Source organism: Sorghum bicolor, chromosome 4 (genome assembly GCF_000003195.3).
Source record: "Sorghum bicolor cultivar BTx623 chromosome 4, Sorghum_bicolor_NCBIv3, whole genome shotgun sequence".
NCBI lineage: Eukaryota > Viridiplantae > Streptophyta > Magnoliopsida > Poales > Poaceae > Sorghum > Sorghum bicolor.
The window spans coordinates 36675305-36747393 of NC_012873.2; the positions used below are offsets into that span (position 1 = coordinate 36675305).

General features: G+C 45.5%; 1 long non-coding RNA gene across 4 annotated transcripts; it reads left to right on the forward strand.

The window, feature by feature from the left end:
* Positions 35528-39387, forward strand: LOC110434592. Of its 4 annotated transcripts, XR_002452127.1 has the most exons (7): positions 35528-35914; positions 36104-36162; positions 36643-36694; positions 36768-36825; positions 37750-37832; positions 38222-39162; positions 39264-39387. It is a non-coding gene; the product is annotated as an uncharacterized LOC110434592 (long non-coding RNA). The 4 variants fall into 4 exon arrangements; XR_002452126.1 differs by having other exon boundaries at positions 36643-36825; XR_002452129.1 differs by having other exon boundaries at positions 36643-36825; positions 38325-39162.

The following is a 72089-nucleotide window of genomic DNA, read 5'->3' on the forward strand; positions in this document are numbered from 1 at the left end:
TCAAGTGCTTGGTGAATTTGGTTTGTTCAACATATCATCCGTTTTAGAGAATATTAATGGAGATGTATGTCATTGCTGATACTCATGGATTGAGAGTTGTGTTTATGAGTTTCAGGTGACACCAAAGTCTATAAAGCTATATGTACAATGTGTGAGTGAAGCAACTTAACCGTGATAAAGGTACCGATAATTACAGGATTAAAAATACGTTTTCTATAATTACAAGTTTGCCACTGATTTTATTTAGCTCATAAAATATTCGTTTTAACTCCGATTTGACCCATTCAAATTGTGTTGGATTCGTAATCACAAGATATACATGTTAGTAATATTATTTACTCAGTTTGAAACCTTTTATTGTCGTGACCCTAATTAATTAATTTCTTTTCTCAAGCCAATCTTAGAAAATTCATAGCTTCTATGTTTTAACTCTGTTTTTCGTGATCTTTACGTCTGTGTGATCGTAGCGCTGCGAAGAATCATTTTATAAACTTTTCATACTGTTTTTATATGATTGGTGTACTGTTCTAATTGTAGCCTTGTTTGCTTCATGAATGTTGTCTCCGATTGTTTATGTGTTGATGATCGATGATCGAGTTTAGTCGAATAGCAGTTTTTGGTGATCAAGATCAGAGCCTTGGCAACAAGTAAGACCAGCTGAACCAAAAGGATAAGCAAGAGAAATTGGATTAAGGCAAGTATAGCATTTAGATTTTAATTCTGTGACCATGATCCTATGACTAGATTAATGTTAAGTAATAAACGATAAATATGACTTTTTAGCAACTTGAGGATTTATCTGTAAGTGATAACCGGGACAACAGTGCAACCATGAGGGCTATAATGGCTCTGGCTTTAGCTCAGTATGAAGACCTTTTCTAGATTGTTAGAGGTTACCCGAAAGGGCGCTAGAGGGGCCTAACCGTTTTGGGTATAGTGTGGCCTCTGTCTTTATGTGTATAGGCTGCAAGTCATTGTGCCATTGGAAGGGGGGCTCTATATCTGCGCGCCTGGGAAACCTTGCGGCCCTAACATGTTAGATGAACTTTTGAAAGGCTTCATAGTGATCCCTGCCGGCCTCCCTAGGAAGGGGGTTAAGAGACTCACGACCTCGGGCGAAAGGGTAAATCATGACTCATGGGTAAAGATGTACAACCTCTGCAAAGTGTTAAAACTGGTATACTAGCCGTGCTCACGGTCAAGAGCGGCCTTGGGGATTCTTGCATTAAGGGTGATGATTCTTGTTGTGTTAAGATACTCATTACTTATTGTTTAATGCTTTACATTATTTATGTCACATTGATCATGAGATTGTGGGATATATACAATCTAGTTGCTATATTTGTGGAGTTCGATATGGACTCTCTTGCTATTTCCCCCCAACCTCAGGAGAAGTTTAGGCTTGTGATCAACCAGTCAGTTGGATACTATAGAGAGAAGTTAATATCCAAAGTTTGGAGTTATTTATCCGCTGTTGCTATCAAAGGTTATCTCTTTTATACTAAGTACGTTATATATTTATGCATTGTCTTTTGATATTACCCCTTATTTATAGCTATATGTGAGAATTCACTTCTAAGACTCACATATGGTGCATATCTAGTTTTGTCCTTAAAATCGGGTATTACAGATGTTATGTGTAATTGCACTAATCATTGTTACCCCTTAGTTGACATATACCATACAATGATTAGTGCAATTACACATAACATCTGTAATACAATAATATATTTCATGTATTACATCTGTAATACACATAACATTTGTAATACAATAATATATTTCTGTAATACAATAATACATCTCTAAACCCTAAACCCTAAACCCTAAACCCTAAACCCTAAATGTATATGTCATGTATATGCTTAATATGCGTGTAATATAAATATATTATTGTATCAGAAAAACATGTATTGAAAAACCTATTATTATATATTATATACAAACAATAAACAGAACCGAAGAAGTGAACCAAAAAAAAGAAAAAGAAACCCTTTAACACCGGTTGGTAATACCAACCGGTGTTAAAGGGTCCTGCAACGTGGCAGCCCTGGCAGGACCCTTTAACACCCCGGTTACCCGAACCGGGACTAAAGGGTGGGCCTTTAGTCCCGGAAGGGCAGCACCGGCTCGGGAACCGGGGCAACAGGCCCTTCACGACCGGTGCTAATGCCCGAACGTGTGGCAGTGTATGTATATATACTTTTTGATTGGAGTATTTGTACATACTTATCTTGGAATGGAATTATCTGTACATACTTTTTGGAATGGAGTGACTGCACATACTAATATAGTATTCATACATACTTTTTGGAATATAACATTTATACATGCGCCGAGATTTAAATAGCAAGTGTATACTAAACTACACGATTGGAGATATAGTACAAGTGCATACATTCACGTATGAAGATATAAAAAAATGAGAGTATGTATTCATACTTGTTTTGACAATATGAAATATATGTGCATATTTTTGTTCCATACTTTGGTTGGTTATGGATGTTCTTCAGGTGTGGTGTATTTTTCTTTTGCTTTCTCCCCTTCAACTTTTATTCTTAAGGCATGTTGTTGGCTTCTCTTCTTGGTCCTTGTGAAAGCTAGTAATCTAGAAGAGTTATAATCTATAAAATAACTGTGTACCTTTTCTCCTGGAAAGTGGAAGTGGACTTGGTCTGTTCCATTGTAGATGATAGCTTTGGTAGTGCTGAGGAATAGCCTTCCAAGTATGATAGGTGTCTTATCTTCTTTTCCCATGTCCAAGTTCATAAAGTCGGTATGGACAGAATGGGTGTGGATCTTAACCGTGATGTTTCTTGCTAGTCCCCCTGGGATTCGTGTGGTGTTGTCCGCCAACTACGAAATATATGTAGGGTCAATAGGTTCATTAAATAGTGTATTGTATACCACTTGACATTATATTGACTGCTGATCTAGTGTCGCAAACGGCTAAGTAGAAAGAGCTCTGTCCAATGGTGCACTTTATCGATGGTAGACCAGGATCTCTAGCTAAGACTAGCAAAGCTAAATGACGACCTGGCCTGTCTGTATTCTGTAACTTTGACTATTTGAGTCTTCTTTCCTTCTTGCCTCTTGTTCTTCTTTCCCTTTGGATAGGTCTTCCATACTTGTTCTTCTTTGTATATAGGCTTCTCTAGATAGTAGGTATTGATAGGATCTTCAAGGGTCCTGTCTTTGAAACTGAATTTCTCTTCATTGCCCTTGTTAGTGAAACATATTGTTGCACTTTCTTCATAAATGGCTGCTTTAGTAGTACTCAAGAATGGTCAGCCTAGGATGATAGGACTCTTTAGATCTTTGCTGGTGTCCAAAACCACAAAGTCTGCTAGAACATATGATTGGCCCACACATATCCATACGTCATCTAGGATTCCTTTGGGGTGTTTAAATGTCTGATATGCAAGCTGCAAGCACATATTCATGTACAACAAGGTTGCCCATGGAAAAATACGATCAAGGATTACCTTTGGCATGATGTTGACACTATCACCAAGGTCATAGACGACTTTAGAGAAATCGTGTTGCCCATTAGAGATGGGAATCACTGATCTTCCTAGATCTCCTCTCTTGAGTGGCATGGATTTATCCTTCCATCCTTCTGATATTCCTTCTTTGTAGTAACCTGCACGGACATCACCAAGATTTGTGGTTTTGGGCTCTAGGGGTTGCTAAGGAATATTACATTCACGGATCGGTGGAACAACGGCTGCCAGCTGAGCTAATTGTAATTCTAGCATTTTATTAAAGCTAAGCTAGTTCTTAATAGCAGAGGTTAGACTATCCATCCTAGTATTTATATTTTCTAGTACTTTATCATTGGATGCTACCCTCTTAGATAAATTTTCTATAGCTTTATTCTGATTGGAAATTAGTTCTCTTAAAGGTGATTGATTGAAATTGCTATTGAAATTATTGTTTCCTTGGTTGTTACCTTGGTAGTTGGGCCTTTGCTGGTTCCATCCTTGATTGGGTTGATTCCATCATTGATTTGATTGATTCCATACTTGATTTTGATGAGGACGATAATTGGTATTGTTGTTGATGAAGTTCACATCCTCTTGGAGTGTAGGGAAGTTGTTTCCTAGGTGATCTGTATCTCCACATTCTTCACAAGTCATGCAAGAGTCATCAATTTGCAAGACTTCTCTATTCTCATTGCTTTTGCTGTCAAGTTTCTTCATTATAAGGTCTAGCTTTGCAGGGACCATGTCAATCTCCTTAATATGATGCATGCCTCCTCCTCTCTTGCGGGGTTGCACACGTTCTTCATTGTAACTCTAATTTGAGGCCATCTTCTCCACAAGTGTTGTTGCATTGGCGAGCTTAAGTGACAAGAAAGCTCCTCCTGCTGCAGCATCTATGGATTCACGGGTACTAGAGACTAGCCCATGGTAGAAGGTCTGCATAAGTAGCCAATTCTTCATTCCATGATGAGGACATTCTGTAATATAATCTTGAAAATGTTCTCATGCCTCGATGAATGATTCAACATGTTGTTGATGAAAGCTTGAGATTTTCCCATGAGGTGCATTGGTCTTGCCCGTAGGAAAGAACTTCCCTAGGAAAGCAGTAGAGCATTCATCCCATGTAGTGCTGATTTCTTTGTTATTGTAGAACCACTGTTTTGCTTTTCCTAGAAGTGAAAATGGGAAAAGGCAGAGTAGAATAGCATCTCTTGATACTCCTCTGATGTGAAGGTGATACAAATCTCTAGAAAGTGTTGTAAATGTGCACTTGCATCTTCCTGAGCCTTTCCACAAAATTGACTAGCTTGAACCATAGTGATAAGAGCAGGTGTTGACAATACTTTCACTATGATTTTTAACCACTAAAACCGTCAACAAAGGTTAAGTTTTGCGGATAACACCAAGCAACTAAGTAGTGACATAGGTACAATTCACTTGGTTCCACATGTACATGTCATTATTTGGATGCTGGTGCAAACAACCACTAATCAAGCCTGATCAAGCTCAAATCTAGCAAAGATGATCAAGAACCAAAACCACCACATATCAACAAAACATTGGAGATGACAAGTGGGGACAACATGTGGAGCAAGGTGGTGGGTCAACCCCCAAAGTGTAGGTCGGCCGACCTACACTTGGTGGGATCCCACCTAGCCCACACTCCCACCGACATTAGCATCTTCTAGTAGATTGGTGGGACCCACATGGAGGCAATAGGTCGGTCGACCGACCTGTCATGTGGGCCCACCTTGAGTCGGTTCACTCCCACCGACATCCCCATGATGAACATGTGATGGAAATTCCCAACCATTGATCATATGGCGGTTCCAAGGTCGGTTTGATCCAACGGTGGATAAGAAGGTGCACACGGACCGCTGACGTGGCGCTGGAGTTGCCCCTACTCCATCTCCCCCTATAAATACCCCCTTAGAGAGCCTAGTTAACCATGATGTATCTTAGGAAGAGCTACTCTTAGCTAAGTGTGAGAATAGAGGGAAGAGAGTGTGGAGTTCCCTGAGGAGGAGTCCCGGCTTGTCGAGGGTCTTCTTCTAAGAGCGCCTCAGCGGATGTTTGTCTTCTAGTAAATCTTCTTTCTAGTTGCCTTTCATCTGAGTACTTCCAGTATTTACTTTTTGTCTTAGTTTATTTTAAATATACAACCGGCCTATTTGGCACATTACTTTGTCTTGTGTGAAGTGCTCGAAACCTTAGCCGGGTCTAGAGTAGTAGAATTAGTGTAGACGTGGTGTCTAGACTAAGTCCGCCCTTGTGGACTTCTTGTCGCACCTGAAGAACGCCAGTAGCGAAACATGACAGGCCACTGCTGGACATTAGGAGTTCTCTTCAGTGTGTTATTAGGCAAGTTGCATATAACAGTTGGCCTGCATGGTAGCTACCTAGGGATGTGTTTCCCACACCCTTTTTACCTATCGGCCACAGTAGGAAGGGAGTTAACTCTCAAGTATACTTAGGATAGCTTAGCCAGAAGTCAAATACTATAAATACCTCTCTACCCAATCCTAAGCCCTTCTTATCATCATACGACGACTCAATTGGTCTAGTTAGTCCACTTCTCATTCCTTGTGGAAAAATACGATACCTAGAATACTCCTAGTGAAGTGCTGCATTGACCACCGTCCTCTTGCGGTAAAACCGTTTGCCACTTCTGGTGTCACACAAGCATTTCTAGTGTTGTGCCAAGGGCTGACAATCCTAAGTAGTGATGCTAAGAAGAGTCAACAGCAGGCTTGAGTGCAAATCCATTGTCACCAATATTAACGTTAGGTCCAGTGCGGATGTTGGCGGTTGTTGGAGCAGAGAACTCATGCGGCGTCTTCTCAGCCATAGCTTCAAAAGCTGGTGCTAAATTTCATGATTCTACTCCTTCAGGTGTTAGAGCTTGTTTCCTCGAAGATTGAGTTTTGGTGGAGGGTGTTCTTGATGGTGATTCAAAGATATCCCTTGTATTAGCAAACTTCCTTCGCCGTAAGAGTCTCTGTGGATCTTCAATGTAATTATTTGGGAGAGCAAATCCGTTCATTCAATCATTACCCTACATAATATATACAAATAGATAGAACAAAGGTAAGCATGTTTGAGTTAGAGGTCAATTGGGTGATCAGTCTTATTCATAATGCATATATGTTATCAATACTTTTCCTAAGTTTATTAGCCTTCCCCGGCAATGGCGCAAAAAATGCTTGTTGTTATTTCTAACATCACTGCAATAAAACCCAAATCTCTATCCCATGCAATGACACTAGAAATGTTGGTACTCGTTAACTTATCTTTAGCAACTAGTCATTAGCCTGTTGACCCTTACTCCTAACTTTCAAACTAGGTTGACATCCCTAATTATAAAGGTAGGAGTAAACTTTGGTACTAAATCTTATCATTTTATGTGACTAGGCAAAAATAAATAAAGATGAATATAAACTAAGAACAATTCTACAAGCGGACAGATAATTATACCATTGTAGCATTTTACCTAGAGTATTACCACGTTGTCATTTATATTCTATCGCTGGGAAGGCATTGCTAAGAAGCTACTCATAGTATTGATAACATGTATATGTATATGTATATGCATTGAATAGACAATGTAATCAATGTCATTCACCCTACAATAATATATTTATATTACACGCATATTAAGCATATATAAATGAAAATTATAGGGTTAGCTTAATAATTAAGCTTTGCCTATAATAAAATGAATAGGCCACATCAAAAATTAAATAGATATGTAAAAAGCTTTTTATATATATAGTTCTATATGTACAAAATTCGAAACACATATATACATAGAGTTTTTTCTCCCAATGTCTACAAACGATACAAATGATCATCGTTGTTTGGAATAAGAGTTTCGTTGCCGTTGAAGTCAAACTCGCCGTTTAGATTGATCACTTGGTCCCGGAGAAATCCTGCTATCGTCTCTTGGATAGCTTTGATTCGGTCTTGTTGTAGGACCTTTTCCCTCAACCATTCCGTCTTTAATTTGAAATAAATAAAAAAGGTATTAGTTATCTAAGTTATTCAATATAATTCAGGAGATAATGAAAAGAGACATGTAACGTACTCTGAGCGTCTCTGTGGGTGTTTGATTGACTTGTGCCATCATGAATTTACACACGTAATATGCACATAGATTGTTCCCCCTTCTTGTCTTAAACACCACTGTACGATATATATATAAAAAATATTCACGACCACGACATAAGAAGGCTAAAAGTTAGCGAAAATTTGCTAGCTAGTAGAACTTACTTGTGGATGTATTATGTTAAGCGGCGCTTTACATCCACTGAGATGTTCACGGTCAATGAATCTTTCCCAAACCCTACACACAGCCATTGTGGATCGTGAACTAATAATTACAGAGTCATATTATGATATTCTTCTAGCTGAGATCGACATTACGTATCTTTGAAAAATGTTTACCATTTGTTGATAATTTTCTTGTGGTTTTCTCATGGAGTCAAAGATTATCAACCGGTTCTTGGGAATTTCAATGACCATGAGTATCCAGTGAAAGTTGTTTACACACATATATATATAGTCAGTCCTATAATGTAAAATAAAATATGCATGCACTTAATAACTATATAACTCACTCAAAGTTGAAGGGGAAGAGTATTTTTTGTTTTTATTTTTGGTTTACAAAGAACCTCATAAGATTGGTGCAGATTTCTGTCTCATGAGCTGCTGTCCACACTGCCTGCGGAGCCTTGAAAACAATATAAGGGTCAACGAACCCAATACTATTGTCATTTCTCATTTTGAGCTCTCTCATTTGGTGCCTGCATATATACATACAAATCCTAAGTGTGTAAGGATTATATACATGTAATTAAAGAAGTTAGAAGTATAATAAAAAGAAAAAAAATACTTACAGACAAAAGCAGCTGACAAGAGATTTGTCGAGAGCGTCGAGGTGACATAATTGGTACAATTCTTCGAACTGCACATATATGAGGTCATCTCCACGGAAGTAGTGATGTTGTCTAATACGAACAGAAATCCAATTCTCTACCCTTTTAGATGCCTCAATGCACCATTTGTTTATTGCAAATATTTGTGTGCCGAGCTCGTGTAAACGCTTAGGGTCGAATAGACTCCTGCCCGGTTCATATCTTGCCCTCCATTGATCAACTACCTCGTCTTTTTCAAATGTTTGGCATCCAAGAATGGCGACAATTTCTTCCATATTTAAACCGCTCTGTCCAAAGTAATGCTCAAGCGAGTCTAGCTCAGACAACGCTAAGGATTTCTTTGGCACCAAGTCTTCATTTGAGCCGTATTGATTTGGCACAATCAAAGGGGGCACCAGTTTTGATACTTCTCCGAGCTATGGGACCCCCTTTCCTACTCTCTTCTTAGGCTGTGAAGACTTGACCAGAGACCGCTCATAGTCTGAAAGTGCTGGCTTTTTCTGAGCTTCGCGTTGCTTCTTTTGATGGTCTGCCACCTTCTGCCTCAGTCAGATGGCTTTACATAAAAGTATGGCTTTTCTGGGTTTTGCCGCTTTTTACTATCGTCCTTCAATTTATCAAAAAATTGTTTGACCTCAACTTTGGATGCAGCAATTAACTCCTGTTCACTCTTTTCATAAGATAATTTTTCTGGCGTCTTAGCTCTCTTTGCTGAGGCAGCCTTCTTTGGAGGTGGGACCGATGACTTCGGTCCTTCTTGGGCGGACCGCTTCTGACTACCTCGCTTTGGAGGTGAGGGACCGACCGTGCACTCTTTGGAGAGGGCGGTGCAGGCGGTGGAGGTGGTGGGGCTGATCTTTTCGGCGTTAGAGAACGTGGTGGAGTAGTTGGAGACCTCGGTGGAGGAGGTGCAGACTGTGGTGGAGGCGGTGGCGGGGTCGGTGTGGCCGCCGCAGGTGTTGGAGGAGATCCAGCATTGGCACCGCCCGCAGGACTATGATGCGCTGGGGAGAGAACTGGACTTATAGGTTGGAGGAGTCCCTGCAAAGAAAACAATTACAAGTTTTGTGAGCAAACTTTTTTTAATTTCAATACATAATAAATAATATAAGATGTAAAATCACACACAAACCTATGTTGAGGAATAATTATGAAGCGCTTGCGCCAACAAATAAATGTCTTCTCAGCTTCACCTAAGGTCTTCTCTCCGTCTCCCCCTTCTATGTCTAGAGGCACATTGCCACAACCTTTCTCAACCCTATCAACCGAGATGCTAGCATATCCACGAGGTACTGGTCGATTATGGATTCTCGGAGATCTCGTTCGGTCGATAGGGTTGACAACTGCGATAGCCACCTTTTTTGTTGCATTTCCATCTGGTACATGCAGCTCACAAGTAGTAAAAGCCTTTGTGACATTATCCACGGGGAAGTGTAGCTTCGTGTCATCCTGAATGGTTGGTACTTCCGTGGATGCGCAGCTGCTTTTCAACTAGCCTGGGGGGCTAACGTTGACCTCAGGCTGTGATGTACCTTGCCCTTTTGTCATTTGACTAAGTGCTGCTTGCACTTGCCTTTGAATCTCTGCCTGCATCCATTCTTCACGAGCTTTCTCGCGCTCTTCTGACTGCAGAACAAAAGCTTCAAGGCGGCGGATCCGCTCTGCCTCCTCATCCTTCTTTCTCTGGTGGCTTCTGTACGTATCTTGATCGGCTTGGAATGATTGCAGCCACGGAACTGCCCCATAGCCTCTCGTACGCCCACCGTGCTCAGGATTTTCAAGCGCATAGGTGAGTTCATCCTTCTCCCTGTTAGGCCTGAACTCACCAGACTGAACCGCCTCTCGTGCACGGACTAGTCTCTCTGCTGCTCTAGATATTTCTTGGCCCCAAACTAGCGCCTCGGTGTCTGGGTCCACGCTTCCCCCACGACCGTAGAACCAATGCTTGGAGCGCTCGCTCCAATTCTTTGCTATTGTCTCGGGTGTGACCCCCCTAGCAAGCATCTCCTGTTCCATTCGGTCCCACTTTGGAACAACACTCTTATAACCAACTGATCCCATATGATGGTGGTATGTCTTTTCACTTGCATTCTCTTTGTTTCTATTGGCTCGTTCCTCGCCCTCTTCTGATGTTTTGTATTGCACAAAGTCATCCCAGAAGGCCCTCAGCTTTACATATTGCTTGAGGTTGAAATTTGGAGTCTCGTTTTTCTTGACATATTTATTGTACAAAGTCTTCTTCCAATTCTGGAAGAGTACTGCCATCTTCTTCATAGTCCAATCATAAATTTGCACCTTCAACTCTTCATCGTTGGTGTCGAAGGTGAAAACGTCTGTGACGGCTTTCCAAAGTAACTCCTTGTCACGATCAGAGACAAAACTGATCTCAGGAGCACCTCGCTTCTCTCTCCATTCACGAGCACTGATCGGTATTTGATCTCTCACAAGATATCCACAGTGACTAACATATTTATTTGTATGTTCACCAAGTGGTCTGCCTGTAGCTATCTCAAACTCAGAGATTACATAGCGGCCCTCCAACGGCTTCTTTGGCCCTCGTGGAGGTACGCTTCTCCCCATAGAGGTCGATCCAGAAGGCTACACGTAGATATAGAAACAAAAATACTAAATTAATAACCAAGTAAGTCTAAAACCTAAAACCTAATGTAAGAGATGCATTAATTATATATGTTTACATTTACATACCTCGCCAGTATTTTCTTCTTGTTGCACGACAAGTTGTTGCTCAGGCGCATTGCCCTCTTGTTGCTCAGGGGCATTGCCCTCTTGTTGCTCAGGGGCATTGCCCTCTTGTTGCTCAGTCGGATTGCCTTGTATGATCTCGTTGTAGTCAATAAAGTACTGACTACCGTCATCGATCATATTTTGAATGGCATCTTCCATATAATCAGGATCATCATGAGGACGGTCAGCCATTTCTATGTCTGCAACCATACATATATATATTCTATATAAGATAAGAAATAGTATACTAGAATTCATAATATACTAGAATAATATTTTAAAAAAATAATATACTAGAATAATATACTAAAAAACAATACTAGAATAATATAGTACAAACAATAACATATACAAAACCCTACTAGAATAAATTTGGTGGGTAAACACTACTAGAATATATTAAGCCAAGTAATAGACTAGAATTCATAAAGTATATGCTAAAATATAATACTACAAAATAATACAAGAATAATATTAATATACTACAAATATACTATAATGTATAACAATTCAAAACACTACACATGTATACTAGCTAGAATGGAGTGCTCTAAAAATTAATACTAGAATCTTTTAAGCCAAGTAATACACTAGAATAATATACTAAAAAACAATACTTGAATAATATAGTACAAACAATAATATATACAAAACACTACTAGAATAAATTTGGTAGGTAAACACTACTAGAATATATTAAGCCAAGTAATAGACTAGAATAATATACTAAAATTCATAAAGTATATACTAAAATATAATACTACAAAATAATACAAGAATAATATTAATATACTACAAATATACTATAATTTATAACAATTCAAAACACTACACATGTATACTAGCTAGATTGGAGTGCTCTAAAAATTAATACTAGAATCTTTTAAGCCAAGTAATACACTAGAATAATATACTAAAAAACAATACTAGAATAATATAGTACAAACAATAATATATACAAAACACTACTAGAATAAATTTGGTAGGTAAACACTACTAGAATATATTAAGCCAAGTAATAGACTAGAATAATATACTAAAATTCATAAAGTATATATTAAAATATAATACTATAAAATAATACAAGAATAATATTAATATACTACAAATATACTATAATTTATAACAATTCAAAACACTACACATGTATACTAGCAGCTAGAATAATATACTAAAACTATTACGTACATATACTAGCTAGCATTCATTACTATTACATGTATACTATAATTTTTATGTATATATATACTTAATATACTAGCATTTCATTATTATTTTTAGTGTATATATATATATACAAATCACTAAAATTATAGAGTCCCATATATATATATAAAAACTGCGCAGATCTCGGTTTTGATCGGAGAGAGAGAGTGTCGCGTGTATACGTGGGGCCGGACGGCGGCGCGCGGCGGCAGCGCTGACGGTGGTCGACGGCGGCGCTGGAGACGGTGGTGGACGGCGGCGGCGACGAGAAGGGCTCTCTGCTCGACGAACGAACGGCGGTGGCGAAGATGAAGGGCTCGGCTCGACGAAGACGAAGGAACTGTTCAGATCCAGGGCGCCTGTGCGTTTATATAGGGGCGGACCCTTTAGCACCGGTCCATGGCTGGAACCGGTGCTAAAGGGTCACCCTTTAACACCGGCTCGTGTTACCAGCCGGTGCTAAAGGGACCATTTAGCACCGGTTCCAGGCACGGACCGGTGCTAAAGGGTTCTGCGCGCGCTAGGGCGGGCTCCTGAAATTTTCAGAACCCTATAGCACAGGTTCCCACTATGGCTGTTTTTTACTTTAGGGTTTTTCAATTGTTTATATATATAGTTTATATTATAAATTGTATATTAAATTAAATATTTTGCATAATATTTTTTGAACAGTGACATATATTGTAATTTTTTTTAATGTACACATGAAAAATTTTAACCTTAAATATCTTACTGTTTTTTTATAATTTGCAATGATTTTGTAAGAAATGTTTACTATTTTGTTAATGCAAAAATATATTATTCCAATAAATTTACAAAAACTATATCCAATCAACTGGAAATCTATTTTCACATCATATTGACGTTAAACTTTTTATTTTTGTTATTTATTACTCGGAATGCTAGTAGGGTATTGTTTTCATCAAATAAAAAATCTATTTATCATATAAAAATATATATCTTGATCAACACACCCTTTGACCGAACCCTAAATTATCCCAAATGGAAAAGTCATGAATACAAAGTTTATTACACTCATCAAGTTCATAGCCACGCAGCGGTTTTGGAAGCCTAGATGGTCTCGAATGGAAAAGTCATGAATACCAATATTGTTCCACTCATCAAAATCTACATTTAATATATAGACCACTTTTGCATTTGACAAAGTTTTAGGAAGAAAATCCACAATTGACACATATAGTATCATATAGTTTGTGTGAGATTCAAGAATTGGTGGGTATTGTTAACTTAAACTTTCTCGAATGGAAAAGTTGTGTATATAAAAAGTTTAGATCTTGATGATATCTAACAACTTGGTATTCAAATTTTTTTTATTTTAAGTAATTTAGTTTGTCATTTGACCAAGTTTGACCAAAACCCGTCTTGGATTTTATAGAAATGTGATTAGGATTGGCTAAAAATTATCCAAATGGAAAAATGGACAATATATAAAATGTAGATCTTGATGATCTCTAACAACTTTGTATTCAAATTTTTTTTCATTTGAAGTCATCAAATGGGCCATTTGATCAAGTATGACCAAAGTCAAAGCATTGGTTTTTACAAACACACTCTTTGACCCAATCCTAAATTGTCCCAAATGGAAAAGTCATGAATACAAAGTTTGTTACATTCATCAAGTTCTACATTTTGTCTAATGGTCAACTTTTCTTTTGGAAAAGTTTGAACCACTAAATTTTGAATTTTCAGAGAATTGATGGCCACGCAGCGGTTTTGGAACCCTAGATGGTCTCGAATGGAAAAGTCATGAATACCAATATTATTCCACTCATCAAAATCTACATTTAATATATAGACCACTTTTGCATTTGACAAAGTTTTAGGAAGGTGTAGTTGAAAATCCACAATTGACATATAGTTTCATATAGTTTGTGTGAGATTCAAGAATTGGTGGGTATTGTTAACTTAAACTTTCTCAAATGGAAAAGTTGTGTATATAAAAAGTTTAGATCTTGATGATATCTAACATCTTGGTATTTAAATTTTTTTCATTTTAAGTAATTTAGTTTGTCATTTGACCAAGTTTGACCAAAACTCATCTTGGATTTTATAGAAATGTGATTAGGATTGGCTAAAAATTATCCAAATGGAAAAATGGACAATATATAAAATGTAGATATTGATGATCTCTAACAACTTTGTATTCAAAATTTTTTCATTTGAAGTCATCAAATGGGCCATTTGATCAAGTTTGACCAAAGTCAAAGCATTGGTTTTTACAGAAACACTCTTTGACCGAACTCTAGATTGTCCCAAATGGAAAAGTTATGAATACAAAGTTTGTTACACTCATCAAAATTCACAATTCTCAAATATAGTTTCATACAAAGTTTGTTACAACACATACTATTAAACATGACTTAAAAGTACAGAAAAAGGGCAGCACGCTAACCTCGGGAACGACGAAGTTGATGGCCATCTCCTCGCAGGGGAGAAGATCGAAAACTTGGGAGTTGTTGGAGGAAGTTCTTGTTGGAGTTCTTGGAGCTCTCGAACAGTGCCGCCGCCAGGAAAATAGAGTTGGGGCTGTAGAATGATGCGATGGAGAAGGAGTACCCGAGAAGGATGTATTTATAGGACAAAACAGGCAAGTGCAAATTTGACTTATCTCTTCGCCGTATCCGTGAAATTCGAGGATACTCAGGTGCATATGGTAACTGTTCGCACGATAATCAAGGGATTGCGCAGGTGATTTGACAGGAAGCGGTCGTGATCCGGAGATATTTCACTGTACGTGATTTCTTGGTCGATCCATCGGCAGTTCCCTCTAACGGTAATATTGCCGATGGGCGCATAAAGTGGAGAGATCCGTTTCGGAAGGTTGAGGAATTTGAGGAACCTACAGGAGAATTGGGCCAAGGTTGTTCAGATTTAAACGGTCGGTTACCAAATTGGGAGAATTAATTGCGGAAAGGCATCATTACTGCAGAGAATTTTGGAGCATTAATGATTTCATACTCCGAAATTGGGGGCATGTGTTGACACCGTTTTCGGACACGTACCCAGAGACCAGTAGAGTATAGATCGGCAGATGGAGCGGCGGTAACTAGCCTGCAGAAGAGTTACCGCTGAGGGTAGTTGCCGATGAAGAGACGATTGAATATGACTAAGTCTAGAGGTGGTGACGTGTTCTTGCCGATGCTCAATATTGGTGTTTGCCGATGGCTATAACAGGAAGACCGCCGATGACTCTGAAGGGAAGCATGGAGGTTGCCAATTGATCTGTGGTGGTGTCCCGATCGGTTACGAGGTGGTGGTTCTATGTTTTCCTTAGTTATTTAAAATCGTTTTGTACACGGATTCTGTTTAATTTGAAATTCGAGTCCTAGCCGTGTCTGAATGTAGCTCTTTGAGCAGGGTATAAATCTAGACCCTAGGGCCTTGTAATGAGATATCTATCTGTCGGTGTTTTCCCCCCGGGGGGTCACACCAACGAGTAAATTTGTATGCGTGCTCCCTTTCCCAGATGGTGATGCAAGAAGACACAGAGATTTATCCTGGTTCGGGCAAGAGAAGGCCCTACGTCCAGCGGGGGGGGGAGAGAGTTTGTATTATCTTGCACCTAAGTGCTTGTACAGGGGTGAATACAAGCGCGGTATGAAGTGTGGAGCTCTACTACGTATGAGCGTGGTGTTGTCTCGTCGTTCTATTCCTGAGTCCCTCCTTTTATAGTCCCAAGGAGAGACCCAGGGTACATGTATAGGCGTCAGAATAGGAGTCGATAGCAGCATGGAGCGCTGACCTACTCGAGGCTTCCGTACCGGCGTGGCCTCGAGCCGTCCCGTCTTGGTAGCCTGGCGATGATTACGCGTGCTCTGTTATCCTACTCTGCGCCCCGTCTTGGATTGGTTTACCGGATGTGCGCTCGTACGACCCGACGGCAAATCCGGCGGAGTGGTTGGGATGTAGTCAGTCGACGCCCGACTCGTCCCCTGGAAGGATCCCTATCTGGTCGAGGTTCGGATGCCGTACATTGTGCTGATATCTGGAGCGCTGACGTCAGATGTCTCGAGGGGGTCCCAACTAGACGTTCCATCCTCGTTTCCCGCGTTCTGACATATCCAGGGTCGTCTGGTGGGAAGGCTGCAAAAAGAACGATGGGACAGATGCTTGTTCCCTTATCACGTCTTCCGTGACCCATGTGTTAGGTGGGGAAGCGTCAGGTGCATTAAATGCCCTGGCTCTCGTGCGCGCGTCAGGCGGCGGACAGTGTCCTTGCTCTCGACGCCTCTTGATTCACTCGAGACCGCTTCCGTATTTGACGGCAGTTGGCGCTCGAGCCCTGATCGATTCGCTCGACGCTACTTCCGTCTTCGAGGCCGCGGCCGTCGACGGTTGCGCGTATGTATGGACGGAGCGTCGAATCGAAGATCTAGTCTTATGTACGGATAGTCTCGTTATATGTATTGGTGAGGGTACCCCTTGTTGATACCCTCGACAGTAGCCCCCGAGTCTCCATTTGAGCGCTGGCGCTCGAGTGGAGACTTTTGTTTTTACAGTCGAGGTTCCGTGGGGGCGCGCGAGCGACCCCGCGGGGGTAGCCCCCGAGCCCTCGAGGGAGTATTTAACTCCTTCGAGGGTTATTTTGCCTAATTTGCAGAGACACTGTTGACACCAGTGGTGGAAGGTTCTGATCGGCTTTGCCTTGCGAGGAGGTTTCAACGTACTCTCGATAGAGCGAGCGTCTTCCACTCCAGATCGAGTTCCTAGCCGGTAGTCCAAGTGAGAACCTGTGCCCCTTTCGAGGGGGTCAGCTGTAGCCCAGAGGCGTTCTCATAAAGCTGGGTCGACGTGGTCGGGGATACCGGTCTCATTCGATAGAGTCCAGCGGCTCGATGCCTCCCGTCGGGGGGATTCCTCTCGACTGTCTCGACCCTACCTCGGACATCGCCAGCGAGTTTTCGAGGCAGGCCTCGATCTTCGACCGCTCGCTGGAGATCCCTGACTCTGGTGCTCGAGATCGGCTGTCGAACCCTTTCGGCGGGCCAGCCATCGACCTCTCGAGACTCTCGTGGGTACGCCCCTTGGCTTACAAGGGAAGGAAGTGGCCATGACGGTTCGCCTTTCTGCCCGTTGGGCACGTCTTTTTAGGCGGGTGACGTTACTACACTATATCGGCGTGGAATTCGGAACGCCCGGCCTGTGAAGGGGGAAAGACTGTTAGGTAGCGCATTAATGGGGGGACGTTACCTCATTTCCCGGATCTGTCCGTTGGCGGATTGCGGCCTATAAATACGTCGTGGCGCCGTCGCCGTTCCTCTTCCTTCCGCCTTGTCACTTCCATTCTCTCGCCGTCTTATGCGCACACGCCTCCTCGTGCAGTAGCGGATCCACCGCCTCTCCGGCCAAGATGCCTGTAAGACTCATCGCCGCCGACGACTGGCGCCCGTCGTCGATGGCGGAGCGCCGGTTGTTAGAGCTTGAGAAAGATGGATTGCTGCGCCACCGTACCTCACTATCGTCGCCGGAGTGGATCGCGCCGCCGGCGAGTCACAAGGAGCCCCGGCCGCCCGAGGGCTACGTGGTGTCGTTTGCCAAGTTCCACCACCACGGCCTGGGTGCTCCCCCGAGCCGCTTCATGCGGGCCCTCTGCTTCCACTACGAGGTGGAGCTCCAGCACTTCTCCCCGAACGCCATCACCGTCGCGGCGGTCTTCGCCGCCGTGTGTGAGGGCTACTTGGGGATGATGCCGCACTGGGAGCTGTGGCTCCATCTCTACAGGGGCGAGCTCTTCAACGCCCCCACTGGGACCACCGGCGTGAGGAAACCTGTGCGGGCGGGTTGCCTCAATGTCGTGCTGAAGACGGGGAAGTCGGAGAGGCCGCGCGAGTTCATCCCGGTGGGACTGTCGACTAACCACGCCGGCTGGGACTCCCAATGGTTCTACCTGAGGAACGACGACGACCTGCTGCTCGCCTATACCGGGCGTTTGATCACGGAGCTACCGGAGAATTGGACGTACGGCGTCGTCCAAGTTCACCAATCTCGGCTCGACCCCCTCCTCGACGTCATGAAGAAGCTGCGTTCGGAGGGCTTGACCGCCGCCCTCGTTCTCTCGGCCGTTCATCACCGGAGAGTTCTCCCTTTGATGTCTCGGCCGTTGAGGATGGATGAGATGGGCCCCGGCGTTCCATCTTGGGACCTCGAGGCGTGCCGGATGTCCAACGAGGCTCCGGCGGATGACGAAGTCGCGGCCCGAGTCAGGGCTGCAATTGCCGGCGATTTTCAGCCGGAGCGTGTTAACGGCTTCCCCATGAGGCCAGATGCCGGCTCGATAGATCTGGTATGTTTTCTTCTTGCGCGCAACCTCGATTCTGGGTTCCTTTTATTCCCCTCTCCTTTTCTTTTCTATGCCTGCCTTCATTTTGACAGGGACAGATCGACGTCCGGTCCTCGAGGCCTCCGGTAAAGGAGGACGAGGCCGATCGTGACAAACGGCGCCAATCCGCCGAAAAGCTAAAGTCCGCCAAGGACTCTGCCAAGAAGGGGGAGAAGAAGAAGAACCTCGACCATCAAGCGTTAGAGGCGCGTCGGGCCAAATCCAGGCAGAGGGGGGAGCCTGAGGAAGAATCCCCCAACGATGATGATGACGACGACGACAACAGTGATGATTCCGAGGGGATGGCGTCACGTCTCGACTGGATCCTCGAGGGCCCGTCTCGAGGCGACGTCGACGCCCCCCGGACGGAGACGTCAAGGGAGGGTCCGAGTGGATCTCATCGCCCCCGGGCCGACACACCTCCTGCGCCCAAGACGGGTTGAGACGCACCGCGCCCTCCCCCGGCGCCCAGAGAGCGGTCAGGCTAGGCCCCAAGCAAAGGGGCCACTGACTCGCGGTCGCGCCGCGGCCTCCGAGAAAGGAGAGGCCGGCCGCAGGAGCGCCAGTCCTGGTGCCCGTGAGGCGGGAACCGACGCGCCTAGGCCGGCGCCTGCCCTCGAGGGACCTGGAGACCTAACGCGGGGTGGCTCGAGGCCCGCTAGTCGGGGCGGCGGGAGGCGAGCTGTTCTCCCTGTGGGGTAAGCCCTTTCGATGTTGTGGCTTCTATTTTCCTGTCCCTCTGCCGATCTTTTCTCATACACCGATCTTTTCTCAGGCTAAAGCGGACCCTCGAGCAGGCCCAGCCATCCATGGCAAAGAGGCTCAAAACGGGCGCCGCCTCCAAGGAACCAGGTTCGTAGTTTATTTCTGGGCCTTGCGATGTTCTTGTGTCGGTTATTATAATGTCTGACCTTTTTACCCTTTGTTTTGTAGGCTCCTCCAATTCCCAACCTCCAGCCGGCGTCGAGAGGGCTCCGTCTCGTCCCGCGCCTACTCCGTCGCCGCCGACTTGTGATGAGGTGCCCTAGACGCAAGCGTCAGAGGGAGCCCCTGAGCCCCCTAGATTGGAGGTCGAGGGGGAACCCATTACCATCAGCGATACGTCTGATGGTAACGAAGCTTCTGGGGGTGCCCGCCCTATGGAGGAGGAAACGTCGACCCCCCACGTCGCGGGGTCGACTCCCTGGCCCGCCGGCCTCCGCACCCTCGAGGAGCAGAAGAAGAATAGGGAGGAGGATGAACAGAGGGAGCGCGAGGCGGTGCGGCAACCGCAGGAGCATGAGGCGCAACAACAGCAACAGCAGCAGCGACAGCAACCGCAGCAGCAGCAGGAGCAACAACAACAGCAGCAGGTGCAACAGCAGCAGCAGCAGGGGCAGCAGCAGGAGCAACAGCAGCAGCAGCAGGGGGGCCAAGAGGAAGGACTGCTCGAACCCCCACCCCAAGGTCCGGCCCAGCCGGCGCCGCCGGAGCCGCAAGAGCCCGGTGAGCAAGAAGAGGATCTGTCGGTGTACGGCCCCCCGACCCCAGCGTGGCTCCTCCCGGGGGCACCTGCCGCGATCTGGGCAGAGCCGGGGCGAGCGGATGGGGTGGTGGCACTCGCCTGCATGATGCGCACTCCTCCCGACCCCGAGTCCGAGATTAAGAGGACGATCTACGGCATGGACGGCCTCGCCCCAGGGTTCCTCCGGGAGCGTCGAGCATGGGAGGACCACTTTCCTTCTGAGGAGGATGAGATCGGGACATCGGGGACCAAGGACGGTACCTGGAAGACGGTGGATGATGACGGGCGGTTCCCATGCCTCGTCGACCTGTTCCTGCGCCATGGTGGCTGTCTCGAGACCATCGAGGACCTCATCCGCGGCGTCAAGGCGCGGGCCGACCGAGAGATGGAGCACTGGTGCCTCGATCGCATCCGTATCCGGGCCTCCCACGACCCGTCTGAGCCTAACATCTTCCTCGACGATCGGAAGGAGGCAGAGAAGTGGGAACACATCGAGGAGCTCCGCCTTTGGATGAAACATGTGGTGGGGCTCCTCTCGGACGTTATCAACAACGGGCTCGGCCCGGCTTATTTTGTAAGTGTTTTTCGAGCTTCAATCCTTGTGGTGCCCTTTGGGTTTTTGTGTTTTAACCATTCGACCCTTGGTTCGCAGGATATGAAAGAGACCTCCCGCATCAAGTCCAGTTTCATACACGCCACGAGAGGCGGCTGGGAGCAGCGTCCCCTCCTCAAGGACCAGCTCCTCGAGTCGAAGGAGAAGCTCCTTCGGGCCTACAAAGACCTCACAGCGCTCGAGGAGGAGAAGAAAGCGAGGGAGGCTGCCTTAGCCAAGGCTCGAGAGGCCTCAAGGAGGGCGGTGGAGGAGACGACGCTGCTGCGGGAGATGGCTCTGACGGTCGAGGAGGCCGCGTCCAGAGCCCGGGAGGAGGCCCTGTCCTACAAGAGCGTTATCGCGGATCTGGACAAGGAGAAGGGCCTCCTTAAATCCGACCTGGACTCTCTCCAAGAGTCCTTCCGAAGGATGAAGGTGGAGCATGTGAACGGCAAGGTCGCCAGGGGCGTCGCGGAGGAAGCCAAGAAGAAGGCCCTCGAAGATCTCGAGGCGGAGCGGGCTCGATCCCGCAGTCTCTCTAACGACATCGAGCGTCTGAAGGGAGAATTGCTGGAGAAGAGTGGGGCCATTGTTCAGGCTGGCAAGGCGATCGAGGATCTCCGCGTTGCCAACACCGAGCTGGCACACTCTAGCAAAGAGATCGAGAGGGCCAACACCAGGCTGGTTGGTGAGAACACGGCCCTAGAGGAGACCGCACGCGGTACGTTTCCTCTATCAGATTTCTTTTTCCGAGGTGTACTTGGTTTTTCCTAAGGTCTCTTGTATTGGCCTTTACAGGGCTCAAGGACGAACTCCTGGCCGCCCAAGCCGAGGCTCCCAATGCCAAGGCTCAGCTCGAGGCGGAGGTTGCTTTGAACCGTCGAGTGCGGATGGCGATAAGTGATCTCTCGACCTCTTGGGAGGTCGAGCCTATGGATGAGTCGAGGGAGGGAGCTCGAGGCGATGCCCTGGTTGACCAGCTGTGCTACATAAGCGCGACGCTGCGAGATCGGGTGCGGGATGCCCTCCACATCGGGGTGAAGCGGGCGATGGCGGTTGTCTGCTCGGGCTTCTCCTACGACATGGAGGTGGTGTCTCACGGCTTCGTCACTGACATCTCCAAGACCGACGCGGAGAACGAGGAGAGGCTCCACGCCTTGATCGACGACGCGGAGGCTCCTGGGGAAAGGTTGGCTAAGCTTTTTGAGCCTGAGGTGCTCCCTCCTGAGGCTAGCTCGGGCGGAGGTGAGGGCGGTGAGGATCGTGCCGCGGACTGAGGCCTACGAGCCTGCTCTGGGCGTCTGGGGCCCCTTGTATGATACTTTGTTAATTCTATTGCTAAGTGACACAGTATCTTTTTGTGATCGTTAAATGCTCATTTTGTCTTTCCGCTCGAGGTTCTTTTATTTCTCTTTGTTCCTACATTCGTATCCCTTGCTCGATCTTTCGTAGAAAACCACCTCGACCACCTCAATGGTGGGGAAGTGAGTAGAATTTCCGTAGCCCGGGGGCGTAGGAGTTCTCTAGCTCGTTGTCCCTCGGCCTTTGAGGGGTTCGAGGCGCCTTAGCTGCTCGAACCGTGCAAGGTTTATTAAGTAAGAAAAGAGAACTTCTTGTCTTTTTCGACGCTTGGGGGGGGGTCGTCCCCCTGGTATCCCCCGAGGGGGTGTTGGCTATGATGGGTCATAGGCGGCGCCCCCTTCTAACGTCGAGATCGTGACTTGATAATCTTTTGGTGCGAAAAGAAGTTGCTCGAGGGAAAGGTTTTATTTATTCATGCATTCGCTTACAAAGTCTCGGTACAAAATGTACGTAGGAACGTAAGTTTAGAACTTCTAGGGGTAGAATCGACGTAGCTGTTCGATGTTCCATGCGTTGGTGAAGACCGGCCCATTCTCGTCCGCCAACTTGTACGTTCCCGGCTTAAGGACCTCGGCCACCACATACGGGCCTTCCCAAGGTGGAGTCAGCTTGTGGCATCCTTGATTGCTTTGCCGGCGTCATAGGACAAAGTCGCCTACGTTGAGATCCCTCTTGCGCACGTGTTTGTCGTGGTAGCGTCGAAGTTTCTGCTGATATCTGGCAGAGTTGAGGAGGGCCATGTCTCGAGCCTCCTCAAGTTGGTCGACCGCGTTTTCTTGAGTCTCTTTGTTCGATTGCTCGTTGTAAGCCTTGAGTCGAGGTGACCCATACTCGAGGTCTGTGGGGAGGATAGCCTCAGAGCCGTAGACCATGAAGAACGGGGTGTATTTTGTGGCCCTGCTTGGTGTTGTCCTAAGGCTCCATAGGACTGAGGAAAGCTCCTCGACCCATTTCTTGCCGAATTTATTCAATCGATTGTAGATCCTTGGCTTGAGTCCTTGCAAAATCATGCCGTTGGCACGCTCGACCTGGCCGTTAGTTCGAGGGTGGGCTACTGCACACCAGTTCACACAGATGTGATGCTGATCACAGAAGTCCAAGAACTTTTTGCCAGTGAACTGGGTGCCGTTGTCGGTGATGATGACGTTGGGGATCCCAAACCAATGGATGATGTCGGTGAAGAAAAGGACGGCCTGCTCGGAGCGGATGTTGGTGATGGGTCGTGCCTCGATCCATTTGGAGAACTTGTCAATGGCCAACAGCAAATGGGTGTATCCTCCTTTCGCCTTTTGTAGAGGTCCTACTAAATCGAGCCCCCACACCGCAAACGGCCAGGTAATGGGGATCATCTGAAGAGCGTGGGCGGGCAGATGCGTCTGCTTGGCGTAGAACTGGCACCCGTGACACGATCGTACGAGCTCGATGGCGTCCGCCACGGCCGTTGGCCAGTAGAAGCCTTGTCGAAAAGCGTTCCCTACAAGGGTCCGCGGAGCGGCGTGGTGGCCGCAAGCCCCCGAGTGCAGGTCTTCGAGGAGTTTTCGGCCTTCTTCCACGGTGATGCAGCGTTGTAAGACCCCCGTCGGGCTCTGTCGATATAGCTCATTGCCTTCGCCATAGATCACATATGACTTGGCCCATCGAGCGATACGACGGGCCTCTGACCGGTCTTCTGGCAGCTCGCCATGGATTAAGCAGTCGAGGTATGGTGTGCGCCAGTCGAATGGTCGACCAGGCTGCCGTTCTACCTCCATCACTTCAGCTGCCATTAAGAGCGTGTCGACGATGTTGGTTGGCTGGGAATGAGCAGCGTCGATGCCAGCCCCCGAGCCTAAGTCGACGGATGGCTCGTGGAGATCTCTTGAGAACGCGTCAGGTGGCACCGTGCCTCGAGTCGATGCGATCTTGGCGAGTTCGTCGGCTGCCTCGTTGTAGCGTCGGGCGACATGGACAAGCTCGAGACCATGGAATTTGTCCTCGAGTCGACGGACTTCTTTGCAGTACGCTTCCATTTTCGGGTCGTGGCAGCTCGAGGTTTTCATTACTTGGTCGATGACGAGTTGGGAGTCACCTCGGACGTCGAGGCGTCGGACTCCTAACTCGATAGCGATCTTGAGACCATTGACGCGGGCCTCATATTCTGCGACATTGTTAGATGCGGCAAAATCAATCCTGATTACATACCTCATGTGGACGCCCAAGGGTGAGATGAATAGCAGGCCTGCCCCGGCCCCAGTTTTCATGAGTGACCCGTCGAAATACATTGTCCACAGCTCCGCCTGGACCTGAGTTGGGGGAAGCTGGGAGTCCGTCCATTCCACAACGAAGTCTACCAGGGCTTGCGATTTGATGGCCTTCCGAGGCGCGTAAGTGAGAGTCTCACTCATGAGCTCAACCGACCACTTAGCTATTCTTCCCGTGGCCTCTTTGCCAAGGGGAAAGACGAAACCACCGTGATGGGGTGACCGAGGAAGTAATGCTGCAGCTTGCTGCGGGCGAGGATTACGGCGTAGATCAGCTTCTGGATTTGGGGATAACGCGCCTTGGTCTCCGAATGCACCTCGCTGACGAAATAGACTGGCCTTTGGACCGGCAGTGCATGACCCTCCTCTTGTCTTTCAACCACCACTGCCGCACTGACGACCTGAGTCGTCGATGCGACGTAGAGGAGTAGCGGCTCTGCAGGTTGAGGTGGAACCAGGTCTGGTGCCGAGGTCAGCGTCTTCTTCAGTCTTTCGAGCGCTTCCTCGGCCTCGGGGGTCCAAGAAAAGCGCTCGGCCTTCTTCAGGAGTCGATACAATGGTAACGCCTTTTCTCCTAGTCTCGAGATGAAACGGCTCAGAGCTGCCAGGCATCCCGTGACTCTCTGCACACCCTTGATGTCTCGGATCGGCCCCATTCTCGTGATGGCCGAGACTTTCTCGGGGTTGGCCTCGATGCCGCGCTACGAAACGATATAGCCTAGGAGCATGCCTCGAGGCACACCGAAAACGCACTTCTCGGGATTGAGCTTGATCCGGTTGGTGCGTAGACAGCTAAAAGCAATCTCGAGGTCCTGGATTAGGTCCCCTCGACGCCTTGTCTTGACGACGATGTCGTCGACATAGGCTTCGACCGTCGACCCTATATGTTCACCAAATACATGGAGCATGCAACGTTGGTACGTAGCTCCCGCGTTTCGAAGCCCGAACGGCATGGTCACGTAGCAATACATCCCAAAAGGTGTGATGAAAGAGGTCGCGAGCTGGTCGGACTCCTTCATTTTTATTTGGTGGTAACCAGAATATGCATCAAGGAAAGAAAGGGTTTCACATCCCGCGGTAGAATCGACAATCTGATCAATACGTGGCAATGGAAAAGGAACTTTTGGACATGCTTTATTTAGACTAGTATAATCGACACACATCCTCATTTTCCCATTCTTTTTCTTAACTAATACAGGGTTTGCTAACCAGTCGGGATGATGAACCTCCTTGATGAATCCGGCCGTCAAAAGCTTGTGGACTTCCTCGCCAATGATCTTGCGCTTCTCCTCGTCGAATCGGCGCAACCGCTGCTTCACTGGCTTGGAACCGGCTCGAATCTCCAAGGAGTGCTCGGCGACTTCCCTCGGTATGCCTGGCATGTCCGAGGGACTCCATGCAAACATGTCGGCATTTGCACGGAGAAAGTCGACGAGCACAGCTTCCTATTTGGGGTCGAGGTCGGTGCTGATCGTCAGCACTTTGCCGTCGGAATTGCTGGGGTCGAGCGGGATCTGCTTGGTTCCTTCTGCCGCCTCGAAGCTGCCCGCGTGGCGCTTAGGCTCTGGAGCCTCAGCGGCCAGGGCCTCAAGCTTCGCGATGAGCTCGGTGGAGCTCTCGACCGCCTCCCCGTACTCGACGCACTCGACGTCGCACTCGTACGCGTGCTCGAAGGAGGAACTGACAGTGATGACGCCTTTGGGACCGGGCATCTTCAGCTTCAAGTAGGTATAGTTGGGTATAGCCATGAACTTGGCGTAGCCCAGGCGTCCGATGATGGCGTGGTACGTGCCTCGGAACCCAACCACCTCAAAGGTGAGGGTCTCCTTTCTGAAGTTGGCCGCCGTGCTGAAGCAGACCGGTAAGTCAATTCGACCTACTGGCAGTGCCTTTTTCCCTGGCACGACGCCATGGAAACCGCCGGCGCTTGGCTGGAGGCGTCCTCTATCGATGCCGAGGAGGTCAAGGGTCTCGAGGTAGATGATGTTGAGGCTGCTGCCACCATCCATCAGCATTTTCGAGAGCCGGGTGTTGACGATGATGGGGTCGACGACGACCGGGTAGACGCCTGGGGCGACTACCTTGTCGGGGTGGTCCTCTCGGTCGAAAGTGATAGGAGTGCTTGACCAGCTAAGGTACTGGGGCACCGCCATTCTTGCCGCAAAGACCTCACGACGCTCCCTTTTGCGCTGCCTCGTGGTTAATTGAGTCGAGGGCCCGCCATAGATCATGTAGCAGTCGTGGACGGCGGGGAAGGTGTCGTCCTCTTTGTTGTCTTCCTTGCTACCACCCTTCTCTTTCTTGGAGTCGTCACGCGCATCTTTTTTGAACCCCAGACCGTCGAAATTCTTTCTCAGCATACGACAGTCTTTGAGCTTGTGGTTGGCGCCTCCCTTATGGTAAGGGCACGACTCCTCCAACATCTTGTCGAAGATGCCTCCATCTGGAGGGCCTCGAGGTTTCTTTCGATCCATGGCGGCGACAAGGTTGTCATCGGAATCCTCCCGGTGGAACTGCCGTGCTTTCTGCTTCTTTTTATTTTTCTTGAGGCCTCGACTGGGGGTCCCATCTTCATCGATGGGCTGCTTGCCGTTTCTTCCTTCAGAGCTGAAGAATGCGCCGACTGCCACCTCCCCTGCCGTGTAGTTGGCTACTACGTCCATCAACTCGTCGACGGTCTGAGGTCGATTGCGACCTAATTCCCGCACCAAGTCTCGACTGGTGGTGCCCGAGACGAACGCCAAGATGATGTCGTGGTCAGGGATGTGCGGCAGCTCAGTGCGCTGCTTTGAGAAGCGTCGAGCATACTCTCGGAGAGTTTCTCCTGACTTCTGTTTACACTTGCTGAGGTCCCACGAGTTCCCTGGCCGTATGTAGGTCCCTTTGAAGTTACCCTCGAAGACTCTGACCAGATCAACGGGCGGGGAGTTCCTCGAGCCATCGACGGGCCGTATGTAGGTCCCTTTGAAGTTACCCAGTTGTGGATCTGATCGGCGGGGAGTTCCTCGAGCCATCGACGGGCGGTGTCGGAGAGGAAGAGCGGGAGTTGCCTGATGATAGCTCGATCGTCTCCTCGAGCTCCCCCCAACTGACAGGCTAGCCTAAAATCGGCTAACCATAATTCTGGCTTGGTTTCGCCGTTGTTCTTTGAGATGCTTGTCGGGGGTCGAAACGGACTGGGCAGGGGCGTGCTGCGGATCGCCCTGCTGAAAACCCGAGGGCCCGGTGGCTCGGGGGCCACCCGATCCTCGTCGCTGTCGTATCTCCCGCCGCGATGCGCGCTGTAACCGCGCTCTTCCGCGTCTCCGTGCCGGCGGCGTCGATTTTCTTCGATGTCGTGCCGCGCGTCGTGTCGACGCTGATTGTCAACGGGGAGGATGAGAGCGGTCTTTCTGCCTCGAGGGGGCGGCTGTTGGTGGACTGACACCTCCTTTTCGTTTTGAGGCTGTTCGTCACGCTTCTCAATGGCAGCTCCTCGTCGTCGAGATGCCGAGCTTTCGGCTTGTTGAACTGCCGCCACCTGGAGCAATGTCTGTACCTCATCTCGAATGCGTCGGGCCTGGGAATTCGAAGGCTCTGGCATGTACGCAGCAACATCGTTGCTGCCACTACATTCTGGCCTGCTCGAGGGAAACGACTGACAGGTTGCTCTGGCTCTGCGTCGCCGATGATCTGACGATGTACCTCTCGAGCGCGTCTGCGGACACTTCTGCCCGGCGGGTAGGGCAGGTCTTGCTCGAGGATTTGCTCGAGCAGGACGAGGCGCTCGCGGTCTTCGTCGAGCTTCATCTTGAGCTCCCGCAGCTGAGCGAGCTGCGCGGTTCTGTCTTCCTACGGAGGGGGGTCGACTTGTCCGTCGTTCCCAGGCGTCCTGGGGTCTTCTCGTGCCGCGGGGGCTCGACCGCCCGCAGCGGCATCCTGTGTCTCATCGGTAGTTTCTACCGCTCTGTCGATGTGATAGCATTCCCTCGTAGGGTCGTAGGTATCAATCTCGGAGTCGGAGTCTGGTTCGGCGGCGTAGAAACACCCACGCCCCTCCTCCAGCAATCACTGCCTGAGGGAGGTGATTGTGTAACGTCCAGGGCCTAGACGACGGAGGCCTCGTACCCGGGAAAGGTCCGGCAGCTCGGGCGCCGGCTGCTGCGCTTCAGAGCCACGTGGGAGGACCGTTGGTCTTTCCACGTACGTCCGGGCGTTTGGGCATATCGCTCTGGCGAGCGACGCCGCGGCGTTGTCCAATCCGAATGGCAGTGTCGCTCTTGGAGTGAACAACCCGTGTGGAAGTAGCCTGGCAGCGGTGGGGGAAAGTGCGCGAGACGCGTCCCCTCCCGTCGTTGTGCGGTGCTGAGTCGTCGCGCTAGTTGCTCCGCCACGCGGTGCTGCCGACTTGTGGCCCACTTCCTGCCTCGCACGAGTTGTTGGTCGTGATGAGGCAGAGGGGCCGCGGTGGTGCTGTCCGCGCCTCTTCTTAGGCGGGGAGGCGTGGTGGTGAGGGCGTCTCGGGGCCTTCAACCGTGCTGGCGCAACGCGGGCTCCTCCTGCTCCTCTGACTGAGAGCAAGATCATGTCGTAGCCGGAGCCCGTAGACATGAACTCGAGACTCCCAAACCAAATCACCGTGGAGCGCGGAAACGGCGAGGCAAGAGTGGCCATCTGGAAAGGAGTGGGAAATCGATGAAAAAACACGCAGGACCCCTACCTGGCGCGCCAACTGTCGGTGTTTTCCCCCCGGGGGGTCACACCAACGAGTAAATTTGTATGCGTGCTCCCTTTCCCAGATGGTGATGCAAGAAGACACAGAGATTTATCCTGGTTCGGGCAAGAGAAGGCCCTACGTCCAGCGGGGGGGAGAGAGTTTGTATTATCTTGCACCTAAGTGCTTGTACAGGGGTGAATACAAGCGCGGTATGAAGTGTGGAGCTCTACTACGTATGAGCGTGGTGTTGTCTCGTCGTTCTATTCCTGAGTCCCTCCTTTTATAGTCCCAAGGAGAGAACCAGGGTACATGTATAGGCATCAGAATAGGAGTCGATAGCAGCATGGAGTGCTGACCTACTCGAGGCTTCCGTACCGGCGTGGCCTCGAGCCGTCCCGTCTTGGTAGCCTAGCGATGATTACGCGTGCTCTGTTATCCTGCTCTGCGCCCCGTCTTGGATTGGTTTACCGGATGTGCGCTCGTACGACCCGACGGCAAATCCGGCGGAGTGGTTGGGATGTAGTCAGTCGACGCCCGACTCGTCCCCTGGAAGGATCCCTGTCTGGTCGAGGTTCGGATGCAGTACATTGTGCTGATATCTGGAGCGCTGACTTCAGATGTCTCAAGGGGGTCCCGACTAGACGTTCCATCCTCGTTTCCCGCGTTCTGACATATCCAGGGTCGTCTGGTGGGAAGGCTGCAAAAAGAACGATGGGACAGATGCTTGTTCCCTTATCACGTCTTCCGTGACCCATGTGTTAGGTGGGGAAGCGTTAGGTGCATTAAATGCCCTGGCTCTCGAGCGCGCGTCAGGCGGCGGACAGTGTCCTTGCTCTCGACGCCTCTTGATTCGCTCGAGACCGCTTCCGTATTTGACGGCAGTTGGCGCTCGAGCCCTGATCGATTCGCTCGACGCTACTTCCGTCTTCGAGGCCGCGGCCGTCGACGGTTGCCCGTATGTATGGACGGAGCGTCGAATCGAAGATCTAGTCTTATGTACGGATGGTCTCGTTATATGTATTGGTGAGGGTACCCCTTGTTGATACCCTCGACACTATCAATCAATCAAACACAAGTTTTTACTCATATTCCAGCATCTACTTTTTCGACGACTTCATCATATTTTCCTTTTTATTACGAGTTCTTAGGAGTTCGTTGACTTAAGCTCGGCGTATTCTCCAGTTCCTCGTGAATACCTCTTGGCCGTGACATCCGGGCGCATCGCTGTTGTCGGGACCAAAGTATTCGAGTTATCACCTTTGCCGATAGTAAGGTCAAATCGGCTGGCACGCCTTAACGTTTAAATCGGGTATTAGCCCTTTGTGTTTGCAGATCAGATTTTGCATCAACACCACGATAGCAAATATAGCCAACCGTGATCAAGTATCCACCTATCTCTCGCAGGTGACAGGGAATCACCCGGCTTCTAACGAGCTAAGCATGGCTAAGCATCACTTCGATCCTGGACCTACTCAGGTGAGGTATAAGGTGGACAAGGTTGTCCTTATGCAGCAAGGTTGTCAAATCAACGCCTAACACTTAATGCAACAATACATAACCATAGTTAATTGACAGCTGGACATGATAACAAAAATAGTGGGAGTCTTATAAGCTCCGGGGCTTGCCTTCGATGTAGGTGGAAGGACGGTGGTCAGGGCACTCCGGTAGATCCTCCTCCTCCTCAGTTCCTTCTCCTTGAGGTGGCTCCCTCTGCTTCTCCTCCGGCTCGGGTAGTACGAATTCCAGAAGCGTCATGCCCTTGGGTACACCTATGTATGCATGTCAAGGTGATAAACATAGGGAATGCACATATGATGCAACATGTCACGGTGATGAGCCAAAGGAACATATAACAAGGTGCAAACATGATTACAAGCTTCTAAGATTAAGTGAATCATGAAATAACAAGTAAGTGCATACTTCTTCTCTGGTAGAGAGGCTATCTAGACAAGCTAATCAACCTTAGCTACTTACACTCAGCAACTGGTTTGATGGGCAGATTGGGTAGTTGCAAGTTTTAGCTATAGCTCATTCATCATTTGGCCAAACTAAGCAAGCAAGCACTTTCTGGAAAGCTTAGCAAATTATCTAAAAATCACTTTTAGACATCACAGAAAGATTTCGAACCGAAATAGGCTAAAACAGACAGTCTCCTGGCTGTTCTGGAAAATCCAGAGAACAAGCACTTCACAGCAGTTACTTGTAACAACCACAACTTTTAAACTACTCAGCCAAATGCTATGAAATTTGGATACTGGGTAGATAAGTAAGTTATCTACAAGTTTATTATAGACAAGTTTTCCAGCAAACTTCATCTTCAAGCAGTTCTTAAGCAATTTCTATCAGCTACCCAAAATGTGCTCTAGACAAGGCATAAATAGCAAAATAATATTTTAGCACATATTAAGAATGTAACATTGGTTCAAACCAAAGGTACCAGTAGCTAGAACATGTCTAAAAAACACTATAAAACATCATGACAAGGTTTAAACTCATTTTAATTATCCCCTTTTCTATTTGTTTGATTATCAAGGTGAATTAATGAGCATGTAGTACAAGTGCTCCAAAAATTCTAACAAAAATACAGCAAACTATCAAGGCTACCACAAGGTTACTGTAAAAGTTTCATGGCTCTTGCACATGCAGATTGTGAGGTACAAAAATGACAAGCTACTTATGGCATTAATGGCATAAATGTGAAACCCTATCAAAAAGTGTCAAACAACAGATTTCAACTATTTATTAGCTTTGAAATCACATGAGTACATCACTCAGAAAGTTTCATGATAAAAGGAGTTATAAGTTGTTTATTAAAAATACCACAAGAAACTCCTATTTAAACAAGATATATTTATAATTTCATCACCAGGCATCCAAAAATCATGAGAAATTTATCAGGGCCTACACATAGCATGATTAACAATCCCCTAAATTTGCATGGTGATAGGACTTACAGATCTTAATATATATTCACATTCTTTTTATCAAGGATTAAATGATATCTATTTATTTCTGCAAAAACATGGCCTGTTTCATATTTTTATTACAAACTAGACTAACTCAAAAGTGTGACAAAATTAAAATGACTCCATTTGGATCTTTCTAACTCAAGTTATGAATTTTTCTATAACAGCATTGAATCTGCCCAAAAACAGAAATAGGGGAAAGAGGGACAGTGGCTGACAGGGGGACCCACTGGTCAGTGGGACCCGCTTGACAGTGACATAGAGACAGGGGAGAGCTCGTCGCCGGTGAAACTCGACGACGGCGAGGTCTCGGCTGTATCCAAGGGCACAATCGTGACCCTCTCACCAAGGCAGACCTACCGAGGTACGATACCCTCACTCTACCAAGCTCTAGGGGGCTCGTCGGCGTGAATGGCGGCTCAGCGGCGCTGCGGGCGGTACGCCGGCATGCTCCGTTGATGCCGGCCTAGTTGTGGTTCACGCCGAGCATCAGTGAGTCAAGGGGGAGCTCTAGGAAAAAAATGGGAAGAAATGGTGGAGCAGGGAGGCTTGGCCACATTGCCGGTGAGAATGGCGGAACTCCGGCGAGGGAGAAGCCGCTCGGAGCTCGGCAATGTCGCCTTACCCGCGCTCGACAGCGGCAATGGAGGTGACGTCGAGGTGGAGGAAGCTCTGACAACGCTCTTGGCGGGCTGGCTTGGCCGGAGATGGGGAGGAGAGCTCGGGCGGAGTCACTGACTCACGGCGGAGCTCGCAGAGGAAGAAACCGGAGAGAAGAGAGGGCGCTGGAGAGGCAATGGAGGTCGTCTGCTGCTCAGGGGGGCATCGTGCCATCCAAGAGGACGTGTTGGGGCTGACAGGCGGGGTCGCCGTTGATGTACGGCCACCACGGGGTGTCCACACGTCGATCGGCCGGCGACTGACGAAACTGAATCGGTTGATTCAGTCGCCGTCTGGTTTGGCCTAGAATTCAAACCACAAGGCTCCCAAGTACCCTAAGTGCAAACTGTGTCGATTCTGACTTAGGCAAATTTGGCTAAGTGTGAAAACAACACTGATTTCTGCCTTGTGGGCCACTTTTGGTCAGGTTCCAGCCATTTTCATGAAAAAGCACAAACACAAGTTTTGTAGCTTATAACATTTACTACAACTTTGCTTTAGATGTCATTTACATGCAAGATCTCTAACACTGGTTTCATAAAAGATCTTTAAAAAGAGGTTTAGGGGTGTCAACTAGGTGAACCTAGGGTTAACCATGACTTAGGGGCATCTTTGGGTGAGACTTCCAACATAAACTTTGTTCCAAATGATATTCTAAACATGAATAAAGTGTTTTGGAAGACAATGTGTACTTGTATACATTGGTCATACACTACTTACACATATAACAAGCCATATAAGCATTTCAATCACATAGTGTACACACAAAAATGACATGTGGTCATGGTGTGATGCTCATGAATGAGTATGCAATGCTCATGGTTAACATGCAAGCTAACACTAGGAGTGTTACACTTGCATTAAGGGTGATGATTCTTGTTGTGTTAAAATACTCATTATTTATTGTTTAATGCTCTACATTATTTATGTCACATTGATCATGAGATTGTGGGATCTATACAATCTTGTTGCTATACTTGTGGAGTTCGACATGGACTCACTCTTGCTATTTCCCCCATACTTCAGGAGGAGTGTAGGCCTGTGATCAACCAGTCAATTTGGATCCTGTAGAGTGGACTTAATACTCAAAGTTTAGAGTTACTTACATTGTTTGCTACTTAAGGTTATCTCTGATCTATTATGTACGTATTATATTTATGCATTGTCTTTTGATATTACCCTTTATTTGTAGCTATATGTGAGATTTGACTTCTAAGACTCACATATGGTGCATATCTGGTTTTATCCTTAAAATCGGGTATTACAATTATAAAGTCAAACAATGGATCTAAAGAGAATCAAGTCATATGATCAAACTAGGATGTGCACATGTGTGGAATATGGTGGATAAGTGTATGTGTGGTGGCTAATTCTAATTCTACTTTTGCTCTTCAGAATGAATCTCTCTTCTTTCTTAGATTTTCTGAACTTCTCAGGAAAACATGGGCTATCTTTATTCTTTCTCTCTTTCTCTTCTTTCTCTTTTTTTCTTTCTCCTTTTTAGCCACATGCATCCTTAGATACCAAAATTGATTGAAGAGATAACAATAAAGAACTTAGAGCAAATAAAGGCTATCCTATGGGTTTATGTATATTCTTGGGTGTTCTCTCCCAGTTTAGGATAAACATTTTGAGGTGGAAGTGGATAAAAGTGGAAAATGGTTGCGCTTCCTCTTAGAGTAAGTGTAATGCATATGTGAACGGAGTGTGTGAGTGATCTTGATTTTAAAAGCATGACAAGATTCTCTTAAGTATACAACAAAGGTTGACTAAACTCAATGCACAACAAGTAGCATAAATGAGCAAGGGTTTCATAATCTAAATATATCTCATACATGGCTTTGGTAGGGATTCAACTTTGTCATACAAGAGCTCATCATTGTCACATCCCAAAATTTTCAATTATGGTTATGCATAGAAAATACTAAACAAATATAAAATGAATTTAATATTTGTATAAGATTTGCCAAGTTTAGTTGACTTAGTGCAAATTAGTTATAGGAAAATGTGAATTTTTAAATTATTTCTGAAGTTACTTCATAGGCTTTTGTTGATGTGATGTGATGCTTGCTTGATGCTTGACTTGGTGCTATGAGTGAGTAGAATTATTTTTAACGCGTTTAGTAAGTCGCTTATCTTTGTCTTGCTTGTCTCTATCTTTTTTCTAGAATCAAATTCATGTTTCCCACCTTAATTTTTTTAGCTTTCCAAATATCTTTCTTTTATACTTTATAATAATTTAATAATTTATTTGAGATCATCGTCCATCAATCCATCCCTATTATCGTCTTTAAACTTTTCTGGATTTATTGCAAATCATTCTCCCTTTTATCCTAGCGTAAAATCTAATTTTGAGATGCTTAAGAGATTCATTCCGTGATATAAGCCATAAAATACTTCAATTATGTTCATCCACTTATGCATTGGCGGTGGCTAGGGATGATGTCCACCCAGAAAATGCAGGCCGCACCAATGCCCAGCTGATAGGCAAGTCTAGATTTCTCGCTACTTTATTGATCTCGCATCACATTCTTATCCTTATATAATCTAATTATAAGCAACATAAGAATGGCTCTCTCAACCTTCATTTCCAGCCGCTAGGGGAGTCCTAGTTGCCCACGTCATACACTTGGCCTATATCTCCTATCTCCTATACAACTAAAAAGACTAAAGAGTGGACATTTTTTTGGTGCGACAATTGCGTCGTCGTTCTGCCTGCCGCGTGCGGTCCCTCCGCCGGCAGCCGCCTCCCCCGCGAGTGCGACCACATGGTTTCCCCCCCCCCCCGAAAAAAGCGCCCGACCGAAGCCTCTCCGGCCTGTGACCTCGCCCACCCGACTCCTCCCACCTTCTGTAACCCTAGCCACCGGCCACAGCAGGGCGCGCCGCCTCTAGGCTCGGGAGGCCACGGAGGACGATAGCGTTGTCGTGGCCAGCCTTGCTGGTGGCTGGCCACGCGGCGACGGCGCACCGCCTATCCGCATTCTCGCCCCACCCCACATCATTGACCTTGCCATTCGCGCCCTCGCCGTCGACCCCGAGCGAGTGAACCACCCCCCGCTCCATCGCTCCCCCGGTGTAATCTCTCTCTCTCTCTGGCGACGACTAGGCCACCCCACGGAACCCTTATGCCCCAGCATCTAAGTCTTCGTTGGGCATTTTGCCGTTGATGAGCACCCACAAGGTATGCCCACCCCTTTCCTCTCTTCTGCGAGAAACCGAGCACTCAAATCCTAAGTAAAGCAATAGTCGCACCCATTCTATGTTATTTCCAGTTGATATCTCCAGTTGATATCTCCAATTCACACTATATTTCCAGTTGATATCTCCATCCATTAATCTTTTGAGTTCCAATTTTCTATGTTATTTGCAGATCCAAAATTAATGCTTCATTCCACGAGGACAAATCCCTAGGTTTTGTGATATTTTTAGGTGGGGATTTGATCAGCTCTAAACTTCCTTTCCGTTTATTTGTAGTCCACCTACTCCAGAACATCTCTAGCCCACCAGGAGGTCAACAAATCAACTTTCAGAAATGGCTAAATGCCCTCAAAGTTTGAATTAGTTTAAAGCTGAATATAATGTTTTTCTAAAACCTTTTTAAACCTGAATCGGTGTTTTCTAATCCTCTATAAACCACTCTGTGTTATCACTTTAGACCTGAATCAGCATTTTCCAATCTTTTGTATACCATAAGTAGTCTGTGTTATCACTTGGTTCAGTATTAAATTGCAACAAGTTATCAAGATAATTTATTTTGATTTAGTTAAACTTGTAATGATGATCTATGCTTTAAGTATTGTCGGGATATAAATATATCTATGTTTGTTTAGAATGAGCTTTGTTTATTTGTAGAATTAAGTCCACTGTATAAATATAGACACTAAATATATAATTTTCTGCCACCTCCAGTGTGTGGAGCTGATACCAATATGCCATCGATTCCATCTCAGCACTAGCAAAGGTGATTCATCTCTTCTCATGAGCTTTGTTCATTTGTAGAAGTACAAGTGCAGATACTAGTTAATTTCTGCCAGCTCCAGAGTCTAGACCTGATACAAGTATGTCAATGACTCCATCTCAGCACTAGGCAAGGTGATTGATCTACTCTCATGCCTTATGGTTACTAGCTTGTTACCTGCTAAGAGTGTACACTATCTTGCAGTTGTTAAAGAAAAAAAAAATGATTTGTTTGCATTCATGAGAACGCACTGCTACTTTGATTAATATATGATATATGATTAGCTTACTGGTCTCTGATTTGCATGGCAACACCTCAGAGCTATTTATAACTGATCTACTATATATGCTGGGTACTTGACTACTGATGAGGAGATTTTGAAATGTTAAATCGCTAGGGACACCTTTACTGCCCACATGCATGGTTGTGTTTTTTTTCTCTTGCGATCTTCTATATGGAATGATATGTTTTAAAAAATAATGGACAACCTAGAAATCCAGTGGGGGAGGATGAAAATAGTTACATGAATATCCATATCTGACTGAACTTCCAATTGTAGAGAACTAGAGATTTGTTGCTACTTCTCAGTGGCTACAGTTGTCCATTAAGTATACTTTTTAAGATAACAAAAGGGCTAACACATTCAAAGTTTTAGAAATACATGTGATGTGTATATAGCTACAGTTCAGTAAATAATTAATTAAATAATAAATATTTTTAGTAATAGTTATATAGCTACAATTAAAGAATAAATGTATATAGCTACAATCAGGGGCCTGCAGCAGCCAGCCGCAGTAATAGGTTAGTGTCGGACAAGCTAACCATTAAGTCACTGACAACAATAGCATCTCTAATGTGTGGCCAGGTGATCTACCTTTTGCAAATTTGAGCATTCAAACTCTGATTAGTATTAGCATCTAGAAATATAGATAATCAGTGAAATTGTTATTTGTCAACTTCTATGTCAATAAATTGGCACTTCTGTAGGAAAAACCAAGATACTGTTTTGGCAAAAATAGTAGTTTTTCATGCTCATCTGGAGCTGTTAATCCATGCAGATGTTTTGAATGATGCATTATATATTTTACAACATGGAGTGTTTGGAAAAATAAATAACCTCCATCTTGGACACTCTCATGAGGTAGGTTGCTGCTGTCTCCAGTACATTAAAATATGATTTTGTTCAGTTGTTTCATCCCCTTGAGTGTTACCTCTTTAAATGTTTAATGGGAGGCGGCACGTGGCATTCTGCTGTTGCACCAAGTTTAGTTTTGCAACTGATTTTGTCGAATAGTTTGAGTTGCAGTATTTTCTTTGTTCAGTTATGCGCATCTCGAGTGAAGATGTGATTCTGGTTTCATGTCACTGTAATTGGGTTTGGTTTTGCACATGGTTTTGTAAAATAGGCCGAGCTGCAATTTTCTCTGTTTAGTGTATAGAAGCAGCTCATGCTCTCTTTCTTGTTTTTCAGATTGTCAGTCTAGCAGTAGATCAACCCTTGATCGAACCAATTATATTTTCTCTTTGCAGGACTATATAGCACCAATAACTCAGACGCATTCCATATTCTCTGTTGCGGTTTTATTTCTTATTCTTTGTATTCCCAACTATGACATTCTCCTGTCCTCTTTAGGGTAAAGGGATTGATGAGGTATGCTGGTTTACTCACAATTGCCATTGTCACATATATCTTGGTAAATTTCTCATCTTGTTTGATTTCGAGCTTTGGCAAGCACATGGATCTTAGCGGTGATTAATAAACTAAACAAACATGTATTGAAGCTCTTCTCTGATTTCTTGTAACTCTTTCAGTGCATTGATGTACAGGAGTTCTGGATTTGAGGTACATTATTTGTTCTATTAGAAAGAGCCTCCATTACTCTGTACCTAGCGGCCTGAGCATGAGTCTATTGCAACAGATTTTTGTCAAGCCAGAGCACATATAAATATTGAGAAAACATCATATATGTACATGTCAGCTTTTGAATCTTTTTTGTTACAATAAAATCTCAATCCATCGGACTTACTTACATGTATGAGTCAGACCTGTTCATAGCATGTTCTTACTGGAAGCATTTTTTTGTATGTTGCATTGACATGACATTTGATAACAGTGAAGCCTCCCTGTTTTTGTCAGGAAGAATAATCTATACAAGCCTAATAACTTCCTTTTTGCAAAAAAAAAAATATTGGGCTACCTAACTGGGTTTGTGGTATTTGTTTTCAGTACCGATTTACTTATTAGGGACATAGAGGTGAAGAGAAGAATTTGACAATGAGGAACATATGCACCCTAGATGGTTGCATCTTCTAGGTCGATTATGCCATCAAGGCCATCGGCAACAACGGGTTATATTCCACTTTTTCTTCACTTATTCCTATTTTTCTATTACATGTAATCTTATCGGTGACGCAATAGTATTTGTCAAAAGGACAATTGTTGGATCAAACACAAAGATGGCATTGTCCTGGTAAGATTTGGCTTTCTCAGTTTTTTCCTAAGGTTCAGTGCTAAAGTTGTTTGAGTTGCCCAAGTCATGACTGGATCCTGATTTGGTGGTTGATCCTTTAGGTTGCCGAGAAGCTGGTAACCTCAAAGATGTTGCTGGAAAGGTCAAACTGGAGGATCCATTCAGTGCATCGGCGCTCTGGGTTGGTAACACCTTTCAAGTGACTCGAAATTGATAGTTGTTTTGACAAAAAAAATATTGGGCTACCTAAAGAAATATGTCCATAGTCGTTCCCGGCCAGAAGGAAGCATTGCCAAGGGCTACAGAACAGAGGAAGTCATAGAGTTTTGTGTTGACTTTATTCCAGACCTTGACCCAATTGGCATTCCTGAATCTCGACACGAGGGCAGACTCAGCGGAAAGGGAACACTTGGGAAGAAAACATACATTGGTACGGGAGACGATTACTTCAATAAAGCACACTACACAGTTCTCCAGAACTCCTCATTGGTGGAACCATATGTTGAGGTACACAAAGATTTCCTACGGTCCCAGTGGCCCGGGAAGAATGAAGCTTGGATAATGCATCAGCACATGGAAACTTTTGGCGATTGGTTGCGCAAAAAATGTCAAGGTGATGAAAACATTGATGAGCAGCTTTATTTGTTGGCCAGGCAACCATCATGGCATGCCTCACGTACAAAGGGTACGAGATACACAGTTGGCCAAGATAAAAGGAGCACCAACCAAAATAGTGGTGTACGCGTGGATGCCACAGATCCAAATGGGAACAGACAAACATATTATGGACGCATACAACACATATGGGAACTAGTCTATGCAACTAATTTTAAAGTTCCTTTGTTCCGGTGTCAATGGGTGAAGATGACCGGAGGTGGGGTAACAGTCGACAAGGAGTATGGGATGACAACCGTGGACCTTAACAATAGTGGGTTCAAAGACGAACCATTCGTCCTTGCTGCAGACATGAGTAAGGTGTTCTATGTCAAAGATATGTCTACGAAACCAAAGAGAGGAAAAAATGATGACCACTCAATCATCAATGAGCCAAAGCGCCACATTGTCCTTTGTGGGAAAAGAAACATTGTCGGAATTGAGGACAAGTCAGACATGTCAGGCTATTACAAAAGGGATGATTGAATTCCGCCCTTCATAGTCAACAAAGACCCAAGCATTCTGTTAAACAATGAGGATACTCCATGGTTACGGCAGGTTCATAACCAAGGGTCATACGTCAAGAAAAAGTTCACCGTTATGTCGGCTTAACATAACTGTACCCCTGTTCATCTGCAATCTTTCTTACCGAATCCTTTTTCTTTTTGTTCTTCTTTTCGTTCCCAAAAATTTCTAGGATTTGACTGACAAGATCGTTATTCCTACCGATCAACCCCATCTCCAATGCCTTGGTCCACTAGGGAACTTGGATCCCACCGATCTCATAAACGCAGAGACAAATAGAATCCCTTTTAGAGCCGAGAATTTTTCTTTAGATCTATGGAAAGACGCCTTCCGTTCCTGGCCCAGTCCTACCAAGGGATGGAAGGATTGGTTTCTGAGAGTCAGTAATTCAAATGAAGTCCAATGGGGTGAACGGAAATTAGATCAGTGCATTAGATTGTCTCTTGCCGATATGAAGAGAAATGAGTCGCTACTGATAGCTGCCTCATACTTCTGGTCAGATATGCTTAATGCTTTCGTGTTTGGCCATGGCCCTGCTTCCCCCACACTTGCCGATGTTCTTATGCTCACCGGTTTAGACATATCCACTGCCGATACCACCCACCTGTTCGACACCAAGCCGAGTGCTAAGGTAGAAACCCGTGCTATCGGCGATTGGCCAGGGTATATCCAAAAGTACCGCCGAACAGGACCTGTCAGTATAAAGGAACAGACCACCTTCCTGAACATGTGGTTAGATAAGTTTGTATTCTGTGGTCGATCGGCAGGACCAACTTCTGTCTACCTAACGGCAGCAGAAAGGTTAGCTAATGGTGGCCGATTTCCTCTTGGCCGATACCTGCTCGGCTCTGCTTATCACCTCCTCCATCAAGTAGCCCAAAAACTACTGCTTGGTCAATCCATCTGCAACTTAGGGGGTCCCTGGTGGTTCATCAATATGTGGCTTAGTCTTCACATGCACAAGCGCCTTGAGTTCGACCTTTTTGCACAGCGCTTCCCTAGAGATATAGCCGAGGATTATGAACTGGATGAAGAAGAATCGCCAACTCGTTCCCCTCTGAACTTTGGCGAAGCCGTCATAGTTTTGCCTGGCACAGGTGGCAACGCAGACCAGGTCAGCCGATTCTTCCAAACCCTGTATGAGGGTTTGACCAGGGAACAGCGGACATGGATTCCCTATGAAGATCCAGACACCAGATTCCCTCTGACTTTCTACCCCTTCAATGATGCCCTCAACAAGGATCGTGAGGTGATGATGGCAATTATCACTCCCAGAGCTATACCGGTGAACTTCTTTGGGAGTGGGAATGTTTCTAATCTAACTTATGAGTTCTACAATCCATCGGCACTAGCTCACCAACTAGCTTTCGGTCAACTGCCGATTGCACTCTGTTATGCCGATGTGATAAAGCCAAGGAAAACTATCACCAGCCATCTCGAGTGGATCAGAGTAGCCCAACTTCCACCAAATGCCGATACAGATGTAGATTTATCGGCTTGGATTCCAGCTCTCTTCATCACTCAGACATACAAACAGTGGTGGGAAGAATGGAAAGATCATCTATTCTGCAGATCGGCTCTCACGTACCGTGGCATGATCGACCCCCAGTACAAAGTCCCTGACAACACTGTAAGTACTTCTGAACCGATGTTTCAATCCTTTCATTTTCACTTTCCATCGGTATCTTACTTCCTTGTTATATGCAGGTCGATGACACACCCCCATTGGTCAGTAGGAGTGGCAAGCCGATTGAGCTCCTTCCATCGGGCCCGATCTCTTTGATCGGCAACAATGCTCCAACCCTGGCTGTCATAATGCTTCGGGGTGTGCGTCTCAAGAAAGTTACCACCAAGCAGGTGAAGATATCCCCATCGGTAGCTGCCTCTACCCTAGCACAAGCCTTCAAGGTAAATTTTCGAGTTCTTATACCGATTCCATTCTTATACTTATCACACTTGTGCTCATAAACTTCTTATCGTTGTATCAGCACACCGGTACATCGACAAAGACCAGAAGTACGACTGCCGATGCCCCCCAGTCCAGTCAACCGAAGAGAAAAGGTTCCAAGAGTACCAGATTACAAGCAAAGCGCCAAAGAACAGCAACTCCTCCTCCCCCAGTATCTCCATTCCCAGTAGAATCATCCCCTTCTTCTCCAGAAACCCAGACTCAGCAGATTCCATCTCCCCCTCAATCACAAGAAGAACCCCAAGTGGAAGAGCTCCAGCCAAAGGTACCTCAGCCAGAAGAAATACCGGCTGATGTACACGAGCAGACCACCGATCCAGCAAGCCTAATCATAGCATCGGTAGTCTCCTCGATCCAGACAAGTACTGCACCCCCTCAAGGTAATATACTTTCCATTTGTTGCCGGTGAACATATTTTTCCACTTTATTAATCACTTGTGTTAATCTTTCAGCTGACATAGTTTCATCGGCAATTCCAGTCGATTAGCCCGTGGCTCCATCGGCGTCATCTAGTCAGAGGTGAGAGATGGCCCTGAAACAAGTAAGTTACCCAATCTCTATCTGTATTGTTTATCAATGCTTGATCATAGAATAACTTCTTTTATTTTCCTTTTCAGGAATAGAACTCCCCTGACAGCTTGTTCTCCTTTGCCATCGACATCTTTGAGGATGAAGGTGAGGAGGCAAGTTCTTCTCGAGCTATTGGAATCTCATCGGCAGAAATCAGAGCAAAGTTATAAGAATTGTCAGCCCTCCTTCATCAAGACACGGCCCAAGTGGTCGACGACTCCGATCCTGCCAAGACTTTGTTCAAGACTCTCAGAGGCCAAATTCCTGCTGATGTTGAGGAGATCCTCTTCAAGGCTGCTCACTTAGAAAGTCGTTAGCTTCAATACCAAAAGGCCACTCAGCGCCTTGAAGATAGGGCTAATCACGCTCAGCTCCCAGAAGAGATGATAAAAGTGAAGCTCCTTGCCGATGAAAAGCACAAGAGCATCGGCATCTTGAAATCCTCAAGAGATGCGCGGAAGCACAAGATCTCTAATCTATCGGCAAAGAGAGAAGCCCTGTTGGCAGAACTCAAACAGGTAGAAGAAGCTTTGTCCCAAGCTCAACAGGAAGAAAGCCAGCTGCCTGAGGCGATCAAGATTCTTGAACAAGAGCGACATGTCCAAGACCGCAAAGCACTGCAGATGAAGAAGCAGCTGAAGCCAGTGGAGGGCTCTGCCGATGATGACAAGAAGGAGATAGAAGAAGCCAACCAGATCCGTCTGCGCGCCATATCGACGATCCAGGCTTTGTTAAACATATGAATTCTTCATCGGCAGCATACTTTGCTCTTTTCTTTCAAATACTCCTGATATTTTTGGTCTAGCCGATAAGACTGTTATCAGCACCTTTTAAAACATTGAGTTTGGCCCCAGATATACTTTGATCCAGCCGATATGAATGTTATCGTCACTTTAAACTTTTATGCATCAACCCATATGCTAGGATAATATTTCTTCATATACTTGCCATTCAATGCCCTGGGAAATTCAACTCCTTCGAGAGTCTCTAAAATATAAGCGTTACTAGGAGCAGATCGATTTATCTGATAAGGACCCTCCCAATTGGGAGACCACTTCCCAAACTTTGAATTTTTAGTCCCAATTGGTAAGATTAGTTTCCATACTAAGTCTCCATCGGCAAACTCCTTAGCCTTTACCTTCTTATCATACCATCTGGCAACTCTCTTCTTATTCTCTTCTATACTTATCAAAGACCTTAGCCGATGCCCTGCTAAATCATCCAACTCGTCTGTCATCAAAGTAGCATAATCATCGGCAGCCAATTGATCTTGAAAAGATAGTCGCCTAGACCTAGTTTTAATTTCCCAAGGTAACACTGCATCATGTCCATACACCAACTGATAAGGTGAAACTTTGGTCGACCCATGACAAGTGATATGACCATAAAGCTTCATTCAACAATGTATGCCACTTTCTAGGATTCTCCTCAATCTTTCGCTTAATAAGTTTAATAATTCCTTTGTTAGATGCCTCGGCCTGCCCATTAGCTTGGGCATAATCATATTGGCCGATGTAACTTTCTTCAAAGGAATAGCTTCAACCCATTTGGTGAAATAATCGATGGCAACCAAGATATACTTATGTCCTTTGCTAGATGGCGGATAAATCTGGCCGATCAAGTCAATAGCCCATCCTCGGAACGGCCAAGGTTTGATAATAAAATTCATGGCCGATGTGGGTGCTCTTTGAACATTGCCAAATTTCTGACATCCTTGACACCCCTTGAAATATTTGAAGCAATCTTCAAGTATGGTTGGCCAATAATATCCATTCCTCCTAATCATCCACTTTATCTTAAAAGCCGACTGATGTGCTCCACATACTCCTTCATGGATTTCTCCCATTAAACTTTTAGCCTCATCGTCACCTAAGCACCTGAGAAGAATCCCATCAATGGTTCGATAATATAATTCATCTTCGAGGAGCACATACTTGGTGGCTTGAAACCGAACACATCTCTCAACTTTCTTGGATGGATCCTTTAAATAATCAACGATTTCCTTTCTCCAATCATCCGCACTGATTGCCGATATTGTGTTTAATATGGGCTGATATCCCGAGGCATGCCGAGCCAACCGATTGGCCTCTTCATTATGCAACCGAGAAACATGCTCTAACCGGAAATCTTTAAATTCCATTAATAATTGCATACTCCTTTCGTGATAAGTTATCAGGACTTCGCTTCGGCATTCATAGCTTCCAGCCAATTGATTTATAACCAGCATAGAATCCCCGAAGATTTCAACAGCATCAGCATGAACCTCTCTTAGCAATTCCAACCCCTTTTATCAAAGCTTGATACTCAGCTTGATTATTCGTTGACGTGGCAACAATCGGCAAGGAGAACTAATACTTCTTACCCTGAGGGGAAACTAACACTATGCCGATCCCTGCCCCCCGGTCACACGTGGATCCATCAAAGAAGAGCGTCCAAGGTACAATTTCTAGAGTCTCCACTATACCGTAATGTTGAGTTACGAAATCGGCCATAATCTGTCCCTTAACCGCTCTAGCCGATTCGTAACGCAAATCGAATTCCTACAGTGCCAAAATCCACTTACCGATCCTGCCACTCATAACCGGCATAGACAGCATATATCGGACCACATCATCTTTGCATATAACAGTGCATTCAGCCGATAACAAATAGTGTCTCAACTTAATACATGAGAAATAAAGACACAAACATAACTTTTCATTGGCCGAATATCTGGTCTCAGCATCAATCAATCTCCTGCTCAAATAATAAATCACACGTTCCTTCCCTTCAAATTCTTGAATCAAAGCCGAACCGATGACCATCCCATCGGTAGATAAATATAATCTGAAGGGCTTTTCTTGCTGAGGTGGAATCAGAACTGGAGGATTTATCAAATAGTTATTGATTTCATCTAAAGCCAACTGTTGCTCTTTCCCCCAGACGAACTCTTGATCGGCTTTCAACTTAAGTAAAGGACTCAAAGCACGAATTTTACCACACAAATTAGATATAAACCTCCTAATAAAATTTACCTTGCCGCTCAAGGATTGGAGCTCAGTCTTGTTGGTAGGAGCAACTATTTTGTTGATAGCATCAATGGATCTCCTACTAATTTCAATCCCCCTTTGATGCACCATGAAACCAAGGAATTGTCCTGCCGATACACCAAATGCACACTTATTGGGATTCATCTTTAAACCATGCTTCCTTGTGCATTCCAACACCTTTCGCAAATCGGCAAGATGCTTTGTGAAGTCTCCAGACTTAACCACCACATCATCAATATAAATTTCCACCAGCTTGTCGATGAACTCATGAAATATAAAATTCATAGCCCTCTGCTAAGTAGCACCAGCATTTTTCAAGCCAAAGGTCTTGACTATCCATTCAAACAACCCAACATGACCAGGACATCTAAATGCAGTCTTTGGAATATCTTCTTCAGCCATGAATATTTGATTGTATCCTGCATTGCCATCCATAAAGCTGATGACCCTATGCCCAGCCGCAGCATCAACTAGCAGATCGGCAACTGGCATTGGGTAGCCATCCATCGATGTAGCTTTATTGAGATTCCTGAAATCAATGCAAACCTGAAGCTTCCCGTTTTTCTTGTAGACTGGAACAACATTGGAAATCCACTCGGGATACCGACATTGCCGAATAAATTTAGCTTCAATGAGTTTGGTTATTTCGGCCTTAATATCAGGAAGAATATTAGGATTACATCGGCGAGCTGGCTGCTGATGTGGCCAAAATCTAGACTTGATGGGTAACCGATGTTCAACAATCGATCGGTCCAAACCAGGCATCTCAGTATAATCCCAAGCAAAGCAATCTTTATATTCCTTTAACAAATCGTTTAACTGCTGCTTACACTCAGAGTTTAACTTAGCACTAATAAAAGTAGGTCTAGGCTTATCACCACTACCTATATCTACTTCTACCAAATCATCGGCCGATGTGAATCCCTGGCCTAGTTTTCCATCATCGACGAATCTATCCATTAAAACTCCTCATCAGAACCGACTGCTTGGATCGTTGGAATTTCATAATCGGCAACTTTGAGGAAATCCTTCTCCCAAATTTCTACCGAGATACACCTAGTCCTTTCATAGGTGTCTGCTTCTGCCGATGCAATGACATAAGAAGAATCCCCCGGGACAATCTCGATTTTGTCACCCACCCACTGAACCAAGCAATGGTGCATTGTAGATGGGATGCAACAATTAGCATGAATCCAATCTCTCCCCAACAGAAAGTTATAAGCACCTTTTCCACTAATCACAAAGAAGGTTGTCGGCAAGGTTTTGCTGCCGATGGTCAACTCGACGCAAATTGCCCCCTTAACCGGAGACACATTTCCTTCAAAGTATTTCAGCATCATATCGGTCTTGGTCAAATCTTGATCTCCTTTTCCAAGCTTCCGATAGACTGCATACGGCATGATGTTGATAGCAGCCCCACCATCAATTAATATCTTGGTCATTGGCTGACCATCAACTCTTCCTTTGACGAACAAAGCTTTAAGATGTTGCCTTTCGTTGTCGGCAGGCTTTTCAAAAATAGCTGTCATCGGATCCAGAGCCAACTGAGCTATTTGGTCGAAAAACTCCAACTCCTCATCATCACTGGATGGCGCAAGGAACTCCATCGGCAACATAAATACCATGTTAACATCTGTCGATGGCCCTTTCCCCTTAGGATCTGGTTGGTGTTGATCCCTAGACTGGCCAGAGTTTTTGCCCTTGCTTAGCTCTTCTCGTCTTTCGCATTGCAGTCTCCTCTTCTGTGTCTTAGTCAACCCTTCTGGACACCATGTTGGAAGTGGCGACTGCCTTGCCGATGGACAACGACGTTCCCTTGACTCCATCCGATAAGTATTAGCGTCCCTACAAAATATGAACTCATCGGGAACTCGTGCATTAGCCATCTCCTCAAGCTCTTCCTGATTCCTGGGAAAATATTCAACACGATCACCAATCCTATCGTGCACACTGAGTTTGCCCCCCAGCCGATCATGAACTGACGCTCTCCCCCTAATCGGCCCACTAAATCACCGATCATCATCGTGATAGCGTCGATCGGATCTGTCATATCGATCATAACCATTGCATTTAGGGCAATCTCTAACAGTGGGCAACTTGATGTTGTGCTCCCAGCAATGGATAAAGAACGGGCAGTTCCAGTGATCCTTGTGCCGATTCCACTCCTGTCGGCGTCTTCCTCCCGATGATAGTCTTCTTGCTGACGCCGATACCGATCCTCACGTTGTTGCCAAGTCTCCCGAGGTCTTCTATGAGTTATCACAATACCAGATCAGGGTGGCCTTCCTGAGTTAGCTCCCTCTTGGATCAAGCCTTTTCCTTTGGTATCAGCAACAGTAATTTGATGCTAAGGATCTACCGATGCGCTCCTTTCAGCTGCTTCCGACGTCAAGACCTTGGTTTTTCCCTTGGCATCCTACATATTTGTTGGGAAAGGATGTTGATCGATCTGCATCAGCTTCTGAGCTTTGGAACTATCAAATTTGATTCTTCCAGATTCAATAGTCGATTGCTGCTGTTGTCTAAAAAACTTGCATTCATTGGTGCTGTGAGAAGTTGCATTGTGCCACTTGCAGTATTTCATCTTCTTTAATTTTTTAGCCGATGGGATTACAAGATTGGGTGACAATTTGATCTAACCTTCCTGAAGTAGAAAGTCAAATATCCTTTCAGCTTTGGTGATATCAAATGCGAACTTCTCTGGCTCTTTATGCCCAAAAGGACAAGACATCGGCTTCTTGTTCTTCACCCACTCTGCGAAGCCGATGACTGGCTCTTCATCAGAATCTGAGCTTGTTGCCTCGTCAACAAATGACACCTTTTTGTTCCAAGCTCTCTTGGGTTCAAAGGGTTTCATATCCTAGTCGGAAATCCTAGGACCAAGTGACTCAGGCTCTCGAACTCTTGATAAGCATATTTGTCCCTGATATGTGGCAACAAACCCTGGAAAGCCAAATCGGCTAGCTGCCGATCGTCCAAAACCAGACTATAGCATTTGTTCTTAACCTCCCGCAACCTCTGCACAAAGCTTTCAACCAATTCATCATTGCGTTGCTTCAATCTGACCAAATCGGTAACCTTCTTCTCATGGACTCCAGAAAAGAAATACTTGTGGAACTCCTTCTGTAGATCGGCCCAAGTAATCACTGAATTGGGAGGTAATGATATAAACCAGGTGAAAGCCGATCCAGATAAAGATGATGAAAATAGTCGAACCCTCAATTCATCCCTGTTAGCAGCTTCCCCACACTGGATGATGAACCTGTTGACATGCTCCATGGTCGATGTATCATCCTGCCCAGAAAACTTAGTGAAATCCGGCACCTTGTACCGATTTGGAAGCGGGAGGATACGGTGTCCGATAAGAGTAAGTGTTGACTTTGGGTTTTATCCCAAACTGGTCTCTCATTACTTCAGCGATCTTATCGGCCCAATAAGCATCGGCATCTTGCCGATGGGGTGGTTGTGGATCTGGCGCCTGTTGGTAAGCTTCCACGTGTCGTTGAGGCGCACGATCTGCATGGAACATGGGGTTAACCATCTGACCACCAATCTGCTGTCCCAGATTCATCGACTGGTTGATCAATCCTTGATTCTGAAACCCAGGTTGGACCTGTCCTTGTTGGAATCCAATAGCCTGATGATTCTGCTAAGGCATCTGTGGAAAGACTAGCTGCCATGTCCATCCATTATTGGCATTCATCAGCATAGGCCCTGCCGATGACTGGTAATTAGACATCATCATTGAATTGACGTACCCTGGTTGTGTCATGAACCTCTGCTGCGTCAGCATCGAATCTGCCGATGCGTTAGGCATCTGAAACATTGGAGCTTGAGAATTCCTAGTGTAAGGTCTTGCAGTAGTAGTTGTAGTATACTGGGGACTCTGATTCATCGGCAAATTTGGAGGTGCCGATGCCATAGGAGCCTTGCCTCTCATGTCAGCCGTCTGAGATGTTCCAGGAGTCTTCAACATCATCTCTGGGGGCATACCATAACCCCACCAGTTGGGAGGAACTGACCCCGACATTGCCGATGCCAATAGATCCGTAGTAAGCTTGATCTGCTCATCTGACGTTGATGGATTGGTTGTCATCGGCGTAGATTGCGCATTAGTGACTCCTAACGTGCATGGAGGAACGGTAGTTTCTGTACTCGCAGCGGCCGCAGCAGCCGATGGACTGGTGATCCTGGCTGATGATGAGAAGGACCAACATAATTTGGTGGCAATTGTCCTTCTTTGAAAGTTCTAGCCACGGCATTGAAAACCGTATTGGACAGCACACCAGCTTGATTGATCAAGGCACGGTTAACAACACTATCAACCATGTCTTGAAGTTTACTAGGGTTGGCTTCAAAAGTAACCTGCCGAGGCGTCGGCAGTGCTTCCTTCTGGATCACCTCGCCACTCCTGTTTATGCTGAAGGATTTCAAACATTGCTGCTTGTAATCCTCCATGGCTTTCGCAATAGTTTGCTTCTGCTCATCCCTGAGATTGGCTTCCGTCACGGGGATGACGTTCTCCAAGTCGAACTCAGTAGTCGACATATTGATCTTGATCTTGAGATGGTCCCACCAGGCGTGCCAAAAGATGTGTTGATGCAAAAGCTGATCTGCAAACACAAAGGGCTAATACCCAATTTAAACGTTAAGGCGTGCTAGCCGATCTGACCTTACTATCGGCAAAGGTGATAACTCGAATACTTTGGTCCCGACAACAGCGATGCGCCCGGATGTCACGGCCAAGAGGTATTCACGCGGAACTTGAGAATACGCCGAGCTTAAGTCGACGAACTCCTAAGAACTCATAATAAAAAGGAAAATATGACAAAGTCGTCAAAAAAGTAGGATGCTGGAATATGAGTAAAAACTTGGGTTTGATTGATTGATAGATATCTCATTACAAGGCCCTAGGGTCTACATTTATACCCTGCTCAAAGAGCTACAATCAGACACGACTAGGACTCGAATTCCAAATTAAACAGAATCCGTGTACAAAATGATTTTAAATAACTAAGGAAAACATAGAACCACCCCCTCGTAACCGATCGGGACACCGCCACAGATCAATCGGCAACCTCCATGCTTCCCTTCAGATTCATCGGCGGTCTTCCTATTATAGCCGTCGGCAAACACCAATATTGAGCATCGGCAAGAACACGTCACCACCTCTGGACTTAGTCATATTCAATTGTCTCTTCATCGGCAACTATCCTCATCGTAACTCTTCTGCAGGCTAGTTACCGCCGCTCCATCTACCGATCTATACTCTACTGGTCTCTGGCTACGTGTCCAAAAACGGTATCAACACGTGGAAATAACCATGTGCTAATAATGAATTTAGGACCGAGTGGGATGACGATAGAGTAGCAACAAGGCATGGAGGTCTTGGGTGTGAATCTATCCCCGTTTGTGTCGTTTATGGACCGATACGCTGTATGTTCTCTTGTCATGTTGAACGCATGCCTAACACTTAGTTGGCCGGATAAGCCGTTCCGACCGCGAAGCTTACGAGTGCAACTCCAGCTGGATAACACGTTCTGCATGAGTGCGCACCCCGGTTGGTAGCAAGGATGTGCGGGGAGTCAATGGCGTAAGACCGAGGTGTCAGGTTAGAGTCCTAACCGTGGCAGATTGGCGGTCCCTGGGGGTGCGGCGCTGGACGGACCCGTTAATTGGTCCGGAGTTGTGCTAAAGGTGATCCGAGCTGCCATCGCGAGGTATGCTTGGGTGAGTGCTAGAAATACCCCCCAGCTGGATAGGAATTGATTCGAATTGCCATCTCTCCCGGATAGTGAGAACTTGACTCGAGCAGCGGCAACGTAGAATTCACTAAATAAACTTAACGGTTATAATGAGAATGACGATGGCTATGTGATAATCCGGATATGGTTATTATTGTGATGCTTAATACTCAAGTGTATGCTTAGAACTGGTGCTAAACTAGTGGATAGCTGTTTTAAGTAATGAACTTGCTGCTGAAAATGCTATAAATGTGTCACTCAAAACTAAAGCTTTTTATGCAAAATGTGAGTAAAACCAGCCCACAAATATTAGCCTTGCATACTCCTTGGTGTCACTTTATTTTTGGTTTATGACGGGTAAGTCTAGCTGAGTACATTCTCGTACTTAGGGTTTTATTTACCCTTGTTGCAAATGATGTCGTGTATCATGGCTACTGTGCTAACTGTAACCATCCGGCTGCGGATGATGAGTAGATCTCAGGGAAGATCACCTCTTGTATCTTTGGTTATGCTTTTGTTGGGATGATCATGGAGCTGGCATGTAATTAAACTAAGTGTGTGTTGTTTCAAAACTACTTTGCTTCCGCTACTGAACTATGTTGTAATAACTTTACTTCAACTCCGATGTGTGTAAAAGTATGTTCTGTGATGAATGGTTGTAATCTGTGATGGAGATGTTTGATCATGTACGGTCTTGGTTGTATGTTGGTTGAATCGAGATCTTTTGAGGTTTCGTCGGACTACCGGGCTTATATGGGTTCAAGTACAATGGATTGACTACTCTCGTGATCGCTAATTCACTTGAATTCTTATAAAGTGGTTGGTTATGTTACAGGTGGCATCGGAGCAAGATTAAGCATTTAACCATCATAGATGTATTTAAAAACAAATGAATTTGTTTTTCCCAAACCAATTGGCAACTTAGACTATGCATAGGGCTGTTTTAAAAGGATTGAACAAAATATACCATGCCACTGGTCATACCCTTTATGCCCGCTTAAGGACTTCTAGGTGGCTAAGTACTACTAACAAGGGGGTTTTCCTTTCGTCGTCCAAACGACGTGTAATAGTATGGATGCCACTTACTTGAGTGGTAATGAATGGATCATATACCTCTACGCCACGGTAAGCAATATTTTTCCTTTCGTCATCCATGCGGCGTGTAATAGTATGGGTGCCACTTGCTTGAGTGGTAATGCATGGATCTATATGCCTCTACGCTACGGCAAGTGTGAGTTATGAGAGCATGACCGTCCAACCATCGGTCTAGGGGAGTGCTAGTTGTGGTTACTGAATTATTTACATGTTGCACACATGTATATATGAAGGTACTTAATTGTGGGTAGTTGGTGCAACCGTGTATACATAATGAATGTATATATGGGCGTACTTCACATGGGTAGTGTGCTGCGATATATGTTCGGGGACATATATCGGAGTACCTAGCTTGAATTTAGAAGATCAAGACTTTTATTTCCACACATTTATTATTGCGGGGTGGGCTGAAATGAAATTTTCTGCAGGTACACTAATAGTGAAACGTGTAGATCATGTAGTTACGTATAAAGAGAGCATGTATGTATGCCACCGACTATACCGCTAGAATTTTCTTTTCTAGGAGTGGTAAGCACGTATGAAACGTGCATGCATCATGAATTATTCATGCATCCCTTTATGCACCATTTAAATTCTTGAAATTCTGGAACTTGTACCTAATTATCTTCCCTTGCAAGTAATTTTCCCTTACTCAATTTGTGGTCATTCCCTACATATGGCAGCACCACATGCAGGTGAAACTTTCCTGGACATGTTTGGCACTCCTACTTTGTTGTGGAGGGTGCTAAGTTCAGTGGGATATGAGGAACCACCCTAGTATACTTGGAGAGAGACAGAGCATGTAGGATCTTTGCCTTGGGTAGATGTCCAAATTACAGCTCCCTCTTGTCCAAACAACCCACAGTGGCTAGGTTGGATTGTGGAGTCAGATGGTCAAACTCCTTGGGAGGGCGCCCAGATAGCAGCATTAGAAGTGTTGTTGGAAATATGCCAGGACATTGGTGATGAGCTAGTTAATGGCACAGCTGGATCCTTTCCTAGAGTGAGTGCAATTGACTCCTTTGTATCCCAGATAGGAACTAAGTCCCTAGAGATGAGAGAAACCATGTTAGGGTAAAGCTCTAGCCCCGCCATGAGTGCCATGCTGGCGGTACTCAAGCTGTACTATGTACGCCAAGACACCTATATAGAAGACATGCTAGCGCTTTAGCAAGCCCAAGTTGGGCAGCACAAACTGCGCAAGCGCGTGCGCAAGCACCGCAAAACCTTTAGTGATGCACAAGCTGAAATTCAAAACTATCATACCACTTTGCAAGCCCGCCGCAACCAAGTTGAAAATGCAGTTAGAGAGCGCAATGAGGCACAAGCGCGCATGATGCAAATGACTAGAGAGCGAGATGATGCTATGCGCTTGGCTAAAAATAGAGAAGCTGCTAGAGTTAGAGCTTTGTTCCAAGCTGAGGTTAGAGAGCAAGAGCTAATCCATAGGATTGCTGAGCTGCAGTTAGATGTCCATCGCCTGAACAATTGCATCAATCCTATTCCACACCTGGTCCCCATTATTCATGAAGAGGATCTTAGTGAGGAAGATCAGGATGATGACATAGTCTCTAATGAAGAATCTGTGGAAGATCTGTAGTTTAGCAATAGTTTCCATATTTATGTACCAACTCCTGTCTCTTTATGTATTGTTGAGACTCTATGTATTTGGCCATGATGCACCTCTTGTATGACTTAAGCTGTGACAATGACCTTGTGTAACCATATGCATTTGTATGTGATGCTCCATGTTTATGTTGAGCTTGAATAAATTTCTAGTGATGTCTTTAATCCCTGAGAATTCTTGTGGTTGTGAATGATTGCAAGTGTAACCAATATCGTGTATGATGTTCACTTGTTATAAATCGATTATTGTGCCTTGTTGTTGGGTATTCTTAACATCATTACCAAAAGTAGACTAAGTTCTCTAAATGTAGCAATGGTGCCAAAAATGCCAAACCTATCCCTCACACCACTTAAGCCAAGTTGTCATCCTCAGCATGATATAAGAGACGCGGTATTGAAATATGCAATTGCTCTTCTAAATAAATAATGAATATGATCTGCAAGTGCACAGATTAAGACCGATGCAGCATTTTAACCGGGAAGTATTCTAGGTATCGTTACTTATATTTTTACCAATGGGAAGGGATTAGCAATCATCACTACTGATTACAGAATAGAATATGAGATTGAGCATCTATCATTGCATGTATAATTGAGAACATTATATCTAACTCTTCCATACAGGGATAAGTGTCACATAAAAGATATATGAAATAATAAATAGTGACAAGGATAACTAATCTGATCTAGCCACATAATAAATATGATAAGCACCTCAATTAGATACTCTAGAAAGTCATTAGCATGGTATTAGAACGAACTACAAGAATATTTCCTAAGTTATTCTCAACTATATTGTCTAGCATTATCATAATTATTGCAAGCATACTTAGCAATCATTGCGAGACAAGACTACGCCCATGCATAGTGATATTAGCAAGGTAAATGAGAAACATAGCAATCACTCCTCTGTAATAATATTGCTCTGCCAGCCCAATACACGAGAGGGGGACTATATAAGAATCAATGAAGCTGTCACTATCACGAACCACCCCACGATCTGGCATATTGGGTACAATCGCAGATAAATACGGTATAAGCACCACGCCTACACAATATCTATCATTTACCCATGGATCCGATGGATAAACGCTATACGATCCTAAGCATGTATATAGATCATATCTAACTAAGCCAAGTACATAACTATGATAAACTAAGAACAATATAATCTTGAATATAAGCAAGTAGAGCAAAGTCATAAGCAATATATTGAAGTAGAACAAAGTCATATTCATAATATTGAAGAACAAAGATAATTAGAAAGCAATTAGAAGCACAATTAGAGAATTACCAAGAATCCTCTTGACAGATCCGGAAACCAATCGAAGATTGACTCCTTCTAGTTCTAATCCTATGTAGCTATGCTAATCTAGATATCTAATTGATGTGGTGGCTCTAATCTTGATCAGAGGCTTCTTCTAGAACAATGAATTAGGGTTGAGAGGCTCCCTCCTCCAGGGGCCAGGGGGTCTGGTTTTATAGTCCCTTCAAGTGAATATGGGCCGTTGGATCAAACCGACATAGATTGTATGGTTTAGATTCATCCTTTAGGTCGGTGGAGATCTCCCACGAAGCAGAGTCCTGATTGGACTCAGGAGGTGGGCGGGCGCCCAGGGGAACAGGGCGGGCGCCTTGCCTCTGGCCCCGTTTCGCCTCCGCTTCGGTCTCATGGCTTCTGGAGTCTTCTAGATGTAAGATAATTGCGCGGTACGTTAATATCTCTATGTAATCCCGACATGTGGGCCTTTCTTCCGTATTTCCTGATAACCCCCTGTAGAAATAGACAAACACCAAAACTCATGGAATTCTGTCAGATAAAACCCTAAGTCTAGATGTTGATTTCATTTGGATCCTTTTCTTTATTTATTTGATAATTAAATTTGATACTTAAGGACCGTCAACACTTGTATTATGTGGATTTATTATAGTAAATACCGTATGGCATCAATTGAGATTCATGACAATTATTTCTATCATCCTAAACAATCACTTGGTATGCCTTGTGGAGATGGCTCGCAATAATTGCTCCGGCCATAATGAGGTGCCGCCACCACCACCTCCTCCCCCACTTACGCCTGCTGAGCTCGTGGCAACTCTTGTTGAGGGCTAGAGGATGCTCAATGAAGCTATGCAAACCATGGCACAATAGAACCGGGGTGGTCGCCATGCCCGCTAAGGCGGAGAAGCGAATCAGTATAGCAATTTCAAGGATTTTCAGAACACCAAGCCACTGGTTTACATGGAGGCCTCTGAACCTCTAGAAGCTGATGAATGGCTCAACACCCTCGAGCAGAAGTTCTGCTTGCTGAGGGTGACTGAGGAGCTGAAGACAGAATATGCAGCACACCAATTGGAAGGCAAAGCAGGTGTTTTGTGGAGTCATTATAGGGCCAGCTTACCTACCAATGCTGTTGTAACCTGGGACCTGTTCAAAACTGCTTTTAGGGACACTTATATTCCGTAGGGTTTAATGCCCATCAAGCATACCGAGTTCATGAACTTAACTCAGGGCACCAAAAGTTGACTGAGTATCTTCATGCTTTCAATAACTTGTCTCGCTATGCTACTGAGTTTGTTGACACCGATGCTAAGAAGATTGCTAGTTTCAAGAGGGCACTTGGGCCCAAGCTGTCCAAGAATATGGCTGGTAACAAGAGTACCACCTTCAATGAGTTTGTAAGTGATGCTCCGACTCAGGAGAACTCTAATGCTATATATGCTGCATTCAAGAACCGCAAGAGCGCCTATGAAGTAGGTGCTTCGTAGTCTAAGGCTCTGGTGACAAGTAAGCTGGCCTATCACCCACCCAATGCTGTGACAAGGTACAGGCCACCGCAGAAGAAGTCAAACGTGAAGACAGGAGTTCGCAAGTCCTTCACAGTTGCTCTTCCCAGAGGTGGCACAGGTCGAGGGAGCTCCAAAACTCCTCCTGATAACCGTCCCTGCTTCAATTGCAGACAGGTTGGTCACAGGGCAAGGGATTGCCCTTATCCTAAGAAGACTTCTATAACTGGGGTTAATACTCGTACCGGCCGAGTGCACTATACCACCGTTGAAGAATCCCCGAAGGTGAAGTGGTTACGGCTGGTATGTTTCTTGTCAACCAACATCCCGCAGTTGTCTTGTTTGATTTCGGAGCTTCGCATTCTTTTATGAGTCAAGCATTCGCATTCTTTTATGGACAGCATGTAGTTGATCTTGACAAGGGAAAATTTTGCATTAGTGCTGCTGGTAATCAAATCTCTACAAATCAATTAGCGAGGGATGTACACATTGCCATTGAAGGGCGTAATTATTCAGCAAATCTGGTAATTTTGCCAGGCTTGGGGATAGATGTTATTCTAGGAATGAAGTGGATGAGTGACCATGGGGTGTTAATAGATACCTCAACAAGGGTAATCATGTTGAGGGAGCCTGATAGTAAAGAAGCTTTATTAGTCCAACTTCCTAGGAGTGACGACATCCGTCACGCTGCAAATGCTATCAGACCACTCACTGTGGTAAAGATTCCTGTAGTTTGTGAGTTTCCAAATGTTTTTCCAGAGGATCTGCCCTGGTTGCCTCCGGACAGAGACATAGATTTTAGAATTGATCTAATTTCGGGTACCGCACCTATCTCTAGAAGGCCATATCGAATGCCACCCAATGAACTGGCAGAATTGAAGAAGCAATTGCAAGAACTCCTAGAGAAAGGTCTTATTCAGCCTAGTTCTTCTCCCTGGGGTTGTCCAACTCTATTTGTCAAGAAGAAGGACAAGTCTCTCCGTATGTGTGTAGACTATCGTCCGCTAAATGTCATGACTATCAAAAACAAGTATCCCCTGCCGCGCATTGATATTGTATTCGATCAATTAGCCAAGGCTAAGGTATTCTCGAAGATTGATCTGAGATCCGGATATCATCAAATTAAGATTCGACCTGAAGTCGTTCCTAAAACGGCTTTCTCTACCAGGTATGGGTTGTATGAATATTTAGTCATGTCCTTTGGTGTGACTAATGCCCCTACTCATTTCATGTACCTGGTGAATTCGGTGTTCATTCCTGAACTGGATAAGTTTGTGGTGGTGTTCATCGATGACATATTGGTGTATTCTGAAAATGCCCAAGACCATGAGAAGCACCATCAGATTGTACTCACTAGATTGTGCGAACATCAGCTCTATGCCAAGTTCAGCAAGTGTGAGTTTTGGCTGAAGAAAGTGCCTTTTGTAGGCCATATTTTATCCGAAGATGGATTTTTTGTTGACCCATCAAAGGTGTAGGAGGTTCTAGACTGGAAAGCCCCGACTTCGGTGCATGAGGTTCGTGTGTTTAATCGGTCCAGCAGGATATTATCACAGCTTTATCCTGGACTTCTGCAAGATAGCTAAACCTATGACCATGCTGCTGCAAAAAGATGTGAAATTTGTGTGGTGTCAAGAGTGTGAAGCTGCTTTCACTGCTTTACGCCATTTACTGACCACTGCTCCTTGTAAAACCATTTGATGTCTTTTGTGATGCATCCAGCACTGGGTTAGGTTGTGTACTTATGCAAGAAGGCTGAGTCAGTGCTTATGCTTCTCGGCCGTTGAGGAAGCACGAAGTCAACTATCCGACTCATGATCTAGAGTTAGCAGCAGTTGTGCATGCATTGAAACTCTAGAGGCATTATCTGTTGGGTAATCTGTGTCACATTTATACAAACCATAAGAGCCTCAAATATATCTTCACTCAGGCTGAGCTAAAATGAGACAAAGAAGATGGTTGGAATTGATCAAGGATTATAACCTTGAAGTGCACTATCTTCCAGGCAAGGAAAATGTCATAGCAGATGCCCTTAGCCGAAAGCAACATGTTGGACCTCTCCTCGAGGAAGGTTTCAATTTATTCCATCCTGTGGTCTTACACAACATTCTAGTCAGTTGTTCCTTAGAGAGCCAAATTATAGAGCTACAAAAGACCGACCCTGGTATCTGTTGACACTAGCTAACACCACTTAGATACTAGGTTGTCATCCCCAACATGGTGCCAGAGTGTACAAAGGTATTTATAAATGTAAAGGCTCTCTAGAAAATAATCTATTCTATCCGCAAGCGCACAGATAAAACACCTCATTGTAGCATTTCACCAGGATAAGTATTCCAGGTATCGTTATTTATAATTTTGCTTAAGAGAACAAAGGGATGAAATTAAAATATGGACAAAATCTATCAAGGCATAGACTAGAGATAAACTTGCAAGAACATGATTACTAATGAGGAACTCGTCACACAGTCACTTACTTTGGTAGGGGGTAAACCATAAAGATAATGATAATGAATTATAAGTTCATGGGTAAATAACACAGCGATTAAAAAATAGACTACTCCTCATATATGTAGGTGACGTCGGATTAGCTAGAGAATGGATTCTAAGTTATCTACTATCTACTAAGTCATAATCTACTCTAGTTATCTACAAGATCATATATAGCATAAAAGACTCTTCATTCATGTATAAGGAACATTGCTAAAGTAAATCAGAGCATCGCAAGACTTACTTCGCAATACAAATTCTGCCTGTCCTATCGACGGAGGGTGGACTATATAAGAATCAACAAAGCTGTCACTATCTCGAACTACCACACAACCCGGCCAATAGGATACATTTCTAGGTAAATAACATCTAAGCACCACGCCCACATGTGATCTACCACTTAACTCCCTCACGTCAAGAGCTATGCGCTTTGCAAACTTACACATAAACTCATTATCAATCATAACTATATCAAATATAGAACTAGAGCAATCTAAGAACATAATAAATAGAGACATAAAGCAATTAGAACAAAGTATTAGAGAAAGATACGAATAATACCAATCTTTATTACCGAAGATCCGAATCCAGAGCGTAGTGCCCTACTTCTCTAATTGCTATCTAATCAAACCTCTAAACTTGAAGGATCAGGGAGTAGCTAATTCTAATTCTTTGTGGGAGAGAAGCTCTAAACCCTAACTTTGATGACTACTTCTGATAATGATTTCTCCTCTTCTCTTCTCTCCCCCAGGGGTGGAGAGGCCTTTGTCTTATAGTCCTTTCAAGTGAATTTGGGCCGTCGGATCAAACTGACATTGATCGCACAGTTTTCCTTGATCCTTTAGGTCGGTGGAACACGATCCAAGAGTTTGGTTCGGATTGGCCCCGAGACCTGGGCGGGCGCCCAAGGGGGAGGGCCGCCGCCCAGCCCCCGAGCCCGTCCGGTCTCCCGTTCGTTCCCATGGCTTCTGGACTCTTCTTGATTGAGGAAAATTGTGTGGCACGTAATTATCTCGTTGTAAACATGACATGTGGGCCTTCTCTCCATATTTTCTGATAACCCCCTACAGAAATAGATAAACACCAAAGCTCGTGGAATTCTATCAGATAAAACCCTAATTCTAGATTTTTGGTGCATATTGATCCTTTTCCATGTTTAATTGATGGTTAAATTTAGTACTTAAGGACCATCAACAAACTCCCCCAAGCTTTCCCTTTGCTTGTCCCTGAGCAAACAGCTAAACTCAGACAGATCAGGAGTTGCTTTGATGTTTTCTTTCCTGACAGGCACACATGCTTTTATATAAAAATTCTTCCAGATTAGGGTGAAGTGTCATGGAGCTTAGTACCTGCACCTAAGTCTTAAGTAATTGAAAGACAAAAGAATTATGTCAAGCACTATTCCTCCTGTCTATACTTCACCTTTGTTCCGGAGTTTTTCATAGGTTTTCAAAATAAAACTCAAAGTTCCCAGCAATGATTCTCTCAAGTCTCTCTATATGTGGTATTTGTGGATCCTTACCAAAATGTCACTTACCTATAGCTAATGGAATATTTAAGTGGATCTCATAGGAGTGAAAAACAGCTCATACATATGTTGTCTAATCGAGCAATGGATCCAAAGGAACTCAGCAGATAATTAAATCAAGGTATGCATGTGTGGTGGAGTAAATGATAGTGATGGTAAAAAATGTATAAGTGATAATAAAACTTACTTCTCATTGCTCCTCATATTGCTATCTCTCCTCTTCTTTGATCTTTGCTTTGGGAGAACATGGGCTATCTCTCTTTTTTTAGGTGGGTAATAGATACCCCTAATTCTACTGTTGGACACTTGTCCATTTTTTCCGCTCAAGTGGGCATCTTTGTACCCCTAATTCTACTCCAGACACTTGTCCATTTTTACCCCTCGTCTCACTCTTTTTCTTTCTTTGTCGAGGTTCCGGGCACTTGCCCCTTTTTATTTCCTCGCATATTTTTGCATAACCCATGTCTCTTCTGCATTGAATCTTTTTAGAGAGAGAATAACAATATTTGGGATAGTGAGTGATATATTTTTAGTAATTTTAATGAATGGTGATGGATGGTGTAGTAACTGTGTGCAAGTGAATATCTTAATTCAACCACATGAAAAGCTCCTAAGGGTCTACACAACTCGATCAAACTTAATGTGAATAGGTAAAAGATGTTATAGCAAGTATGGTTGTTGTAGGTAGTTTGTAATGCTAGGAACTCATCATGTGATTTGTAAGTTTTCAAAATAAATCTCCAGAACTTAGTGTAGTAGGAACAAGATAAAGAGCAGCTCAAACTTTATATTATGTCCTTCTCTTACCAAGACTTTAGTTTTATGCTTCCCATAGATAGTAATTTCAGTTTTAGTAATTCCTGGAAGAACTCTAATATAAAAGCTAGGTACTTGAAAGTAGGCAAACAGAGCAACTGTTCATCATTTCCATCATGTATTTTTTTAGTCTTTTTATTTTTTCTAGATATTAAACTTAACAGAAAAAATAAAGCACACTTATCTACACACTCTTTTTTATTTTGTTTTCATGTTTATAGAATGCAGTAAATTAAAGCAAGAAAATATTTATTGGGTTTTCTAAGTTTTTCTCTTTAAGTAAAACACTAAAATAGAAGAGAATAAATAAGAAGAACAAATAAAAACTTACTTGATAAATTGGGGAGGAACTCCCCCAACCTGGATGCGGATGTCGGTCTTACTCGATGTTCCAGAATCGCATCATGGTGGTGATGTTGTCATTCATTGTTGTGGTATCTTGCCTCAGTTCTTGTACTGCAGTGGCATGGTCCTGGTTCCATTTTTGTTGTTGTTCTAGGAGTCGTCCATGTTCTGCTTGCGTATTCTGGATGTCGAGGAGAGTGTTGTCGGTACGGGTGAAGAAAGCACCGGCCTCTTGGTAGTAGTCGTTCGTGAAAGCGTAGGAGGCGTCGGAGTATCGTCCTGCATCGAATTGGGGTGGAGGTCTGGATCATGAAGCTCCATATGGATCAGTGGAGTACCTGCCCGTATGAAAAGGCAGGTTTGTACACTGGTGATCTTGACTCTCCAGCCATGTCTCCTGTGTTGGCTCTTCTGGTTGCGCATGTCGAACCCATGGGTCTCGAAGGACTCGGGGGTTGTAGTCGTAATAATGCAGGAGCGCTGCTTCTTCTGGTCCGGGTTCAGCTCCATACTAGGTGCGTTCTCGATGGGTGGTCATCCTTTCAGATGCCACTCATTGTGGAGCTCACTGGTTTACCGGTGTCACTGCAATATCAATCAAAAAAAATTTGAACAACATACAGGTCAAGGTTCGGGTTAGGTAACTGAATCTTGCCTTTATTATCATATAGCATATACATTATGTTCCCCTCTTTCTTTAACATCTGAGCTTGTCTAAATGTGTCATAGCCATGATAAATTCTTAACTCATCTATGAATTCCAGTGATGAATTTTCTAGTAAATGAAGATTAGAGGCTAGACGAGTGATAAGTGAAGTACATCCTACTAGTCCCTGAAGACTAGGTATATACTATGCCAATGAGAAACCAAAAGTGTAACAGGTGAAGTGGGTACTTTATTTATAGCAGCATATAGAAGTTGCAAATCTCTTACTCTTACTTTTCTAATATCATCACGATAGAAAAAATTATACCCAAGCCATTTGTGGAACATCCTAAGAGTGGGGTGTTCCATGTCACTGGTTCGGGCTTGACTATAAAAATTATCTCTAGATATCTCTCTCCAGAACTGGTGTCTCTAAAAATTGGGTAGGTCGGAGTCAATGTTCAGGATGCATCTTGAAGAGAAACCAAGATGGTCGCTCAGTTCTCTCCAAGACAACATAATCTCCTGTTTGAACATCTGAAAAACAATTCCCCCCCTCATAATATTGTAAAGTGCAAAGAAATTCAAGGGTGAGAAGACGAGAACCCAGCTCAGTTATGTTCCAAAAATTTGTCCAACCTAACATGTGGAAAATTAAGTCGAATTCAGTATCCATACCTGTTTCTTGTAGCAAGATTGGATCAAGAGTAGGTGTGTGAATGAAATCTTTGTTCTTTAGTTGCTGGTAAACTTCCTTTTCCCTTCAGGTCGTCAGTCCAAGGTCCCCTATCTTGAAGAGGACCTTGACCTGATGATCAGATAAAGATGACGGAGCTTGTGTAGGCGTTGGGTCGACGCTCATCTCTGACGGGTGTGAGGAGTGTCGGGATGAACTCCTTGTACCTATGTTCTTGAGGGCCTTCCCTGCGTTCTTCACCTTCTTGAACATCCTGTAAACAAAAGTTGACAAAAACACAACTAGTGCAAAATGTGAGAGAAAATGTTAGTGGTCAGCTGTCCGGAATGTCTGTAGTCTAGGGGTTAGTCGTTCAAGACAATTTTTTATTTTGGCAGAACCTCCCCCTAAACAACTTTTACTTCCGCTTTGGACAGCGGGATCACTACTTACTAGGTGAAACTCACTCTCTCACTCAAAGACTACCAACTTGTTTCCCACTCTTCTCTTTCTCTCTACTCTCTTCTCACTTCACTACAAAAGCTCCTTCTCTGGAAACTGAAACTTGCGTGGTTTTCTAGAATGCTTGTGTGATGGAGATGGAGGCAGGAGGTGGCAATTTATAGGAGGAAGGAAGGGTAGGGCGGGCGCCCTCTATAGGTGGGCGGGCGCCCACTTGTGGTGCCCATCTTGGCCGCCCTTTCTCCAGTCCCTCCTTTGTTTAATTCTTACACAAAATAATAGATCATGGGTGGTGGTTGGTCGGTGGAAAAGTGCTGGTGAGTGGAGTTATGTTTGTGGATCAAATAATGTGATGGGATGTATGTGAGGTGTGGTGTATGACATGTGGGACCCAAGGAGTGTGGGTCATGCTTCTAGAAGGTTGCTATAATTAAATATAATGCAGGAAAATCTATGAGAATTGAAACTTACTTGAAATGATAATGGAAAATATTTTTGTGCCTCCACAATAATTAATAAATATGGGTTGTTACGAACCATAAATATTATTTATATGGGGCTTTTTATTATTATAATAATGCTATGAATAAATATGACAAATGCAAGAATTAATTATGCAAGAATTAATGATGCGGATAAATACCGATTTACCTCCTGGTGAGGGTTTGGGATTTTTAGGTCCCCCAAGCTGGACCTCCAAATCTTTTAATCTTCTGAATTACCTTCCTCCAGAGATGGTGTCTCCAGTGGTTCTTCATGAACTTCCTTCACTGTAGGGTCTCTCTCTGGTCTGGGCTTGAATGTGAAGTGTTCTTCTTTTCCGTTGATGTTGAACTTGATTTCTCTTTTCCCGACATCAATGTGAGCATTGGCAGTGCTCGGAAATGGCCTTCCAAGGATAATGGACACTTTTGAGTCAGGACTCATGTCCAATACCACGAAGTCTACTGGCACAAGGAAATCTCTGATCTTGACTAGAATGTTTTCGGCGATACCCAACGGGTGTCGAACTGATTGATCCGCTAGTTGCAGGCACATTGATGTTGGTTCTAGGGTCGTATGCTCAAGCTTTTTGTAGACTGATGCTGGCATCACACTGACACTTGCTCCAAGATCACAAAGTGCATTGTTGAAGTGTTGGTTTCCGATCGAGCAATCAATAGTGGGACATCCGGGATCCTTCTTCTTTCTTGGTGGTTTATTGAGGATGGCCGCACTACATTCTTGTGTCAGCTTGATAACCTCAGTAGTGGGCAGTGGTCTCTTCTTGTTAAGAATATCTCTGATGTACTTTGCGTATGTAGGTACCTGTATGGCATCAAGCAGAGGTATGTTCATATATAATTTCTGAATGACCTCTACAAACTTACCAAACTGCTCATCCGACTGCAGTCCTCTGTTTCTTCTGGGCAATGGCAAATAGTTGGTGTCGTAAAAATCTTTCCTCATTTCTCCAGTTCTTGGTGGTTGCAGCAGATCTTCTACTTCAACTGGGCTTTCTTATTCTATCACTGCTGGTTGCACTGGTGCTGATGTTCTTTGTTTCTCTTTTGGGTATGGGGGATCCCTGGTGGCTTTGCCTCCTCTAGAAGTTATATTCTTTACCTGCTCAATGTTAGTAGCAACAGGTAGTGCAGTAGCTAACTTTATTAATTTAAGCTCTACCCTTTTATTAAGAGTGTTTTGCTCATCAAAGGCAGTTAATAGAAAATCCATTTTATTGTGTATATCTTTTAGAGATGATTCATTTGTGTCTAGCCTTTGTTTAACTTCATCATTAATTTTGGTTTGTTGAGCAATTATCTCTTTTAATGAAAGTTGCTTGAAAGTATTACCTGAATTCATACCTTTGCTATTGGGTTGACTCGAGGTAGGCTGATATTTGTATGCTGTCTCAATGGCCCTTTGATCTTCTTTGAACTTGGCCCTCTGGTCAATCCAATGGAGCAAATTTTCCATCTTGGTTGATAGTGCATTTACTTCTTCTGGTATTTCTTCAGTTTGATGACATTTGAAAGGATCAAGATGCCTAAGAGGGGGGGGGTGAATTGGGCTTCTCTAAAAATTTAAGCAACCTATAAGCTCCAATTCAACCCCTTGTGCCTAGTGTGACCTAGAGAGCTACCGGATAAAAAGTTTTGCAACCTAGTTCCAATCCTATTCTAGCATGGCAATTCTAAGAATGTAAAAGCACAAAGTAAATGCTAGAATGTAAAGGAGTAGTGGAAGAAAATGCAAGGCGATGTTTTGCCGAGGTATCGAAGAGTCGCCACTCTCCACTAGTCCTCGTTGGAGCACCCGCGCAAGGGTCTTGCTCCCCCTTGGTCCACGCAAGGACCAAGTGCTCTCTACGGGCTGATTCTTTGACACTCCGTCGTGGTCTTCTTGCCTCCAATCACCACCGAACCGTCTAGGTGATGGCGATCACCAAGAGTAACAAGCAAAGAACTCTCACTTGACCCAAACAAGGCTCTAGAGAGTGGTGGATGCACACTTGACTCTTGGAACTCACTAGACAAGGATTCTCTCAAGAAATCACTCAAATCTCTATCCTCTCTAGGCTCTTGCTACTCTCTTGCTCCACAACAAGTTTCTCTGATGTTCATATGGGCAAGAGACCTCTCATTGACGAGGTGGAGGAGTATAAATACTATCCACGAAGTCCAAAGGTTAGCCAACCGTTTTCCACTGAAAATGGGGTCACCGGACGCACATTATGTTGCACCGGACGCACTGCACCGAGCGTCCGGTGCTTCATAACGGCTAACTGTACTTGCTTCTGACAGGTCACCGGACGCTAACTTCCAGCGTCCGGTGCACCGTCCGGTGCTCGGGGAAGATTTACATGCTCCCTGCGCAAGGGACCGGACGCTACTCGGTGCTCGGGGAAGGTTTGCAACCTCCCTGGGTATGGGACCGGACGCTGCCCGGTGAGTCCGGTGCCAGCGTCCGGTGCTTAACCCTAAGCACGACACTGTTCCAACGGCTAAGGACCTCACCGGACGCACTCACAGAGCGTCCGGTGCAGCGTCCGGTGCCCCTTTGGGCACCCAAACTTCGTCGAAACACGATCGCTCCAAAATGAAGTTTGTTCCTCTCGATCTAAGAACTATCTCTGAGCTGCCTAGTGCTAGGTTTACCAAGTGTGCACCACACCTAAACCTAAAGCCTTGCCTAAGTCAAGCTACTAGATCAAAGCCCCTCTTAATAGTACGATCAAAGGAAAACAAAGTCCTAAACTACTCTAAGTGCCCTTCTTCACCATATGGCACTCAGTCCTAGTCTAGTCTTGATGATGTCCATCCATCCTTTGAAAACCAAAATGATTTCCACTATTAAGTAGGCATGTACGTCCCTGTCCATCGAGTACCTATTTACCATGACCTTACTTATGACTTTGCCTCTACAAAACACACGTTAGTCATAGTAATCAACAATGTCATTAATCACCGAAATCACTAGGGGCCTAGATGCTCTTTCAATCTCCCCCTTTTTGGTGATTGATGACAACCTCTAGTATGAAAAGAGTTGAGGTTTTCAAAATGACTTGGTTTCAATAAGCATGTTACAATAAGAGCAAAGGGATTAGTCATGCTTATATCAACCATGTCCAATATCCTGCATCCAAATATGTGAGTGGTATACGACAGGATATAAACACAAGGTTCATAAGTACATCGGAGTAAAATGCGGAAGCAAAGGTAATATGAGCCAAAGTACATGACATTAAGATATCACATTAAGCTCAAGTCATGTCTCACAACCATAGTATCTCACACAAGTGCAATGCATAAACATAAACATGATGCATGATAAAGTAGCACACATAAAAAGGATCTCAAAAGAATTAACGCCCTCTCTAGCTCCCCCTAACTCCTAACTCTCATACGCACTCTCTCCCCCTTTGGCATCAAGCGCCAAAAAACCTAAGAAGACGGAGGAGGCGGTGGAGCAGTGGAATCCCTCGGCACGGCCTCGAAGTGAGCTGCATCGTGTGAACCGTCGGCCATCGAGGCAGAGGAGGTGGAGTGACCCTCTGAAGCTACACGTGCTTGCGAAGCGGTCCGGGTCTGCTCTGTAGGTGCGGGAGCTATCACTGGTTGTGCTGACTGCTCGAGTCCTGCTGACGAAGCTGGCACGGACTCGGTCGCTGTAGCTGAAGTCTCTGGCACTGTAGACGAAGGTGCTAGCTGCTCAGACGACGCTACGGATGAATACAGACGCTCAGTGGTGTTGACTGGCACCGTAAAGGTGGCTGGAGCCTGCAGAGGTGGAGGCGTAGGGTCACCAGTCAGAGCACTGTAGGAGAAGCTGAGGTGCGGGTCTGTCGACGTGTCCAACACAAGCTGAGACGCTGACACTGACTGAGGTGTGAAACTAGAGCGGAGAGGTGTAAACTGTGGTACCTACTCAAAGCCAGGCGAGATAGCACCCTGGGAGACCTGGTGCTGAGGCGTCGAGAATGGCTGACTCTGAGCGGGTAGCTAGAGAGGCTGCTGTGACCGGCTCTGAGTCTGAGGTGCTGGAGAGGGTGGCCTGACAGTCGAAGTGCCTGGGAGCTGAATCTGCGAAAGCTGAATCCCTGAGGCGCCAATGAGAGCGGCCATCATCGCTGTCTGCTGGGCCTGGAATGCAAGCTGCTGCTCCTGAAAGGTGAGAAGCTGTCGCTGGAGCTCATCCTGCCTGGCCTGCATGGCTGCATTGATGGCAGCCTGGTCCCTGTCTCTCCTCGCCTGCTCCTCAACTGCACGGTGCTGATCTGCCCTCATACCCTCTAAAATAGCAAGTAAAGCTGGGTCTGAAGCAGTAGAAGAGCCCCCTGCCTCGTGGTCGTGTGCTCTAGGAGGGAGGTCTGACACTGGCAGCTGATAGTCATCATCCGAGCTGTCTGAGGCGAAGTCAAACTCTCCCTCTGCCTCTGCATCTGCGAAAGCCCCAATGGCTATGTCCTACTGCTCCTCCATCCCTGGTACTGCTGCTGTACTGCGAGTGCCCCTAGGAGAAGGTGGGGGCACCGGTCCACGTGGTGCACGAGGAGGTGGAGTAGCTCGGAGGTCGTGGTGTGCTCGCAGCATCTGCCTGGGGTCGTAGTGGGGGAAGACGGTGTCTGACTCTGTCAACTCCCTCTGCAAGTGAGCTGGCAGGGGTAGTGGCCTGGCACAGAGAATAAGCAAGGTGATCCAATGTGCATACAGCAACTGACGCCGTCCCTTGAAGCTCTCTGAGATGGTGTCCTCGATCTCTGAGACGATCAGATCCCGCAAGTCAAACTGCGTCTGTGAGATGAGGTGAGCAACAAGCCTCTGCTGGATACGAGTGAATCCATCTCTGTAGCCTGTCCTAGGGAGAAGAGTCTTCCTCAACACAAAGTCGAGGATTCTAGCTAGTCGTGTCATGTCTCCCACTGTCCGGCTGGAGCCCTCTCCAAACGGTGGATGGAAACAAGGAGCCACGAAGTCAACCGGTGGTATCTCACCACCATGAGGACGACGAGGAGGCTCAACGTTCCCGTAGCACAACTGGTGAATCCTGGAGGAGTAAGCTCGCAGCCCAAGCACCTCTCTGGCCCTCTGTGCTATCACTCTGTAGTCTGTGCCTGCCAGAGCGTAGTGGATGTAGCTATGATCTGGAGAGACCCATACTGACGCGTAGAACTCTCTGACCCACTGCTCACAGTACGTACCAGGGAGAGCTAGTAACTCTGGGAGGCCGTGGAGGTAGGTGAAGTACTGATGAATATCTGCCCCAACCACGTTCCCGAGTATCTCAAGGTCAATAACTCGGTGCTCCCTGAACTGAGACTGAGAGTGAACCAGTGCCTCGTAGACGTCCCCCTGGACGACTGTGTAGAACCTGGCACCAGCTGCCTAGTAGCTGGGAACCAGTGCTCCCTAGCAGCTGGGAAACAAGTAGGAAACGGGACAAAGCGTAGCTGCTGGATCTCCCGGGCTGACACTAGGGTGAGATCCCTGTGGATCCTGACTGGCCTCTGTCATGAAGCTGGAGTGCCTCTGGCTGGTGTGGCACGAGCAGTGGAGGTAGACTGGCCTGGCGTACCAGTCCGAGGAGTGGCCTGGGTACGTGCACGAGTCGACCTCCTGAGGGGCTGCTCCTGTGCCTCTGCTGGATCCTCTGCCTAGGCCACTGCCTCTGTGTCTGGATCCTCCTGAGCTGGCTCTCTGACGTTGATCCTGACACGCTGCCCTCCTAGCATGATGGTGCCTGGTGGTGATCCATGTCGAGCCTCGGCCTCAAGTACTGCATGCCTCTGACGTGGCGTGAGATCTGCCCCGATCCTCAGGGCACCTGACCGTCCACCCCTCTCAGCTGCCTCTGCTGCTGCTGCAACTGCCTCTGCCACCTCTGCCTCTTTGTCGCTGGCCTTGCGCTTCTTGGTGGCCAACTTCTTTCCCTTGCCCTTCTCTGCCGCTAACAGGCGACAGGGAGGATCACCTCCACCATCACCCCCTGGGGAACCCCCTGCGCTGGCTGCCGGTCCACTGACATTCTTGCAACGTGCCATTGCAAGAACCACTGACTGATCGAACAGCCGATAAACAACCAACTGACAATGGAGAATAACGCGCTGCAGAGAATAGACAAGATAGGGTATATATAAGGAATCATAATAGCTAGAGGTGAGAAAACCCTATAGATCACAAGATTAGATAAAGAACGAGCGCGAACGACTTACGATCCAAGGACGAGACGCGTTCCGAATAAGATGTCACGATCGAAGACAGCCGGAGACAACGAATCCTCTCCTCAAGGTGCTATGTAGGGTAAACTAAAGCAAACATCGTCAAAAACAATATTTAACCTCGTTTAGGCATAAAAACAAACACCTTAGGGGCATAGTTCAGGTAACTCACCCACTCACTTGAATCTCATCGAGATTTGGAGATCCACGCGAAGAGAAAAGAGAGGAGAAGATTCGGGGGCAATTTGGGGGTGGATCTGGCGCGAGCGCGAGGTCAAGGGCCGCCGGAACGGCGGCGGCGGGATCGCGGAGTTAGGGCACGGGGGTGGCTCAGGCGAAGGCTGGAGACGAAATAGAAAACCGCCCGCGAAACCCCTTGATCGCGGGCTTTATGCGCCCGCCGCGGGGTCACCGGATGCTCTTAATGTGGCACCAGACGCGTCTGGTGACCACCGGACTCATGCGTAGAGAAGATTGCAAAACGGCATCGCACCGGACGATAGCCACCGGACGCTGGCTTTAGCGTCCGGTGCCTTCAGCACGCGTGGTGAGCACCGGATGCAAGTCACCGGACGCTGCAGGGACACTATTCCTACGTCCGGTGAGTGCAGTCTGGCACACTCACCGCACCGGACGCACCGAGACAGCGTCCGGTGCTCCTCTGAGCACTTTTTCAACTTAGCACAACGTCCGACTTTGACCCAACCAAGTTCCATCTTCAATAACACACAAATAAACACCAAATGGAACTGGTATGGGTGACTTCTCTCAAACTCTCAAATTTTCACAAATATTTAGCCATAGGCTTAATAGTTTTTATGAAAATAATTTGAGAAATCACCAAGGAGCATCATATGGCCGTAAAGCTAGGGGTTTGAATCATGAAGAGCTTTGAATACTCCCCCTATCTATGGACGAACACAGCGGATGCTCAAAGAATAACCGAAAAGAAACGGTCAACTAACAAGCATGCACATGATATGAGGAGATGCAATACTTGAAAGTCAACTAATGCTAGTCAAGTTTGATCCAAGGTTAAGCTTTTTCACAAACACAAGGGGGTTATCTTGACCATGTTAGACAAGCCCTATATGCAAGTTTTGTATTTTAGTTTTAGTATGCATGAAATTGTTGATGGTCCTTAATGCTCATATTTAACCATCAACTAATCATGGAAAAGGATCTAAATGGAACCAACACCTAGACTTATTGTTTTATCTGACAGAATTCCACAAGTTTTGGTGTTTGTCTATTTCTGCAGGGGG